The 59,516-nt window shown below is 42.9% G+C and overlaps 1 protein-coding gene across 1 annotated transcript; it reads left to right on the top strand.

The window, feature by feature from the left end:
* Window positions 1-1,690: 1,690 nt before the first annotated feature.
* SYCP2L (synaptonemal complex protein 2 like) lies at window positions 1,691-53,853 on the top strand. The gene is made up of 36 exons (XM_090037674.1): window positions 1,691-1,741; window positions 3,945-4,010; window positions 4,846-4,983; window positions 5,087-5,206; window positions 8,013-8,117; window positions 8,857-8,881; window positions 9,909-9,994; window positions 10,105-10,193; window positions 10,493-10,527; window positions 11,257-11,399; window positions 13,480-13,532; window positions 14,391-14,436; window positions 15,300-15,392; window positions 15,482-15,542; window positions 16,800-16,948; window positions 18,001-18,061; window positions 22,317-22,438; window positions 23,102-23,174; window positions 23,264-23,345; window positions 23,895-23,952; window positions 25,939-26,000; window positions 28,965-29,016; window positions 30,789-30,823; window positions 31,452-31,506; window positions 32,803-32,959; window positions 33,971-34,020; window positions 35,452-35,545; window positions 38,893-38,975; window positions 39,147-39,216; window positions 45,864-45,995; window positions 46,771-46,892; window positions 47,389-47,483; window positions 50,143-50,242; window positions 50,340-50,398; window positions 52,286-52,355; window positions 53,656-53,853. Exons 1-36 carry the CDS (start codon window positions 1,691-1,693, stop codon window positions 53,716-53,718), a joined length of 2,955 nt encoding a protein of 984 aa, XP_089893800.1. The 3' UTR covers window positions 53,719-53,853.
* The last annotated feature ends 5,663 nt before the right edge of the window (window positions 53,854-59,516 follow it).

Below are 59,516 nucleotides of genomic sequence, written 5' to 3' on the forward strand. Positions count from 1 at the left end.
TTTGCTTGGGCTCTACACAGCTGCTGCCAGCCACGGAACCTGAGCTGCTCCCTGCAGGAGCGGGGAGGCTGCAAAGAGCTGCTTGGACCGGACGGTGGGGCGGGGCCTGAGGCAGGCAGCGCAGCCCAGAAAAGCCTGGTGCCGCCGCTAGCCCCTACCTGGAGCCAGCCTGGGCTCTGGGCAGCTGCCGCAGCCAGGCTGCAAACAACGGCACCGGGCTGCGCAGCCCCGTCGTGGGCGCCATACCAGCAGGTGCGCGTGCGCCTCAGAGCAAGGCGCGGGGGAGGGGTGTGCTGCCTCGGGCCCTACGCCCGCTGTCCGCTCTGAGGCGCTGCTGTGACACAGCTCATGCTGGGCTCCGGAGCTCGGTACAGCTCTTTGTAGCCAGCCTGGGCTCTGGGTAGCTGTAGCAGGCAGGCTGCAAACTGCTGCAGTTGTCCAGAGCCCAGGCTGGCTACAGGTGGATCCAGCAGCGGCGCCAGGCTTTTCCCAGCGTTTGGTGGCAGTTGGGGAGAGCTGCGGCAAATACTGCAGCCCCCCTCCCATCACTGCAGCCTTCCCCGAGTGCCGGGAAGAGCGCGGTGCTGCCGCCAGCCCCAGCCTGCAGCGGCAGCCTGCTCCTTCCCATGAACGGGGTCCTGCGTGGTGGGGCAATCCTCACAGTGCAGGAGGGAGTGGGGCAGCCCCTTGCCCCTACTATACTCCCTCCTGCATTGTGGGGGTCGCGGTCTGCGCCCCTTCCCTCCACCAAAGCCCAGGCAGGATAAAGAAAGAAACTTACCTGCCTGCGGCTGGGTCGGCGGGGAGTGCCGGGTATGTGTGTGCCCGCTTTCCCCCTCCTGCAGCCTGTGGCTGGCTTGTGGGGGGTGAGTGGCCAGATGCAAACCCAGTGGCAGCAGGGGGAGCGGCGGTGCCCCCTTGCTACGGGGGGTTTTGGCACCCGTGTACCCCCCCCCCGTGTCTCACGTAACCTCACAGGCTGAGAAACTGTGGTCTAAGGACATGGGCAGACAAGGTTCTCTGGGGAGACGTGATATCTTTTATTCGACCAACTCAATAGCTGGAAAATTCAGAGATTTCATAGACATCAGGGCTGGAAGGGACCTTGGAAAATCATTGGGTCCAGCCCAGATGAAGTCAGCTAGGGTTGGTGACAGTCTATAAGAACATAAGGGGTGTGCATCAGGATCTGGGGGAACGTCTGTTCAAAGGATCCCAGCAAGACAGGCATCCAAATGTTTCTTGAAAGTGTCCAGAGTAGGTGCTTGCACCACCTCTGTGGCCGCCTGTTCCAGGCCTTGGGGGCTCGGACAGTAAAGAAGTTTTTCCTTACATCCAGCCTAAAATGGTCTTCCAGGAGTTTGTGACTGTTGACCTTTGTCTTCCCTTGGGGTGCCCTGGTCCTTCTGGATCCTGATGGAAAGGTGACCCAAAATTGTTCTGTTGCAAGCTTTCGGGCCCCAACACCCTTCTTCAGGCACAGGGAAGCAGGAGAGCAGTACTTTTTGAAGGGGGGTGGGGGATCCCCGTTTGAAATCTCCGGGGATTATTGCGTGACCTTTGTTTTGCGCACCTAGCCCTGCAGGGCAGCCTGGAAAGGAGCCGGGGCTGGGATCCCCGCCCTCGCCCGGCCCCCGCACAACGAGCTCAACCCGCAACACCTGCGGCTTTTCAGCGCCGTCGGCTCAACATGGGGGCGCGGGGAGGGCGGCGCGTGCCCTCGCTCCGCACCATGGAGGCGGTAGGTTTGCCGGGGGGAGACGCCCGTGGGGTTAGACATGAGCCCCTGCGGTCACACGTGCTGCTCTCTGTTACCTCAGCTTCCCTTTCCCCACCAGGCGGGCCCCGCAGGCTGCCGGCGCGGAGCTGGGCTCTCCTGCCCCCGGTGCAGCTGTGTGGCCCGGCCCGCGCCTCATTAAGGCTGCACGTGGGGCGCCCGGGCCCCGCGCCGTGGCCCGCGCCCCCAGGTGAGTGCGCTCCCGCGCGGCGAGGGGGGTTCTGCTGTGCTGCGCTGTGCTGCGTGCTTCGTTTCCCTCTCCGGGAGCCCTGGGTCTCTTCCTCCCCTTAGAGTGCTTTCCCCCCGGGCTGTGCCCTTCCTGCTCTTGCAGGAAAAAGGAGCTGGCTTCCCCTGCCTCTTCCCCAGAGCCCGGCCCCTGCTTTCTCCCTCCAGTGCCTCCTTTCCTAGCCCTTAATATCTGAGAGAGGGGCTCCAGCTCCTCCTGCTCATCAGCTCATGTTGCTGCCCTGTGGCACTGTCCTCCAGGCCCCCTTAACCTCTCCCTCTCTCTCTCCCTCCAGCTCAATTTCTTTAGAGCAGCATTTTTTTTCTTCAAGCTGTGGGTCACGACTAGGGTGGCCAGCATCATGGGTGACTGGTCCAGATTGCCAATGGGGAGGGGTCCCCCCTGCTGCTGATTGTCAGCCAGGGGGGCCCCCAGCAGCCAATCAGCAGCTAGACTAGAAGTGCGCTTCCAGTTTCATGGCTGGTGCTTCCAGGGGATGCACATGCATCGCCAGTGGCCATCATGGAGGACAGTTCAATTGTTCTCCATCCTCTATTGATACGAAACTGGATGCCTTTGTGTCCTCTATTTTTCTGTTAAAGAGAAAGTTTGCAGATGCCTTTTAAAAAGTTTGCCCCTGACCCTTTCATATATTCTCGTGTCCCACTTTTGGGTCATGACCCAGAGCTTGAAAATTGCTTCAGTTTCTTGAAGCAAAAAATAGAGGACATAAAGTTGTCCGGTTCTCTATCAATAGAGGACAGAGTAGCAGAAAATCGGAATGTCCTCTGTGATGCCACCCTAAGCTCCTCCTGCTGATCAGCCTATGGGCAGCTTCTTGCTGCTGTGTGGCATGACATCGCTGTCCTCTAGGCCCCCTTAATCTCTCCCTCTCTCGACCCCCCTCCAGCTCAGTTTCTCTAGAGCATTTTTCAGGCTCTGGGTCACGACCCAAAAGTAGAACACAAGAATATATGAAAGGGTCAGAGACAAAGTTTTTAAAAATGGATCTGCAAACTTTAAAAAATGGAGTCTCTTCTAAAGGAGAAAAATGTGGGAGACTGTTAGTCTTCCCTTGCAGGCTGGCTGAGTTCAAGGGGCTGCTTGGGGGGGACCCCTATGCCCCACGTTGGGGACCTGGAGATGGGGCAGCAGATCTGGAGTGAGGGGCACTAGGTCAGGACTAGGCATTTATATTTACAAATGGGTCCTGGTACAAAAAATGTTGAGAATCATTGCTCTAGAGAACTTCCCTGTGCTTTTGTGTGTGGTCAAACAACACTGGAATTTCTTGGTGTCCAGAAAAGACTGTCTTCAGAAATAAAAGTACTTCCCTCTCTTTTCTCTGCTTTTCCTCCTCCAAATATTGCCTGAAGCACAAGAAACAAGCCTCATGCTGTGTCCTGGAAGCCAAGACTCTGGCCTTGCCAGGCAAATTGATTTCCAGAGAGGTAGTTAGCCCTGCTAGTCTGAAGCCAGTCAGAAGGCAGGGTAGATGTACAGCTTTCTAGACAAACTAAAAAGTTATAGGTATGAATACAAACATAAATCATTAGAAATCTAACTAGATATGCATCTTCATAGGTGAACTTGGTTTACAGAACTGAGGGTCCTTGTAAATGCTTCTGTCCTTATTTAAAACCTAGGGTTTCAATTCAGGAGTTCCAGATTGTCTAGGAGAGGCTCACTTCAGGAGCCCCAGGGATACAAATACAATTATGATGGGAGAGTGGGGGGAGGCATTGAAGGCACAGCCAGAAAACAGACGTGAGTTTCTGCAATTAAACTTCTTTTCTTTGGGGACTGGCAAAAGAGCCAGGGGTTCTCTCTCCTTTCTAAGTAACCTCATAATCAAAAGAGACTTTGGTCCCCAAATGAACTTTACTTTTTGTGTAGAAATGAGTGCCACCTTTATTTTTATCTTTATTTTTATGTTTAAAGGAGGAAGAAAGTCCAGAGGGAAGCAGTGACTTAAATGGAAACATGGCAGCCAGAACAGAATACTATGTAAATAACTTCTTAATCTGCAAACTGTTACTTTCTTGTATGTTAATAATGGATGTTGTTAATCTTGTGTACATATATCTATTTAAATAATACTCATATAATTTGTGTATGTGCACATGAAATGAATAAGCAATATGATACTCCATTTCTGCCAGCATTACATGTAATGATGCAACTGAATATGTAGTGAGAGCAATGAAAGGAGGCTGTTTGACCTGAACTGCCATTCAGTCCGTTAACGACATAAGTTCAGGGGTCCTATGTAGGCATAATATAAGGATTTGGGCTTACAGTGGGAAACAATGTTCCTGACAAGTGAATCTCAAAGGTAATTGGCAGGACAGATAAACACTTGATCTGAGCTTAGAAGAGGCTGAAAAGTGATGTAAGGTGTAAAACGAGTTAATAGATTTTAACTGCATCTTTTGTTGGCAAATGCTCAGATAGGTTAAAGGGAGTTGTGGAGTAAAAAATATATTTATGAAATGGCTTGAGCTGGAGGAAATGAGTTGGTCACCCTTTGGACATCCAGCCACTTTTAAGGTGTCTTGTGCAGTGTGCCCTAAAATCAAGGCTCTTGTAATTGCTTGTTATTTATGAAAAAATTAGTCCCAATTCTTTTCAAACTTTTTAAAACTAATTTTCAAGTAGCAGGTACCAAAAGAAGCAGTGAGATAAAACAGAATCCCTTCATTCTCATTAGGGGTTTTGCTTAAAACAAGCACTGCCAACCCCGCCCCCCCCCCCAATTTTTGTGGTGCCAGTGAGAGAGTTCAGTCACACTGTCTTTGGGGAACAGTACTTGTGCTTCATGTTTTGTTGGGTTTTTTTTCAGCTTGAATCGCTCATAACTGATGTTTTTAAGGGAAAAGGATTTCAGAAAATAAGTGAGCTCTTACAAGAAAAAGAAATTTGTCCTCCTCAAAAATTTAGTAAACAACTGTTTAATCAACTTGACAAAGTGTTAAAAAAGGCAAGTAATGTAATACATGCTGAAATCAGCTTGAGGCATGGGTTAAATAATTACCATTCTAAATAAGTTTATTATTGACATTCTGATGAAAAATGTTTCATAGGAGTTGGACAGGAATGAATTTCAAAATGTATCAGTGCTGTTGAAATGCATTCAGCTGTACTTTAAGAGTGATCCACAAGAAGGTGCAAGCTTACTTATTCAGCAGGGATTGATACCAAAGATAAGTATACAGTTTGCTCAGATGGAAGAGTATTCTTCAGAATTTTTTTTAAAGAAAAAAAGCCACTAAAATATGATTTGCTATTGAAATGAAACTGCCGGGCTATTTTTTTTCTTTGTTAACATATTGACTGAACTAAAATAACAGACTTGTTGGTGAATTGGTCTACATGAAATGTAACAGTCAACCACAAATCTTTCATTGCTTAGACACATGTAGAAATACATGGTTGGCATAATAAAACTTAACAAACGGCAGACTAGCTCTAAAAGATTTTAATAAACAAGAGCATTAGTTAGAATAGAATGTAAGTTCAGTCCATAAAATAAAGCTTTGAAATTGGGTTTAAATAGTACAACAAAAATAGCAAAATTTATGCTGGAAAAATCTTCCTTCTTCGGGTTGGCCGATATGCTGTCTTTGAGGATACTTGTTACACAGGAATACTGTAGAAATAAAATTAGGGTCCCGTCCTGCATCTGGCAATGTTGATTTTAATGGCTCTGCTTGTATAGTGAGAATGCGTGCACAAAAATGCTCAGCTGCTATTTGGTGAGAATTATGTGGAAGAATTGGTAGCACTGAGATGGTTAATAGTGCTGTGCCATGGAAGTCTCTCCAGTCCCATGTTTTCTAATACCATTTTATAAGTTTGCTGTTGAGGAATATAAATACTGATCATTCATTTGCAAACAAATGTAACAAAACTTAGCTGCAAGCAATATGTACAACATACTCTGTTAGCTAGATCGAGGGAGATGCTCACAATCTTAGCAGAAATGGCTTCCTCCAACCTGTTTCTTCTTGGTTTTACAACATATAACCTACTATGGAAAGCTTTTTCCAAGCAGTTTCTGCACACCCCTTGCAGAATCTACAGAATCTGTATAGCTTTAGCTGCAGGGCATAGGTAGAGGCCATTTGGGGTGGGCACAGGGGAAGAAAAGCAATTTGTGCCTTGGCAGAAGCAACTTTTAAGCATCAGTTCAAGAAACTTTCACCAGAGTGAGCGACTGATATCCTAGGCTTGTCTGCCTGTTCTGCTGAGGAAGATTTATTTTATTTAATTCCATTCATATGATCAAGTGATCTCTTGGGCTAGGGACAGACAGTGAAAAAACCTGAGACCTGAATTGATTCAGTCTTTGCAAGTTTCTGTGAACTGCTTGGACTCAACCAATAAGAAAGTGAACTGAACTTTGCTTTTTAAAAGTGAAAGGCAGGCAAACCTCTGCAGTGGCCCATACATACTGGATGCCAAGGAGTGCTAGAACTCTCCTCCCAGCTTGGTGGCCAGTGCAGAGATCCCAGAGAAGCATGATTTCCTCAGCTGCATCCCCTCTTTAGCCTCTAGTCAGCCAAGGAGGTGGCGTGGAGGGAAGTACACCACCAGACCTCCAGCTAGGGCCTCCATAACCCTGGGGAAGGGGTGTAAGGAAGCCCCAGTGAGATGTTTCTCCCCCTCTCCCTGTGCCCAGAGCTGGTCCCTCTTGCCATGCCCCTTCCTCAGTCCCAGTCAGCTGAGGAGCAGGCCTGAGGGGAACTAGACCCCATCCAGGGTCTCCCCACTTCTTCCCTTCTCTCCCCATTGCCAGAGCCTCCCCACCCCCAGTCACACCTCCTCCTCAGTTTGCGTTAGCTAAGGAGAGAGTATGGGGGTAAACCCTCCCCTCCACCTGGCACTGGACCCCCAGCTGGGGTCTCTCTGGTGTTGGGGAAAGGGGGAGGGAAACCCCAGCAGGGTGGTTTTCCTCCCCACAGGCAGAGCCAGAAGCTGGGCTGATCACCTGGCCCTAGCCTTTCCTTGGTCAGCTGAGGAGCAGGGGTGGGAATACCACCCCCCCCCCAGCTCTGGACCCCCAGCTGTGCTGGGTGAACAGGTGCGGGAGACCTCAGTAAGGGCTGTTTTTTTCCCCCCCTCATGCCCTCAGCCAGCCTGTTGGATGTGCTGGGGAAGGGGCTGGGTGATAGGCTGGCTCCCAGCTGTGGGGAAGACTGCAGCAGGGGCTTTACTCCCCTGCCCAAGCCAGGAGCCAGCCAGATCACCCAGCTATGCCCCCTGCTTGGCTGGCAGGCTGGCTGAGGAGGGAGTGGGGTGGAAAAACAGCCCCCACTGTGGGCTTCTCACCCTTTGTGCTGGGCACAGCCTGGCTAGGGGTCCCAAGCCAGGTGTGGTGAGGGGAGAGGGAGGGAAGCCTGCAGTGGGGGCTTTCCTCTCCTGTCCCAGCTGGGAGCTGGGTTGATTTTCCCAGCCAAGAAGTGGGTGAGGAAGAGAAATCAACCCTGCTCCTGACTGCTGGAGATGGAAAAGTCCCTGCTGGCAGCAGGAGGCAGGGCCAGCCCTGCTCCACTGGAGAGAGAGCACAGCCCAGGACTGCAGAGCATGCTGGGCGACCCTGATTTAACTTAAACCAGGAAGGGGTCTGGGACAGAAGTTCCATAAACTGGTATGATCCAAACTGGTTAGTCTGATACGACATTCAACCAGATTTATCTCAAATTTGCCTCGGCTATGTTGAACCTGGTTTATGTGCACTGTACTTATGTTCTGTTACAGGTTTAAACCAGTTTCTGATTGCTTAAATCAGGTTGTGTAACTTCTGTCCATAATTGGTGTTAACTTCCCCTGTCCTCTTTCAGTTTCCCTCTTATCAAGCTTGTGCTAACATACATATACTTAACTGTGTGTGTTTTGTGAGACTGACCTAGCTACTGATGCCTAACTTGGGTTCAAAAAATCTTCAAGGTTTGGTTGCAAGTAAACTTTCCGCGATTTTTATTAACTTTTAAAAACATTTTTTTTTACATGGTATCTTGGTTTGAAAGAACAAGAGAATTCCTGATGCTCATAGAGCCAGCTCACAATAGTTCTCTGATGAAACTTGCTGAAGATTTCTTTGATTCTGCATTGGTAAGCACGCTTAAAACACTAACTTAATATCTCTTCTGTAATAACAAATACATTGATACCTTTCTATTGTAAGAACTGGGAAGATTCCTGAGCCCAGTAAACTGAGCTACACTGGTTCAGTTATCTGCCTAGAGCACAGACTACATGCAGTGGTAGTATTTCAGAGACTAGATGTGTTGCAGCAGCCTAATTGCCAGCACTTTGCATTGCTGAAATGTGACTTAAGGATGTATGGAAAGAAATAAGAGTTTCAATAAGCTTGTGTAACCTGGATTCTCTGGCAACATTTGGGAGAGGTAGCATTATAGTTTTTTAGAATAGCAGCCATTTCTAATACCTATACATCTGTTTTTGTTATGTGTTAGAAATTTTAATTACACACTTTCATATATTGGAGTACAACTGTAGGAAAGGTACTTTTATTTTTATTTTTTTTGGTGTTGACTCTTGGAGCTTGTGAATAGTTGATTTGTATAACTTTTCCTGTACACACAGGTATTATAGAAAAGATGACATTTTGTTTTACTGTACAACTCTATTGAGGTACATATTATTTATCACAACTGCAGGCAAAATAATCTTTACACCTCTGCATTGCTTGGTATTTAAGACACTCAAACACTGTGGATGGGGTATAGTAGGAATATATCCCCCAAAAGTTTTGGGGGGGAGGGTTGTGAGCAGCTCATGTGGTTGTGTATAGCATGTGTTTAATGTAGATTCTCTTCTCTTTCATCAGGTGATTTGCAAGTGTGACAATGAAGGTCAGTGACTTCCCCAGTATCATTAACCTAAACCATGTCTTAACAGCATTTTCCTTTATCATTTAAACAGGATTTTGTTCAGAGTTATTTCTGATTCCTTGCAGGAAGTTTTGAAATAACATACAAATAAGAATATTATTTAGTGATTTTTGGAAAGTTATCAAGGATGTCCAGCTTTTCTAGCATTGTATTAAAGTTTTGGTGTGTTAGGAACAGGTATTTCTCTTGTTGCAAGGGAAATGGTACTGTTCAAATGACTTTGCCTTGTGTAAAACACTGAAGTTTCCTATGTCTGAAGCTTTTTTTTCTTCATGGGCATAGGAAAAAGGATGAACTGTTAATTTCAGCTGAAATGGCTGGCATTATTTTTATGATCATTTGTACCAGAATATAGGAATAGAGTTCTGGATTCATAAGACTCATTGGGTTGGGAAAGGGGTGGGAGTGGTACCTATGCATTAGTGAGATGCAAAACATGTGCTGTCTCCTCTGCTTTAAATTTAGCAGGGTATAAGAGGAATAAGCATGGCATTCTTTAGATCGGTGGTTCTCAACCATTTGCACCTTTCCCATGTATGTAAGGTCAAAAAATCCTGGTCCCACTGGTCGATGATCAACTGCTGGGGGACTCCCCTGCTCAAAGTGCACAAAAGTGAAACCGGAAGTCCCACGGTGGCGCTTCTGGTTTTGCTGCCATGACCTGAGTCCCACCTAGAGGACCTTTGCGTCCACCAGTGGGACACATTCCACCGGTTGAGAAACCCTTCTTTAGACTGTGCTTAGACTTGCTTTGTCTTTGTGTTTTTTAACTCTTGGTATAACTCTTTCCTCCCCAACTCGTGTACCAATAAGTGTCTTAACTGGGATAGCTTATCCCTGTACAGGGAGGTGAATATGCTGTGTTGGTAAACCCACCTTTCATACCTGCACTAGCATTAGGGGTGGCTATACTGCTTTAACAGTGCAGTCTGTTTCAAGTGATGCTGCTCTTGTTTGTCAGATGTAACAGTTTTACCTGTTATCCTAGGGAAGAAGCAATTGCTGGAGTCATTCTTACCTGATCTAGGACAGCTAGTGACAGAAGGTAACATAAGCTGTGCTGTGCGGCAGGAGGTAAGAGTCCCAGGAAAGAAAACAAATGCAGAAGTACATGAAGTCTTAAATAAATGCATTTTAAATGATTTGTTTCCCTTCTCCCTTGCTCTTAATCCCTGCAAAAAAAGGCTTTGAGAACTTTCAACTCTTTGCTGGACAGTGTACCACGGGAGGAAAGGAAAAAAATCCCTTTATCTGAAGAAATGTGTGCACTTACGTGAGTATCCCTTCTGTCTCCAACATTTAGTTGTTGGTATAGTCAAGTTTTAACCATCTGAGACCATAATCCTTATATAACTGTCCCACTAGTGCTTGGTAATGGAAGTCTTACATGGTGTAGAGGTATGGATAAAGTTCCAAACTTTTTCATTATAACTTAGAGAAAAGCCTTAAGTTGTGTGATTGTACTTTTTTCATCATTAAGGAGAGAAATAATGCAAATGATTGATATTTTTCTGTCTGTGTCTGAGTTAGATGAAAATGGAAGGAGAAAACTAATGTGTTATGTTGTTTCAGGAAAGATCTTGCAAAAACAATTCTGGAAGTTGGTGGTAAGAAATATCTAGCTATTATTAATTTTCCAAATTGGATTTTTTTTTCCCCCTTAGAATTTTGTTTTGTGAGTTTGTTACGCAGTTCTTTAACTTTTGGCTTTTTGGTGTATTAATGTTTGTGGAGGAGACTATAACTAAGATGTCTTTTAAGGAGAGAAAATAATTATGCCAACAAGCTAGTAATGATGATTTAATGTAAACACTGAAATAATTGATAGGGAAAGTCAAATTATAGTACTAACAGAATGATATAGATCAACTTCAGAAATATAGCATTTTTTTCTTGGATACACCAACAATTATCAGCCTCTAATTTACATCTGTTTTGCCAGTCAATTGAAACCTGTCTGTTTTGTTGAACAAAACTATCACACTTGAGAGTGAAAATAATTGTGGCTTTGACTCCTATTAAATATAGCTCTTCTTTTATTTTAGTTATCTTACTGTAAAAAGTAGAACAGTAACTCAACCATAGTGATAAATTGTTTTTCCCTTTCTTTAGAAGACATCTTCAGATATTAATACACCTCATAGTTATATTTAATAACTGATTGAATAAAATACAACGTACTGCTTTGCAAAGAAACTTGTTTTTTCTCATTACTGTATCAAAACACTTCTTTCTAGGGGCAAAATTTAATGTATTGGGATAATATTTGTTAAGCCATTGCGTTAACCTTTTATTTTTTGAGGGATACTTCTATTTTTGTATTTTATCACATGTAGATTACGACCTTCAAGTTGCTCTTTCAGAAGCACTGTGTAGGTTGATGACAAAGAAATGGAGGGATGACCTTGTTCACCACTGGTTTGAAGATAATTATCTTGCTGAGGCTTTCAAGGAGATAAAGGATCGAGAATTTGAGACGGTAAGGGTCCTTTATTTTGAAAGCCAAAAAAACATAGTTCTTCATAGGGGCTAGTTTCATCCGGGCTTCGAGTCAACATTTCTTGGCAATGGTAAACATAAGCTTAATGCTCTTGAAAGATATTTGGTTCAAAAATACTCTGACTAACTATATTAATGCAAGGAATGGCAGTATTGCATTTAAGCTAGAACATCTAAGATGTTACTATTTTAGTTTAAGATATTCGATAGTTTAGACTGTTATTTTAAAATATACATACTATTTAAAATTCTTCAGCTGGAAGAGGAAGATAAAGCACACTTTCCCTGTCCATCCCACACCATAGACTATTCAAACTTGCAAGAATCTGGTCCTAAATAGGGCTACATGATGAAAGATAGATGCTTAAACTAGTGATTCTCAAGCTTTTTTGTACCTGGACACATTTGTAAACTTAGTAAAATCAGTGGCTGGTCCTGACGCAGTAACTAGTTTTAAGCAAAAAACAGGCCCCTCAGCCCCATGGGGTATGGCGGGGGCGGGGACAAGTGGCTGGAGGAGGCGAGGGCAGCATGTCCCCCTACCACCTGTCAGTTATTTCTCATATTGAAAGCACCATAGCTGGCATGGGGTTGGTGGTGGTGGTGGCAGCAGCAATAAATCTCACTGCCCCACTCCTGCCCGTGCCAGTCTGGCCAGGCTGCAGCCCCATATCCATTGTGGGCATGACAATCTGGGAGGACATGTGCCCCACCCTCTAATGCATTGCCTATGCCACCATCCCCTGTTTTCCCCCCCACCCCAGCCCCATAGGTTTACCTGTTGGGAGCTGCTGGAGCTGCTCTCCACACTGCCCAGCTGCTACATGTATATATGCCTGTGCACGTGGTGCCCCCCTGCCCTCCTTCCCTTCCCCCTTGCTCCAAGATGTCCCTTGCAGGCTGAAACACTGCCAGCCTGCAAGAGGAAACATGCACTTTCCCACATTTTTCTGTAATGGTTATGATGCACTTTTGGGTCGTGACCCACAGGTTGAGAAACACTGCCTTAAACTACCTATGGATTAAGATACAACTCAGCATGACTTAAGGATGGCAGTCCATCTTTTGTTTCCATGAGCATCTTCTCAAGCTCACAGCCAAACATTCCATCTTGTGCTCAAATTCCCTTTGCAGTCTTCTACACTTACCATACCATTTTCTTTTATACAACATTCCCAAAAATAAAATATGCACCATGTTTTTTCTTCATTCTTCTCTTCAAAAACATCTTTCTGCATAGTAACTGACTGAGTAGCAGTAGCAAGGGAGCAGAATCTGCTCATTGCTTTGTAGCTTGTGTGCAGATTTTACTTTTACTTTTGCCCAGATAGGGCAGAAATGGCTCTAACGTGCGCACCAGTTTCCAGCAGTTGGTTTTGGAAAAGTGTGCATTTTGTATATGAGAATATATGGTATGTTTTTGGTTTGTAGAGCAGGTATGTATGTTCATGCACTAATAGAAGACTGTTACAACAGAAGGAAGATAACTACCCTCCCTCTAACTTCACAGAATTGATGAACGCTGAAATTGTAAACATAAAACTTTATTTGCTTTGGCTGCTCAACTAGCTTGTCAGTCTAAGTAGCAGCCTGTGGAATTTCCCTGAAGCCCAGGGGCTTCTTGTCATTTAGTTGCATGTCATTTACTGTAGTAGTGGGATATGTAGTGCTTTTAGGAAACCTAGGGCACAGCTGCATATAAATTAGAACATTTCCTGCCTTCTACCATTTGATTTCAATGGAAGCTAAATTGAGAACCTACTGAAAGAATCTAAAAGATGCTTTTAATTGTTCTCGCTCTCTTTCCACCCCCTGCAGCACCCCTGCCACCTTCCCCCCCCTCCCCCCAAGTGTCATGGACTGTTTTGGGAGCCTTTAAAGGCTCCCATGTGAAATTCTAGTTGGTTTGTGATGATGCTAACCTGGGACTCAGTCCACCTCTGACAACTGCAATGCTGCTTTATCTGTTTCCAGCTACCTGTACTGTGTTCTCTAGCTCTGTTTTCTCTGTTCAAGTATAAGTGATAACTTATTTGTATAATAAGCTGTTTCTCTTAAAGGACTGCAGAAAATTTCTTAACCAACTAAATGACAGACTTGGGGATAAAAGACGGTGAGTTATGCATGGCTAATTCATAATATTTTATATCCCATGGGCCAGGAAGTGCAGTGATTTTCTTTTTTAAATGAGGGAAATATACAACTTTAAGGCTTAAATGGTGTGTAAATTGCAATATCCACATTGACAAGTAGCATATTCTTTGCAGATTCTGCTCTCTGCTCTTACTTTGATGGAAGTCAAAATCTTTAACATTCCCAAAGCCTAGCACTATTTATTTGAGAGCTTATCAACATTTTGAAAGGAAATTAGTTTTAAGGGACCAGTACAAGTAATCTAGCCATTGTTTCAACCCTGTGTTCAACAACCCAGATGCCACTACTGCTGCTTTTTATTTATTTATTTATTTATTTATTTATTTATTTATTGAAGAGCCAAGCAATTCATAAAGTGCAGTACTAGAACAAATATATTGATGAATGATCAGCATCTAAATAGTTATCTCTCCTCTATTTTATTTTACTTTTGTTTAAAAATGAAATGGTAGTTTGCTACCTTTTTGACAGTTTTAAGGTGCTAACTTTTAAGACTGGCTTTGTAACTGTCAGTGGATCAGCTCTTTTCTAGAAAAAAAAATCAGTCCATAGACTAATGAATGCCAACCATGTAAAGCAGTTGTAGTTTTAAAGAATCTCGCCTTGGAAAAAAGGACAGGATGAACATAAAATAAGTATATGTTGCTTTCTTCCCCTGAATCTCCTGCAAGTGTATCTGATAGCTTGAAAACTGCTAGTTTTTTTTGAAAAGCAAGGTTCTTGAGAGTTAACCTTCTTTCAAGGTTTTATTTTAAATACAGATTCAGTTTCTGACTCGTTGAGAAACAAATGAAGTTCAACTGTGTTTCTTTTTCAGAGTATATTCAGTTCCTTGTACATTTGCTGTTGCTGACATGGATGAGGTAACAGCTTTTTAAGTTATGATTTATGTTCCTTGCATTATTACTATATCAATCAATGTGGTTAGTTTGTCCATTTATCAAAATGAATTATCTCTGAGAACTTTTTACCCTGGATGTGCCAATTGCTCATACTGGTGTGATGAGGAATACCTATTTATGCTTACGTTTGCCAGACGACTGGAAAGTTGCCTTCCTTTACTGTCAGCCAGACAAGGTGAACAGGCCAACTGTCTCTTGAACAATTTGACCCTTTTGAGGGAATTCATGTAGCCATGTAGTTTAAATTGCAGGAAAGTGATTAAAGAAAGAAAAAAGCTGACATTAGCCTTAGAGATTTTTAAAATGGCAGTCAAAAGAACTAGGTGTTCCCGCCTTTCCTGAAGAGTAGGTCCCAAGCTAGTTTATAAGCCATAAAGATTCATGTGAGGATCCATAGTTAATTTAATTCCGTAAGTGTACAATGGATACTGTACTCCTTAGAATATCGAGAGATCAGACTTGCATAATTGAATTTATAGCTGAAAACTTCCATCAGTTCTGTTTTTTAATAAGGTTAAAGAAATATATAGTGTCCTTCAAGCTTGTATAAAACAAATGATGTAAAGGTTTGCTTAAATGTTGAAATATTTTATTTTCCCATTGATTAATGTACAGCACATTTCTAGCTTTGTTGGTACCACAAGTCAATTACAGGCTTTCCAGGTATTGGAATGAATCTCATCTTTATAATAAGCAGAAACAAGTATAATTGGTTATACCAAAGATCATGCATTACAGTGAAATGAAGTGTGCAGTTTGGGGAAAATGGAACCCTTTTGTTTTATTGCTTTTGGAAATAATCATAATGGCTTTTATACTTTAAGGTAAAGAAACCATCTGATGAAAAACTGGAGGAATTTTGGATTGATTTCAACCTTGGAAGTCAGAGTTTGACTTTCTATATAGATAGCCCTGAGGTAAAAATATTTTCTAGTTTTTCTTTGTAATTTTAACTAAAATAATTAAACAAAAATTACTCTTTGATACTTTGTTTTTGGTTTTTAAGGGTGCTCTTTGGGAATCTGTGCGCCTGTCAAAGGAGGCAGTTAGTAGTTACAACGTTAAAGGTAAGATCATGCAAAAAAAGTGTTCTCCTCATTGGCTTTATAACCAAAAGAAAATGTAGATATGTTTATATACCTCAAACTGAACTTTTGTGCATCCAACAGGATTGCAGTGTAAGTGCTGCCCACTGCTAATGTACTGCAATTTCAAGCATAACTTGGCTGGGCCTTTTAACTTCTAATCTTTTGAATGGATAAAGGGTTTTCTTATGATTTAGTGCAATATGATGGCAGAAATATAATTCTAGTCACTCTTGTGACAGCACAGTGTTATGTATAAGTGCATGCTTGAGCTCATCATGAACATCTGTTGGTCTCCCAACAATTCTGTTTAACTGCCATGGAAATCAGTGGCTTTGCCGGACTAATAATGGGCCCTAAAAGACATTTCTTGTGAGATCATCCTAACAGAGATCTTAACAAGAAATTACTACTGTGGGGCACAAACCCTGGCATGTACAACTTTAGAAGAGGAGTGTGCTTAACATGTGGCATGCCTGCCACAAATGTTGGCCTTTACTACTGTGACTATGCTGGCATATATGTGTTTTGACTCCATAGTGTGGTACAGGGGTAGCCAGCAGCAAATTAAGAACAGAAAGCAGAGCAGTCAGAGCATGGGGCAGGGAGCAGAAAGCAGCACAGCAGATGGGCAAGGGAGTGGGATCAGGTGGTGGTGGGGGGTGGGGGAGAGTTGTGGAGAGGGTGTAGGGCTAATTTGTGGCAGACCTGCAAAAGGTTTACCCCTGCTGATGTAGTGTGTACCAACAGAAGTCACTTTTTTTTGCCTATGCAGCTGTGCAGTCTTCCTGAAAGACCCAAGTTTAGGCCATAAAAAGCTCTCTTTCACTTGCATAGTTTTTCCTATGGCTATGTCAAGCAGGAGCTGAAGTCTTTTCAAATGCACAGCTATGCCTGTTAGAGCTACCTTTTTAGTATAAACCAGGCCCTTGTGGTGGGGAAGGAAACTGCTCCAAGTGCAAACATAGCTGCAACAAGTGGTGGGCAAGGATAGTAAAGCGGTTCCAGTGGGTGTCTCTGGGCCTACATATAATGTAGAGCTTTGTATGGGCCAGCTCTCAGAAGTGGTTGATATACTTGAATATTGTGATAAAGGGAAGACAAAGGTTGTTCACGATCAAATTTTTCCAATGTAAAAACTGCCTACTGTTTTGAACGTATGCAATAATTGCACTGATTTTGCTTGCATAACAGACCTGTCTCATTCAGAAGCAGATTCTAATTGTCTTTCTTAACTAGAGGTTGATGGACAGAAGGAGGTGAAAATTCTCATGAAGCATCCTGCCACGGTCCATGGTAGAGAAGTAACAAAAATCAAACTAGTTTTCACCACCCAGTTTGATATTTTAAGTGTGTTAAAAAAAATTCTGGGAGAAGACAAAATGATGGCAAGTATTCAGGTTTTTTGCATGTTTGTAATGTTTAAAACAACCTCATAACAACTGTATAGGCTGCCAGAAGTTTATGTGAAAAAATTAATGCATGCTGCCTTTTTGGTTCATGTGGGATTACATGAAAAAGGTGAGAGATTTCCAAAGTCTCTGGGGGTTTTTTTGGTTCTTTATTTCAGCCTTCTGTCACAGTATAAGGCATCAACCCAAATTAGCAACTCAATAAATATACAGTTGATATCTGTGCTACTATGGTTTGTTTAAATGGGGGTTTTTTCCACCCTCTTCCAATCTGTGACTGCCTTTGTAGATGCTGTGGCCTATTAACAGGAAGGAAGATGCTTGTTGTGCCTCCAGACTTTATGTATAGTGCTCAAAGAGCTGATTTGAAGCTTAGAAGATGTGGGGAGTGAGGTCAAGTGAGATTAACAAAACCAATTTAGTTAATTTTTAAATTTAAGTATTTAACTTCATCTTTGTTTTTCACTTTGAAGTACATGGATAAAACATCAGATTCTATTCAAACTATATTTGTGAACTAAAATACCAATAAGACTTTATGCTATGAGCTTATGAACTACAGAATGATATTATGGAATAGGGTGCAACATGCATACAGGGAAGGAGAAGCCTATGGGAGCTGTGAGAGCGCAATATTGAGATTAAAGTATAATTCAGGAAAACTACTGGCAGACTTTAAGCAAATGAAGTCCTCTGATAAATAGGGAAGAAAGGACAGGAGATGTGGTGTAGCAGGGAGGTTGCTTTTGAAGTATTTGAGATCCACACGTGTACAGTAGAACCCATAAAAGTACCTAGATAACTAAAGAAGATCTATACTTGCATGTGTTTTTTGTACTTGCAGCAAACTAGAGTATTAACAAGTATAGACTGGAGAAAATCACTGAGAGCTGTGTTGAGTGTGATGGCATTATTCACTGCTGTATTGCTAGGGGTATTTCTTGATGGAGAATTTGGCTTTTGTGGATAATTTCTGACTTGTATATATTTTTAAAGAGAAATCATTTTAAAATAACTTGTATCAACAGATAATTATGGGTCAAGAGGATCTTGTCAGTGAGGAGTCACAAACAAGACAAAATGGAACATGTGAGTTGATTTGGAATTATTTTTAATTGTTGTCACTGGCAGAATTTTAGGAATTTTCCATAAAGGTAAACAAAAGAGCATTTGCAGCTATAAAAAGTTAAATTTTAAAGGTAAATTTCTAGGTTGCCTTTTGTTCCCCACAGTGCAAACTAAGATCCCATTGCTGAATACCTCCAGGTGTGTCAAAATTTCAGGAGCCCCAGGAAATAGGGAGATCAAAACTATAAGCAAGTTTTAACCAGTAAAATAGGTTTCCTGTTCACCAAAGATTTTGGGGTCCATAAGATTTAGACCTGAAGTTTTAGGATTGGGTTCAAAGTTTTCTATTCCCTCTGTAGGGACAGATTCAGTAAAACTGTGTCCCAGATGCCCAAGTTCTATTAAATCAATGGCTTCAAAGTTCCCCAAAGGCTCCTGAAAATTGTAACCCCGTATCTTCTACAAGTACTATTTTTTGTGCTTTATTTTATTTCCAGAGCTTCAGTATCTTCTTATGACTTTTTTTTTTTTTTTTTTAGGGTGCTCTTACCCTATAATTAATTCAATACTTTCAGCACTAGTGAGATGAACTTTTTAGATTTAAATCTTGGTCCCTGCCTTTGCAGTTGAAGAAAAAAATAGTTCTTTATGAAATGTTACATCTATGGGACAATTCCTTGAGTATTGAACTTGAGAACCAATACTCTTCTTGCACTTCACTGGACCCCCCACCTCTTTTGCGTGTTGGCATAGAAAGAAAAGGAATGTAAATAGTTTGCTGTTTGGTTTTGGGTTGTTTTTTTTTTCCAAGTTTTTAAATCTTTCAAAGTTGGGGCTTGTCTTTGCTAGAAACTTGGTCATTATAAAAGCTACCTTGAAGCCATATTAACCAAGATGATGATGATGATGATGTAGTTAGAACTGCATAGAAAAATAGTTACTATATTTAACATTTGTCATTTGAAAGTTGAGTGAATCCCTGAGCTTCTGCGAAGTATGTAATGACCTGAGGATACTGTGCTAACTTTGGGTTTTCCTTGTTTACACTGATCATGGAGGTTCTTAAGATAACCCAGTTTTCTAATGCTGGTAAGCCTATGTTTTAACCTGTGTTCTGGAGGGTTAAAATGATGTTGCGAGATGCAGGAATATATAAGATAAAACAGAGACCAGTATTTTTACTGCATCCTCTTGGTGATTTTGAAGCTTCTGCAATGTTCCCTTTTGCTGCCATATGACCCCAACAACTTGAAAGCAGTTCCTCTTAGGCAGCACTTTCCTAGTGTGTACAGAATAAAAGTAAACTCCCACTTTCCCTCTTACTATCATGGTGCCTTGATGTTACCCAAGTGCATCAGTAGTGCCTAACACCCTGCACCACTGTTTTCTAGCTCCTGGAATCTGAGCCACTAGCTGCCTGTTACTTGGTAATGCCTTTGTTTAGTAGCCTGCTTCACTGCTACTAAAAACAGCTGGAACTGAAGTTTTGCATGTTCAGTGGAAACTCCATCTGACAGCAGACATGTGCTTGTAGACGGTCTATCTGGAGCATGCACATATGATGACCAGCACAGAATCATAGGGAAAAGCAGGGCTGATAGTGACCTCCAATGGTCATCTAGTCCAAACCCCTGCCTGAGGAAGGATCATCCCTATCCAAACAATCCCATGCAGTCCATAACCTGAACTCTACATAAAACTATCAACTTGACACAACCCAGACATAACACCCTAACCTGCCACAAGTAAAGCAGGAGAACCATGGCAGCCAATGTGTTGCTTCTATAAGGTTGTTTAATATATGCTCGAGAGACCCCAGGCTTTGCTCCCTGGAAGAGCATTGGCACACCCCAGTCAACCTCAGCTGTGACCATAGAACAGTAGCAGAAAGGTCGGGGCAAGGGCAACCAGAAAAGGCCAGAAGCATAGGATAGATTCATAATAGAGTATTAGGCATAACTATACCTAGATCATCCCTGACCAGTGACTATCCAATCTCTTCTTGAACACCTCCAGTGATAGAGAGTCCACAACTTTCATAGGCAGCCTTCCACTGCCTCACTGTTCTAAAAGTGAAGAAGTTTTTCTTGCTATCCAATTTAAACTTATATTTGCTGTAACTTCAAGCCATTGGTCTGTTGCCCCCTCTTTGCAGTGAGTGAAAAAAGGTGCTTCCCTCTTCTTTATGCCAGCCCTTTAGGTATTTGAAGACTGCAACCAAATCCCTGCGTAAGTGCCTTTTCCACCGGTGAAACATGCCTAGTTCCTTCAGCCTCTCCTCATGTGGCTTGGTTTTTAAAGCCCTTTATCAACCTCAATGCCTGCCTATAGACCCTCTCTAACTTTTCCCATATCCTTTTTAAAATGTGGAGCCCAGAAATGCACATGGTACTCTATATTGGGCCTAACCAGTGCTGAGTAGAGAGGCACTTTCACCTCATGTGTCTTGCACCTAATGCTTCTATTGATGCATCCCAAAACAACATTTGACTTTTGTGCAGCATTGTGTCATACTGCAGACTCATTTTGAATCTGTCTACTGAGACTCCCAAGTCCTTTTTCTAGAGTGCTGCCATGCAGTCAGGTGTTACCCACTTTTTATTATTATTTGTGTGTTTTGATTATTCTTCCTGAGGTATATTTGTCTGCACTGAATTTCAACCTGTTAGCTCCAGCCCAGCTTTCCAATCTATTGAGATCCTTCTAAATTGCACTTGCTTCCTCCAACTTGCTTGAAGTCCTTCCCGGTTTTGTCATCTACAAACTTGCTTGAGAAGCTTTCTATACCAGCATCTGAATAAGTAATAAACACATTAAACAGCACCAGGCCCAGGACAGAACTCTGTGGAACTTTTACTAGCTATGCTTAGAGTCCTTTCCCCCTGGACTGTGTGCTCTGTTGATGGATGGTTTTGATCACCATCTTCTATAGAACGTAGTTTAAAGATCTCCTTACCAGGTTAGTGAGATGATGCCCAAAGGTGCTGTTTCTCATTCTTGTTAGATGGATCCCATCTTTTGCTAGCAGTCATACTCGCAAGAACATCTGCCCATTGTCAAAGAAATTGAAGCTTTCATATAGACACCACCGTCTCAGCCATGCATTCACTTCCAGGATACAATGGCCTGAACCTTTGTCATTCATGGAAAGAATCTGTGAGAACACTTATGCTGCAAGTTCCTTAATTCTTCTGCCAAGAGCCTAGTAGTCATTGCTGATCTGCTTTATAGTCATTCCTGGCAAGACTTTCAGTGTTTACATGGACAAGTGGAGCAGGAAGGGGTAGTGGTTGTAAAGATGAATGAGCTTTGGTAGTCTCTGACGTTCTCAATTCGGGCTCCAGCCAGGCAGCACACCTTTTGAGCCCCCAAATCTGGATGACAGATTGGTGCCTCTGTCTGCCCCGCAGAAGGGGTCACCCATCACCACCATTCTTCTCTTCCTTCTTGGTGCAGTGGGCTAGAACCCCTGTCCTTGAGGTCTTGCACTTCCTGTTCTCTAGGCAGCTGATTCTTGTGCCTCATGCCTGCAGATGTCATCCCCTCTGCCCCTTCCTCAGCAGCTCCACCACAGAGAACTTGAAAGCAATTGCTGGCTTCAGTCCTGCTCCTCTTCAATTCTGGGGACCATCCTTCTTTGAGTAGTCACCTGTTGCCACTTCTCACTGGAGACACCTAAAGGGCCCCTCATAACACTTGTTCAAGTAATCTTCTTGTTTCCTGAAATGTAGCCTGGATAACTATGCTTCCATCCTTTGAAACTCTTCCTCCAGAGCGCACACTAGCTTACATTTGGTGCAGATAAAGTGCTCCTGGCCCTCTGGGAGGAATGCAAACCACACATCCGAGTAAGTCACAACCACTGATCCAGACTCTGTTTGTACCTCCCTTTGCTTCCAGAAGGACACCAATGCTATAAGGAGAAAAAGAGGAGCAGGAGGGAGGGGGTGGGGGGGAACACACCACAAGAACCTGCATTTCTAACACCCACATCTAGGCCCTTGTACAGACCCACATGCATGTCCAGTCTCCTGCTCCCTAGTTCCCCCCACACTACAGTGTGTGTGTGTGTATACACAGACACCGACACCCGCGAGAGCGAGATCTATATATATGTGTGCATGTATAAAAATAAATAAAATATGATTTGTTCAGTTTAGAGGCATGATGTGGTGTAGTCTTGCTCATTCTGAAAGATGGTTTCCTATGTTGGAAGGGAAAGGCCTGTATGGCAATATGTTTTTGAAATGCTCTCACTTGTACTATTATTTTACAGTAACAACGTGTGAATCCCCTTATCTACAGCAGACCAAAGATACTTCAAGCACTGAAAAAACAGATTCTTTATCAGACATCCTGGCATCTCAATATAGCGATCAGACAGGGACCCCACTTGCAGTAAGTTTGTGGGATTCTGTGGAGAAAGAATTCCTACTCTTTTTTTTTTAATAGATGTAGTGGCCAACACTTAGAAACGTGCTTCTGTGACTTAATTCCTAAGGCACTGAGGCCTCTTAGAAAATTATACTTAGTCTTCTGAAATTGGGCACTTCTTGGAAAAGGCAATGCTATTCTCTCTAAACCTAAGCTCAAAAATATTTTGGGTATGTCCTACAGCTGCGCTGCTTTCCTTGCGCTCCTCAGGAGCCCTATTTTTTTTTTAGCCTGTCTCCTCAAAATTAAGTGGTGAAGCCACTGTCACTACTGTTCTTGATCTCAGTCTTGCATACTGGAAGTAAGTGGCAGGGTGCTCCCTGAGTAGGTTTATGCCTTGTTTGTGGCTTTGACATTAGCAGAGCTTGGAGCCAGTGGCTTGGGGCCTGGTTGAGGGAAACATCTGGGAAGGAGTGTAAACAGTCTGACTCCTGCTGAGTCTTCCTGTTCTCAGTGTGACTGAGTAGAACCATCATGCATCTACTTGCTCAAGTTAATGTTTTCTTCCCATAAGATTTGAGCAATATTTATGAACAAATGTAAATATTTCTGTATTCTCTGTTAATAGTAATGTGATGCTAATGCATAAGCATGCTTGGTTCATGACTTCATTTCTCTGTTTAGCAGATATTTAGTTCAAGTGTAAGTACAAGCACAGCAAGTCAACAAACTGAGATGAGTGTTACTAACCATGTGCAAGGTCAGGCATGAATTCTTATACTTCATACATGAATGATATTTGTAAATGGTTTGCTTTTATAGTTTGCAAAAACAAAACTCTTTCAACAGCTCCAGAGACTGAAGCAGTAGTTTCCTTAATACCCTCTGCAAAGTTTAAAACTCCATCCCCAAGAATGAGTGATAAACCCAGGTAAGTGATTCTGAAGATTAAAGATCTCCTCTAAAGTGTTCACATTCTCTGAAAGCTTCTGTGCACTCCTTCATAAAATATTCTGAGACCAGTTGTTTCTAAATGAAAACTCCCCTTTACCACGTGAATTCAGAAGAGGAGGAAATGCTGCCTACATGTTATAGTAGAAAAACTATAATGCAGGACTCCTGGCTGCTGTTTGTACTCTTCCCTCCCCCTTCCCCTTTCACCTCTTCAAGGTGCTGGGCTGTGCTTCTCACCTCCTACATGCTGAATTGCAGCTGCATGCACACATGGGTACTATATTGGCCAAATTATCTGCCACATCAGACCGATTTTTCTGACATGATCAATTTTCTTTATGTCGGTGCCGATCTGGTATCGCACTGGTGTATTGGTGCACCTCTAGTCTGGAGTTGATGGAACTATTAATTTAATTGGGGGGGGGGGGTTCCCCCTCTTCCCCCCCCCCCTTCCCCCCCATAAACACTTATGTTGGCTTCAAAACTAATAGTACTTTGGAAATGTTCTTTTTTTTCTTGTCCATAGTGAGTTACCTGTGGCAGAAGATCCTGATATTCAGGTTGTAAGAGAACTTTCTCCAAAGGTATGCTTTTGCAGGGTGGAGCGGAGCATGAGGAAACAGTACAGTTAACATATGTGAAAAGGAGGATGGGGAAATCCTCCTAAGTGATGCTTGCAGTTTTCACAGGAAAGCAATGAGTTCACGTTCTAATAATAATTACTTATAAGTAAAACTCTTTGATACGTTTGTGTGCAGCACCTAGCACAAAGTGGTCCATGGCCTGAGCTTCTAGGAATTATGAAGTAACTAATATTTTTCTCCATAGCTACTTTCTCCATTGTATTACAGATGTGAAAAGCTTTAAAAACAATCAAGTAACATTTCCATCATAAGTGCCTGATATCAGGCACCAAAAAACGTATTTAGGGACTTAGTAGCCTGATTCCTCACCTCTCCCACCTTTCTTTCTCCTTAAGAAAGATCATATAACTGCAGATCAGTGTGCAACTAAGGCATTTTAGGGACCCAGAAACAAGTGGCATTTGATTTTTGAAGTCGGTGTTTTAGATGTTTGCTTTAACAAGGGTCTTACCAGAAATGCCTGTGTCTGAAGACTTGTCTTTTTCAGGACAGGCTAGTTCAGGCCCACAGTTGAAACTCAGTTCAGTCTGTGCTTACCTTGGGAATAAATTTTTAAAGACATTAAGTGTTCTACCTTCTTTGCTGTTCATAGAATCATAGAAGTAGGGTGGGAAGGGACCTTATAGATCTTCAAGTCCGACCCCCTGCCTGGGCAGGAGATAAACTGGGCTCAAATGACTGCAGCCAGGTAGGTGTCAACCCTCTTCTTAAAGACCCCCAGGGTAGGAGCCAGCACCACTTCCCTTGGAAGTTGGTTCCAGATCCTAGCCACCCTGACTGTGAAGTAGTTCTTATGGATGTCTAATCTAAACCTACTCTCCAACAATGTATGACCATTATTCCTTGTTATGCCAGGGGTTGCTAGGGGAAACAAGGTCTCTCCCAAACCCTTCTGGTCCCCCCTAGTGAGTTTTATAGACTGTCATTGGGTGCCCCCTCAGTCTTCTCTTGTGAAGGCTGAACAGGTTCAGGTCCTGCAGTCTCTCATTGTAGGATCTTCCCTGTTGTCCCCGGATCATGCGGGTGGCCCTCCTCTGGACCCTCTCCATGTTGTCCACATCCCCCCTGAAGTGGGGCGCACAGAACTGGACACAGTACTCCAGCTGTGGCCTGACCAGTTTTGTGTAGAGGGGGAGGATCACTTACTTGGCCCTATTTGAGATGCACCTGTGGATGCACGACAAGGTCCAGTTAGCCCTGCCAACCATGACCTCGCATTGTTGGCCCATGTTCATCATGGAGTCAGTAATGACTCCAAGATCCCTTTCTGCTTCTGTGCTCTCAAGAAAGGAGTTTCCCATCTTATAAGTGTGCTGCTGGTTACTACTGTCCAAGTGCAGCACCCTGCACTTGTCGGTATTGAAATGCATCCTGTTTTTGTTAGCCCACCTCTGTAACCTATCTAGGTCTTGCTGCAGTCTTTCCTTCCCTACTAGCATGCTCACCTCACCCCAAATTTTGGTATCATCAACAAATTTAAACAGGTTTCTTTTCACCCTGTCGTCCAAATCACTGATAAAGAAATTGAACAGTGCGGGCCTAAGGGCTGAGCCCTGGGGGACTCCGCTGCCCACTTCAACCCAGGTTGAATATGACCCGTCCACCACCACCCTCTGTGTATGACCCTTCAGCCAATCTGCAGTCTTATCTGACTGTGTAGGCATCAGTGCTACAGTCACCTAGTTTTTTAATGAGGATGGGGTGGGAGACGGTGTCAAAGGCCTTGCTGAAGTCCAGAAAGACTACATCCACGGCAACACTTGCATCCAGTGCTTTTGTGTTCTTTTGGTGTTCCCTCTCTTTGGCTTCCCTAGCATCTTTTTAGCTTTATGACTATGAAAAAAATCCTGCTAAGGGGAGTCTCTCTCTCACTTTAATTGCAAGTAATAGCTTTACTCACTATGCCAGTCTGTATCTCTTCTTAAGGACGATGCACTGGAGAAGAAAAAACGAAGAACAAGCTTGGTCAGGCAAAGGATAGACCTGAAGTAGGTATACATTTCTTAAAATGTATCAAACCTTGGGTGCCCCATATTTTGAAACCATTTTAAAGCTTTCTGCATCAACATTTAATGTTAAAACTAGGTTAAGCTTTAAAAACTCATGTCGGCAGCACTTAATGGTCTGAACAGAATAGCTATGTTTTGTTTTAGGGTGGATTAGGAAAGATCAGTCTGTTTTGAGGGTTTTGTACACCTCTGACCTGTGCTTCAGGGGAAGATGTTATAATCCAGGGCTAGTGCCCTCAACAGTGGCAGGGAGCTGCCATTCTTGCAGCTGTCATCCTTGTGCTCCCTCTAAATTGGCCCTTGAGGCTAGTGCCTGCGTTGCCCAACCCGTTTGCACTACTAGTGTAATCTGACCACATTGTCAATACTGCATTTAGCTAGGCAGTATTGTGCTATAGACCAGTGGTGGCTGACCTTTTTTTGTCAGGCATGGTACAAAGTAAGCCCTACCTTGTCCTGGAGTGCCACCCCAGTAATCTTTCCCTGCTCTTCCTGGTCCCTGCCTGGTCTGTCTCTGTTCCCCACTGCCTCTTGCATCTGCCACATTCGCCATAGAGGCTACCCATGCTGCTAGCAGGATGCCTGCCATGGTTTTGCTATAGAAGGAATTTCATGAACCCTGGTGCATAAGTTCAATGTGAAGTAATTATTTGGAAGTTAACACTATTATGAATGTAGGTGACTTGATTCACATATGCATAATTGACTCTGATTATAGAGTAAGTTATCATGCCACATTATCTCAAGTATTGTCTTTATTCCCCCGTCCCCCAGGGAAATTATTTTCTATTTTAAATTCACTTACTCTCTTTGGAGAGGCCTATCCATGCTCTGGCATAGTCTAGTCCTGGGAGGCTGAGGAGAACCACAGTACAGTGTTTTTCAAACTGCTCCTGATTTCCCCCGACTGGCTTGCACTAAGAGCAGGTCTTAGGCAGAGCCCCTTCCTGCCACTAAAGTGGCATCCATATTGTTCTGTCAGCCAGTCACAGGACAGAAGCTTGGAGCAGTCCCTCCAGGAGAAAGTCGGGTTCTGCTGCATTAGAGGGGCTTTAAACATAAATGCACCGAAAGTATTGCTGGTAGAACTGGAGCAAATTAAGCTTTGTAGTGTAGATTGAGCCTTGGGTTCTTTGGCCTGGAAGAGCAGGATCTCAACATACTTGAGTACCATTTATCTAGGGATCTGATTGTTAACATCCAACCAAATTTATAGAAAAGTGCTGATTATTTTCAGTTCTGAAGTGGCATTTGTGAACTACCAGAATACCCAAAATAAACTTGAAGCCGTGAGTTTAAAAGTATAACTACTGTTTGAGTGTCTTTGGAAGGTATTGGCCAGATGGAGCAGCCAGGACCCTTTTTTTCAGTGTGTTGAAATGATTCAAATGTCATTGCTGTCCTTTCTTTCTGAACAAAGTCAGCTTGTCCTCATGCATTTCTCTCCAGTAAAGCACAGGGCAAGCAAGGCAATAAACAGCTATATGTGAGTGTTAGGGGAGGTGGGGGAAGGGTGCTTGGTAGTGTTATGATGGCTCAGTTTAATCTTGTAGCTTTGTAACTCTAGATACTGCATTTGTTTGGGTTTTTTGTTACTAGTGAGAGGTTCTTCCAAAAGATGGAGAGGGAACCAGTTTTAACTGATGGGCTCCATCTAGTGGGGATAGACTGTCATTCTTACCCATTTAATATCTGCCTGTGCCACAGGCAGCGGTATAACATGGCGATACCCGACTTGGCTTTAAAATCCCCAGTTTGGGTATCAATGACTAGCTAAAATCCAATGGGAATTCCATGCTTTTATAACTAGCTTGTTTTTGGTATACCAACTAATTTTAAAGGTACCTCTGGTACATTTATGTTACCTGTAAATGAGAGAGCTTAGTATGTTCTCTCAGATGTAGCTTTAATCTCTAAAACCTGAATTCTCTTCTTAGTCTTAATCTCTTAAGAGGCCATACCACTGGAGTCTGAAACCAGGCAAAATGGGGAAGAAATATTGCTAAAGCCCATTTGTCAGATCTTACTGGGTGTTAACTCAGGCTGTTGTGAGGACTAACCAGCAGGGAAAGTTGTACAGTTTTGGGGGGTTTTTTTAAACATGGAAATATTACTGAATATTGTAATGTATTATGGCAGGTGCCTCCTGCCAAAGCAGGGTTGGCTTCATAGAAACAACATGGAAAAGACAACACACACCACTGCCTAGCCTCAGTCATTTCACTTTTTTTAGGGCTCTGGCCAGTATAGTTAAAGAAACATGGCTTTCACCTCCTGATTAGGAATCCCTAGCATGGAAGAAGGGGCTATTTCTCTATATTACTTGCTGTATATACTACTCTTCTGTTTAGTAGAGGACATTTTAAAACCAAATTGGTAGGATTTTTACTAGTTACTAAAGTCTAAAGAAATTGTACCTCTCCATTTTTATTGTGAATTACTTTTGTGTTCAGTAAAAATGGTTATGAGCTTTCTGTATCCGGATGCTTGCAGAGATGTGACCAGAGAGCAACCACTGAAAGGTGGAATTCTCAAAAGCCCCCTGGAATAATGTATCCCTGAGATTCACTTAAATACTTTTGAAAATCCTACCTTTTATAAAGTAATGAGGGGCTTTTTCCTTTTTAACTATTACTGATTTAATGGGGGACTAGAGAAGTACTTAAAGAAGTTTTTGCGGCAGTTGTATATTCCTGAAGAATTCTATAGTCTTTAAAAATGCATTGCATGAGAATTAAATAGTAGGAAGTGAAGAGAAATGGGTAAGAGGATGAGAGAGAGCCAAAACAGGCCCATGTGTATGTGTCTCTAATTATTAATTATACTGCAAATAACAAATATCTGCATTGGTTCAATATTCTACTTTTAATGAAATTTATACAGGCTTGTTTTTCATAACTGTGCCACAAACTCTTCATATATTTTGTACACGTCACCTTGTAGGGAGGATTCTTACAAGTTTGAAACTTCATCAGACCCTGGAAGTCGCACAGAGGTAAAGTTGGGGCAAAAATGTCTAGGAACCTAATTGGAGTATGACTTGTTTTACGTAAAGATGATCATCTGGCAAATGATGGCTGGGAGTTGCTTTCAGTAGGCTGCATTTCTTACTATAGAAGAGGCAAAAATGCTCTTTTGAAATGGGGGTTGAAATGGCTCCCAATAAGCTAGAATCAGACAGCGAGTAAACAGACTTTTGAAAACCAGGGACTTGATACCCTTGTCTCTCTTTGTAGGAGTGGGTATAGATGCAGTTGTGCCATAATTGTTACCTGGTGAAACTAGTTACAGGTTAGGGTACTTGTTATGATTTCCTGTGACAGAATTAGTTGTTTTATTTATGAGGTTTTTTTTTTTGGTTTTTTTTTAATGGATTGTAAGGAAATATAACATTTAACAGCTTTATTGTATACAAAAGTTGCAAAGAATTACTCAGAAGCTAGGAGGTACCAGAAATAAGGCTGCCTGTACAACTTGAATTTGGTCCCTTTTGTGCACGTGCATGTTAAGTCTCTAATTACATGATGACATACTTTTTTTTTCCACAGACCCCCTGCTTCCTTTAGTATGCCTGGAAAACTGGCTGTGGGGATAAGATGAGATTGTACAAGGGAGGCTGTATTCTGTAAGACTTCTGCCTTGCTTGTAACACAAGCTGGAAGGTGTGGAGTGAATAAGACAATTTTAGGAGAAGTAGTGGTCTCCTATTTATAAAAGACAGTTGATTGCTTGACTAAAATCTTATTTGTCAATGCTGAACACTAACTTCCATTGTAGCTGAATGTGAGCTGTGCTTCAGAGATGCAAAGAGCTGTATAATGCTGAGTACTTGGCTGGGGGAATGGGGTCTAGAGGATCTCAGGTCAAGCTCCTAAAATTAAAGGGTTACTTTTTGTCTTTCCCTTTTTGGAGGGGGGGGAGGGAGGATGGGGTGTTTGGAGGACAATGCTGTCTCATTCAACAGGAGTAAGTAATTGTTTGAAAAACTCTGATACTATTGTGATGAGTGACATGGAAAAGCCCCATGAGGAGACTAAGAATTTAACTTTAAGAATTGGCTTTGAGTGCCATACAGTAGACAACACCTTGGCTTGCATATGGAAGAAGAAGACCTTTATTAAGTGTGCACCTATCCTTCTGTGCACTGAAATGACAGGGCCTTCATTTAAAAACAAAAACAAAGAAAGTATGATCATGTAATGTAGTATGAGCCCAATTAAGACGACCTTAATTCTGGCACTTCCTCCTTGGAGTGCCTGCCTCTGCAACCTTATACTGATTCTGTGTGTACTGTCAAACTGGCCTCCACTAGCCAAGATCAGATTACTAAATATCATTGCTCAAAGAGCTTTCGTCGTAAGAAAAGAGCTCTACTACGGCATCTGTTACTTGCAATACTTCCGTTGCAACTGCAGCAACCAGAAATGTCTTCGTGATTTCAGTCATGTCATTACTTTTATTTTGATTTACATGGAGCTCTGAAAATATGTTAAGCTACATTCACTAAATGTACATTAGCTCTTCTAAACTTGGTTTCATACATAGCTCCTACCCCATCATGGTCTGTTGTTCTTTCTTCACATTGTCTGCCATTAAACTAGACTTCCCACAACTCTCAATATTGCTGCTAGCTGTCAGCATAAATCCCTCCTTTGACAGATGCTACGCTATTTTTAGATAAGCATACCTACTTTTATCTAATAAAATTAGAACACTTATTCTGTGGGATATTGGAACTTTGAAATGTGGTTTCTTCTTTTTTTTTAGGTCACTGAAGCAAAACAAAAAATTCTTGGCCAAAGGTACAGGACCATATATGTACTTGCATCTTGCATGATAAAGAACACAATGCTTTTTATAATTTCTCTGTTAATTAGGAACAAAAAGGAAAGTGCCAATCTATTTTTATGTATTTAATGTTTTTTTCCTTAAAGATAGTAGTTCTGGAGACCTTACAGATATCTAAGTAGTTTGTCACAAATGGGAATATATGTAAGAGTTGATGAAAAGATGGTAGTTAAGACTGGTGAATTCTGCTCACTTTTAACAATGGGATTCCTCTTACGAACATCATATTTACCCAAATCCAAAATGATTCTGAATTTTTAAAATTACTTGCAATAATTAGATTCTATACATAGAAATTGTTATAATTTTCCATGTAGAGAACTTAATTATTGGAGGGTCATCTTAAATTCATCCTTGCCACCACTGCAGTGGGGAAAGTGTGGCAGATGGCAGGCAGGCAGTGGGCGTAGAGAGGGGTGGTAGGGGCAAGCAGCTTGCTCCCTACTGCTTGGGCCCCTGTCCCCACTCCCTCATTCCCCATCCCCGCCACTTCCCCTTGCTCCAGCACCAGCAGACTCCATAGCAGTGTTGTTAATTTTCTTTGATTAGTTGTAATGTACACAATTTTGGGTTACTTAACAGGGTTTATGAAAATGGAAGTGCAAAACGAGAATCAAGCAAAGTCGGTAGAAGACTGGTAGGTAGCTCATATTTTCCTGTGGCAAAGTACTTGTGTAGAAAATATTGTCTATGGAGCAATAAACATGGCTTGTTTCTACACCTAAATAAATAATTAGGCTTTTCCCAAGACATTAACTGGGAAACCTCCTGTTCCCATTCAGAGTTACTCCCTCCAAACTTTCCCCTCCCTTCACAAACATGTTATGGGCTCTAGTACTTGTGACCAGAAACTTTCTGCACAGCTCTTGACCACCACTGAACTTGTTTTCTTGTGCCTGGGACTCTGGATTGAAACTGAGGCAACTAATTTGTAAAAAGGCTGACTGGGCCCAGCATGGAGCAAGGGCCTAGAATGAATGATAAAGGTGGAGAGAAGACCTGGTTCTTGTTGATGTGTGGACTGATGGTGCTGCTTAATGGCCTGTGACTTGGAAGGGCTATGAGGGTGTCAGTCCAACACTCTTCGTTAGCCTTAAGGTCGCATGCACATTTTTGAAGAGGCAGCAAACCTGCAAAATCTTCCTTTCGTGACATGACGGTGGTGTATCAGTGCTGTACTGTTGCAGGTCAGAAGTTCTCTGCAAAAAGAAATTCCCAGTTTTTCATAATACAGCAAGTGGAAGTAGAGAGCTTGCTGCAACTCCCTGATCCTCAGGATAGCTGTGTCCCTAGCTAAGACTAGCCTCAAGGTTGTCCTAAATAGTGCTAGTTAGCAGCTGACTCCAGGGCTATTTACCTGCTCATAATAACCAGAGCAACAGTATCACTTTGGCTACATTGCTTTGCAGTCCTGCATTGTTGGGGTGCTACTGCAGAAGGCAGACACTTAATGCTGTGCACTAGCTGCAAAATCCCTTGTGCTGTATTGTATACTTGCCTCTTTCCACTGCTGCAGTGGCCCAAAGAGGACTGGTTCCACTCTTCTGTCTAGAACTGACCTCTACTATTTGTGATTGCTGTAACCAGAGATTAAAGGGGAAAAATAATGCTTTCACATTGGTCAGGGTGCCAAAGGCACCAATTAGCATCATACAGCTGGTTTCTCATAGCAATAAGGGAGTATGTATGTGTGTAGGGGAAGTGGGGTTTAAAAAAATAAAAGCTATTACAAAAACAAGACTGGTGGGAGAAGAGGTTGTTGTAGCATCTCATCTCTTACTGCTGTTCTGACCCAGACTAAACAGCTAGCTATTTAATTCTTTTGAATGAGTTGTATGGGTTGTGCTAAGCTGGGTGTTTTTAACTAGCCCAGTAGCAAATGGCAGTGCAGTACTTCTGGGGAAAGTTAGAACTGACTTCTTAGTATCTTTAGTCTGATTATAGGAAGCATCTTTTCTCTGAAAGTAACCATGAAACTACAAGCAATAGTCAGAGTGAAAAAAGCTGGATCCTTGATTCTCAGAAAAAACCATTGCCGAAAAATCAGGACTATACTCGGAGAAGGGCAAGGCTCAGAAGTAAGTTGAAAGGTGAGTGCTATATGTTGTGTGGCATACTCTACAGTGAAGTAGAACAGAAGACTGAGTCCAAGTCAGGGTTACTCAGCCTTTGTGGGACTGAGGCTCCATCTAAGCAATGCTGAAATCCTGTTGGTTCACCAGTAGGCTAGGATAGGACACCTGCTTATCCATGACTTGAGTGGGAGTGTATCTGCCATGCAAAATGCTTGTTTGTAATCTATGTGTGAGATGAGAGAGAGCAGCTCAGGTAGTGATGGTTTAAAGTGCTGCTTTCTATTTTTTGCCCAGCAAAAATGAGATGGTCTTTCCTTGTGGTCTGTAGATCCAGTTGCAATTTTTCATTGCTTTGTCCTGTTCACAAAATGTATCTCTGAGATGTGCATCTTCAGACCCTGGGGAAGCTAATGCAGAAGGAAGTTGCCATCTTCCTTACTTATGTAGATTTACAAGTGCCTATCCTCTGCTTTAGGTAGTCTTGTGAGAAAAAAATAATATGGACATTATAAGCTTTGATGGTGTCTCCCACTTAAAAGTTTGTTGCATATTAGGTCAGTTATCAGGTTAAAGATGGGCTGTAAATATAACCTCTTCAGGTTATATTCAACTATAACATCTGTTTTCCCATCTTGTTGCATGCAGTCTGTGCAGGTACTCATAGACACTCTGTGGGGGTTTTGAAAAAGAAAGGAAGGTGATTGGTAGGGAGGGAAGAGCTTTAGGTTGAGTTCAGTGGTGGTTCTTTATCTTTGTTCCAGTTTCCGTATCTGTCTGCCAGAATTCAGATGAGTCTTTCAGGTAAACAGCAAGGTCTACCTCTTTCTTCAGGTGTAGAGTGGCAGCAGTCTTAATGTAACTTGTGATTTGTATTATTAGGCAATTGGGGGAAATACATAAGCATGATATTAAGCCTTGTAAGTTTTAAGAAAATAAAGCTGTCTCATGAGGTTTTAATTTGACTGGTACAATGTCAGCAGCAATGGAGTCACCTTTGTGCATGTTTGTGGGTTTTTTTTCTTGCAGTGTTGCCGTTGTCATCTGCAAGTAGTGGCAGTGATTACCAGACAAAGAAAGTAAGAAACTATTCTGATACTTGGACTGCACCTCTACCAAAGCATTACTTTATATGAAGTACATTTATGTGCAATTTTGAATTACTGCTTTTTAGTCAAGGTTATAGGTTAATATTAAAATGCATCTACAACAACCTGGTTTTGAAGGGACATGTATTGCTTAATTTACACAACTAGAGTAAAGCTAGACACTCTAGCTAACTGTCTATAGATTCCATATCAAAGTATGCACAGGTGCTTGTAGTCCAGGAAACCCTTCTAAATGTTACCTAGTTAATCCACTGCTATGCTCTTTGAATTTTTTCCACCTACAGTTGCGGTAGGAGTGTGTTCACTACAAGCATCTTTATTTACTAAATGTAGCTGAAAATACATACATCTTTGAAAGGTTAGAGGTGTAGGGTTTTTATTCTGTTCTAGCTTTTTTTTTCTGTCTTCAATTTAAGTCATAGCACAAAAGGGAAAGTGTAAAGTGCTCTCAAACAAGTTCCCTTTTATTTTATTTTATCTGTAATTTTGGGAAACAGGGCAAAAACAAGTATGCATAATTCAAAACTGGGGAGACTTCTGAAGGTCACATTTCATTCCAGAAAAACATTGAAGAGTTGGAGCCTATTCCAAAACCTGAAAATACTGTTACACTTCGTCCCCGCTTCCTTTTCATCATCTGGAGAGGAGGCTTCATGCCGCCTTCTTCTATCTGGTAGTAGACTTGTTCTCTGTTAGGCAGTTTTTTGGGCCCATATTCCCAGACATCCCCATGCTCCCTGTATTGATTGTGATCTCACTCAGTGGCTCAATAATGCTGAACACAAGTTAGGCTGTAGAGCAGGGGCAGACAGTTATTTTGAGCAGAGGGCTGCTTATTGAGTTTTGGCAAGCCATCGAGGGCCGCATGACAGGCAGCCCAGGGCAGATAAAAATTTTAGAAAATTAATATTAAGGGGCCCTGCAGGCCAGATAGAATGGCTTGGAGGGCTGGATCCAGCTCATGGGCCACATTTTGCCCATTCCTGCTGTAGAGGTTGCATAGTAGGGAAATAAATGTGCAAAACTGATGGCACTTGGTCATCATGAGAGTCTAAGCAACACTGTATAATGTCCAAGGGACTTGTGAATGCATCATAAATAATGTTATGTGTGTGTTTGTTTGTTTCCCCCAGATTCCTTAAGTATTTCTTTCCCCCTGCTCTTGGTTTAACATAGTGACCTGTGACCTGTACGTGCTAAAAAGCAAATGTTAGGGGTGCATTTTAATTTTAAGTACACAAATCTCCTTGAAAGTCAAAGGTGTCCCTGCCCCCTTGCATGATTCATTCAGTGCATCTCCCTGTAAAAGCCTCTCTAGAGGAAAGGAAAACCTGTGCAATGCTACTGTTTGTTACAGTGTATAAACAAAATAAGTTTTTAAAATGCATCTGTTTTTTTTAGGTTGGTGTTTCCAGGCCGAGAGTTCACCAGGATATACTGAGGAAAGAAACTAAATCCAGTACAGCAATGCTTGATTTGTCTGCAGTGAGATCTGGTATTTGAGGGTCTTTTCCCTCCCCCCCCCCCCCCCCCCCCCCCCCCCTACAATCTACTAAAAAAGTTTGTGCATATGCATGGCCTCCCCCACGTCTTTCCCATTAATCTACTAACTTCTGGTGTTTCTTTTAGCAGCTGGAATGCTTCACTAGTGTTTGTATGTAAAGTGTTTTGAAGAGGATAAACACCAGGCAGTTGCTTACTGTTGTACTTTCATGGTGCATAGATTCCATCCCTCCAGACTACTTGGTTCAAGTCTTTGCTCAAAAAAGGCTTCGTTCTGTTTTGCATTTATTCTTTGTGCCAGGCTAGTTTTGCTCATTCTCAAACTTCCATTAGTAGTGGTTTGGGGAAAGCAGTTACATGAAGGCTTTGGCATTTAATCCATGGGAATTAACATACTCCGTTCCTAAGTTTTATGTAAATTTTAGAATTCTTTTCCCTGCATAGGGTTCTTCCATTGTAAAGAGGTTATTCAAGTGTCTTAGGATGTGTATACAAACTCCTCCCTTTTCTTCCTCCCCCTCCCAAACCTTATCACAGTGCTTGTCTCTTAGTGTTACTAATACTTTCTGCTGGTTTGAAATCCTTGCAAACTGAAAGAATTTATTGCTGTCTACTATTTCTTTTTCATGTTCTCTCGCTTCTGTTGCAGGTATTGGTTTTCCATAAACAGTCCTATTATAATTTTATTATGTTGGAAACGAGTGTGGTATAATGCATTACAGCAGTGGTTCTTGGCCTTTTTCGCACTGGGACCCAGTAGTATAACTATCAGCTTGCCATGACCCACACCCTCCCGGTCTCTGACACACTGTGGGTCAGTCTTGCCCTCTCCTCCTTGGACCTCCCCACAACCCTTTAAATTTTCTTGCAACCCACAGGTTGAGAAACACTGCATTTATAGCATCTTAAACATCAATGTTTAGGTTTAGATGATCTCATTAGTCTTCTATTCATTGGCTCTGTTGGAACATCATTCCTAGTCTTTCAGCTCTTGCATGCACTTTAATACCTAAAGATGTGGTAGCTTCTCTGGTACCATGGTCCTTTTGAGGTATTAATCAATCGGCTCTCAACCTTATTAGGCTCAAAACATCCCTTGGAAGATGCCAGCTCTTAGCTTTCGCTAATTTTTTGATGATGCAAAAACAATAAAGAAGTTTCTCTGTTTTTTTTTTGTTTTTTTGTTTTTTAAAAAACAACAGCAGCAAACTTGGATATCAACAGGTCAAACTTGGACATCAGGCTTTGACACCTTGGATTCCTACTTGAAGCCTCTGGGTGTTTCCTGTGAATCATTTCCATATGTTTGCACACTTAATGCTAATATTGTGCATCACCCTGCAGCAACCTTAAAAGGAGTTTGCTGCACCCCAGGGTACACCATCACCCTTGTTGAGAATCACTATATTAGTCATGTCTGTATGTAGTGCTATATACTAATATACCATATTTTATCACATACCACATACCCCCCAAATAAGACATGCACCATGTTTTTGGTTTTTTTGAAAGGCAGAATGTATACATTCCCCCTCCGCGCCCCCCTCCCCCCCCCCCCCCCAAAGCCATGGTTAAGAACTGACTTGATATAACAGTTTGCTTTCCCTCAGCCAGTTCACTGATGGCTTCAGGCAAAAGCTACAGTGTTAACCTGGTCGCAGCTGCTGCTGGATTGGCAGCAGCTTTTGTTTGCTCAGTCAAAAGCTGCCAATTGGGCAACAAATGTGGAAAGGTTAAAACTGGCTGGCTGCTTGCTGGCTGGAGAGAAGTGGCAGCCATTATAGCACAGCATCTGTATGCTTTTTTCATTCCAGCAAAAAAACAGTCACCTTCCATACTTAAGACATGCAGCCCAATTTTTGGAGAACTGATTTTTGGCACATGTGGTTATACAAGTAAATATGGTATTACTTTGACATGTTGACCTTTTTCCCTTTCCTTAATGTGCTCCCCTCCTTCAAGATTGCCTTTGCTGGAATAGGGGGTTACTTTACTCTTCAGATACATGGGGCATATCTATACAACATGTTTACTGCAGAGTTGACTGATTGACTCCAGAGTATAAAATCTCAGGATCTACATATGCAACACAAGCTGGAGTAAACTAATTTACTCTGCTGCAGGATAGTACTTGTACATACAGGTACTATCCTGCAGCAGAGTAAAGTACTCTTCCACAGCGCGTGTGCAGATGGAAACTGGGATAGCTAGGGCAGGAGGGTGCTTTAGTGCAGAGCTGCTGCCAGCTAGCCCTGCATTGGAGCACCCTCGTGCTCCAGCCAGGTCCTCCACAGAATGTTGAGCTGGCTTGGAGCAGCCCTGGGCTGGCAAGCTGACTCCCCACCCACCCCTGAGTCCCCTGCCAACCAAGGCTACTGTGACCTGGCTCAATGTGTTTTTGGACACTCATGAAAATGTGACACCCAGGAGCAATGAATCCCAGTGTGATAGGCACCAGAGTTTATTGCTATGTTATTTGCACATGTAGATATTAAGGCTGTGCAACATTTTGCTGGCTGTTTCGATTCGACACCATTTCGAGCTTGAAACAGCGAAATCGAATCAAAATGAAGAGCTTCGAACAGCCTTGAAACAAAATGAGGCTATTCAAAACATTTCAAGTTTTGAAGTCTCCAGCAGCAAGGTGATGGGAGATGGAGGAGAACCAGAGCTGCGCTCCCAGCAGGAGCCAGGAGCACAGCCCTGGCTCTCCCCATCTCCTGCTTCTGGGCTGCGGGAAGCCGGTCACAGCGCAGGGGAGGGGGGCTGATCCTGGCCTCAGTTCCCCTCCCAAGCACTGCAGTGGAGCTGGGGAAAGGAACTGAGCCCCATCGTTCGGTTCCCCTCCCCAGCCTTAAGATCAGGCTGGGGATGGGAACAGCAATTGGGCTCAGTTCCCTTTCCCAGTCCCAAGCGGCAGCACCAGCAGGGGCCCACAGCCCTGATCTGCCTGCCAGATGGGAGAGGCTGTTTTGAGCTTCTCCATTATAGCTAATGGGTGAAACGTTAAAACAGCGTCACTGTTTCAACAGAGCAAAATGGGGAACAGCTGTTTCAAATGGAAATGAAATTCAAAATGAAATGCAGTTCTCTTTTGAACAGCCCTAGTAGATGTGTCCACAGTGCTACTGCAGCAATATAAAATGGAGGAATTTCTGTAAACTGCAAACGAAAATACAGTAGCCTTTTTTTTCCCCTTGCATCAAGACGGTTGCCAAATTTTAATATTCTGTTTAATATGTGCAGACAATTACTTGATAAGTATACAATTTGTTTCTTGTTGCCTTCATTACTTGGCTAATGGTATCTGCTTGTACAACTGAAGTACTTTTTTTTCAGGTGACTTAGAAACAGAAGATCTTACACTACCATTTAATGAATCTGTCCATGGGCATTCTGACACTGGAGAGAGGATGTCTCAGGTACAGTGTACAGTACTGTGGCACATTCTAACGAATTGTTTTAGATGACTTCTAATACTGTTAGTTTGTTTAGCAAGATGCATCGTTGTCTATCAGAGTAGCTTTTTTAAATTATTCCACAGCTGATGTTTTGCATGCAGTACCTTCACTTACATTTTTCCTTTTCTCTAGAAATTTGAGGACATGTCCAGTAAACCAGCACCAGATGATAAAAAATACAGGAATAAAAGAAAAGTCTCAGGTATAATGACTAAACATCTTGGGGAGGGAAGGGGGACAGGGAATGTAACACCCTTTCAAAGTCATAAATGGGAATTAAATACTCAGATGACTTTTCTTTCAAGGACCTCAGATTGGGAAATCTCTTTTTAAATGTAAAGTTTATTAATGTATTTCATTTTCCTGTTGTACAAATTGTGTTTGTTCTGTGCTGTAGTTATGTCTGTCTGTCTTTTTTTTAAACTCATGGCACATGTTTTATTTTTTTGGGTAGGGACACAGACCAGAAATGCTAAAATCTAAGCATGTATTAGAATGAATTCTTAAAAAATGCATACAACTTGAGGGATAATGTAATTTAAATCAGAATCTGTCTCTGAAATGATCAGTCTATATCCCAGATAATGCACAGGCTTTACCTTGGTTTTTAAGTTATCCTTATGTTTCTGGGCCCTTTCCAGGAATGATGTTTTTATTGTTACTGCACTGTTTCTATTAAACCCAAAGTATTCACACCTCTGGAATTTGCTGCCATCTTACAAATGCCAGTGTGTGGTTGTTTTTTTAATGTGGTTTTTGTCAGCAGCTTCCATTCATTGGTAACCCCAATGCATTTGTAAGGTAGTGGGTGATGAGCAGCTGTCTTACGTGTTTATAACTGGCATTGCTTCTTCAGAGCCATTAGTAATCTTTCTTGCCAAGCATGATTTCCCCATCCCCGCAACCCTTCCCATCCCCAATAACATTGCCATAAAGCAGACTTCCTGGTTCTTTAGAAATAGGCAACTTTGATTGTCATCTCACTTTACCCCCTGATACTTCAACAACATTTCAAATAAATAGAATTCAAATACCTGGTTGTTTAATTATACTGGGGAAAAACAATGCTGGTACATGCTCCATGTTGGCACAACAAAGACTCTAGACCAGGGGCAGGCAACTTCTGAGTTGCTGTTGCGTTCTGACCAGCTTGTACCCCACCCTTCCCACCGCCCTGCCTGCTACAGCCCACATCCCATGCACCCTGAAGCTCCCCACCACCAACAGTACACAGCCCTGGCTTGCCCTGTGCCTGCTTCAGACCACCTGCCCATGCTGAGCAGTGGCTGGGCAGCAGCTGCTGCTCATCATTTGGAAGAGTGGTAACAGTTCCTCCCTCTTACTGCCGCTGGGCCCTTCTTCCTGCAGCTGCCCAGAGCCTGTGCCCAGTCTACCCTGTGGCTCCTTTCCACCACCATCACTGCCACCTCTGGGCTGCCCAGGAGGGCAGCAGTGGCAGTGTAGAGGAGTGGCTGGGCACGAGCTTTAAGTGGCTGCAGCAAGGACTCAGCAATGATGAAGGGGAGGGGCTGCTTTTCCCCCAAGCCAAGCAGCAGATTCTACCTGGCTGCTGCCACTGCTGCAGCTGCTCAGTGTGGGCAGGCTAGTCTAGAGTGACTGCGGGGCAGGTTGGGGTCAGGACTGTGCACGTGTCCCGCTAATACCACAGGTCTGGGGCCAGCAGCAGTGGTAGCTTGGAAGGAGTCCCCGCTGCCTAGAAAGGCAGTCCAGCTGCAGAGTTGACCCAGCCCCACTACAGGATGTGCTACAGGCCAGATGGTGCCTGGGCCAGGTGGGACCAAAGGACCTACTGCAGCCTGGACAAAGACTCTCTGTGGGCTAGATTCAGTCTGTGGGCCATAATTTTGCTCACCCCTGATCTAGACAGTATGTTACAAGTAGCTTCTAATTTTGCTTGATTGTAGGCTTTTACTGTTACCTACTGACATTTTGATATTTGATATTTTATGATTTGATTTGATTTTCCTTCATAGGCTTGGGTTTGAATACCTGGTTGGTTTAGCTGCTTCATTACGTTGACTTTATCTAGGGTGGTAGGTTGTCACCAGTTTTATGGAAGATTAGTCGATTTGAAATCTGGGCTCATGTCTTTTTTCAAAGGCTAAGGTGATAGGATTGTTTGATATTTGAAGAGGAAAAATCAAAGGTATATGTAGGGTTAGGGTCTTATTGGGGTATGTCCAACCTGCTGTTCCTCTGGCATGAAACTCTGAAAATAGAATATTGTGTTTTATACTGGTGGATATCTAACTTAACCGTTCAGTTTAAGGCATTACTAACACATTGCATTAAAAGTGCTGTGTTAACTGCTTACTATACCTGCCTGAAGCAAAAAAAAATCCTTTTTTTTTTCTTTGACCTTAATGAAGGAGAAATTTCTAGTAAAGTGTGGATTTTTCTATTGCCTCTTCCCCTTCTGCAACCTATTTTGCTTAAAATGTAATTGTGTATAGCTCTGTACCATTTTAATAGCTCTTTTTGAGTTTTCAACCTTTTTGAAAATATTTAATTCCCATACTTAACAGTAGTTAATTCCCAGGGATTGATGGTTGACGGGTCATTCTTGGCCTGGAAGGAGGTGGGCAGTGGGGTCCTGCAGGGTTCGGTCCTTGTGCCGGTGTTATTTAATATCTTCATCAGTGATTTGGACACAGATGTGGTGAGCACCCCCTCCAAGTTCATGGATGATACCAAATCATGGGGCAAAATGAATACACCAGAGGGCAGGGAACAGTTGCATGCTGAGCTGGACAAGTGAGATCAATGGGTGGAATGTAATAGGATGCAATTCAACAAAGATAAATGTCAGGTACTCCACCTAGGGAGGAGGAATCCCCAGCACACCTACAGGTTGGAAGATGTCCTCCTCAGCAGCTCAGGGGCTGAGAGAGATCTTGGAGTTGTAGTTGACTCCAAGATGAACATGAGCCAGTAGTGTAATGAGGCCATCAACAAAGCCAATCATACCTTGTCATATATTAGCAGATGCATGACCAATAGATTGAGGAGAGGTGATGCTCCCCATCTATGCAGCATTAGTCAGGCCACAGATGGAGTACTGTTTCCAGTTTTGGGTGCAGTACTTCAAGAGGGACACGGAGGATCTGGAGAGAGTTCAGAGGAGGGCCATTCGCATGATTATTGGTCATGCGACCCTACGAGGAGAGGTTGAGGAGATCTGGGTCTCTTCACCCTTTACAAAAGACAGCTGAGGGGTGACCTTGTAGCCACCTATAAATTTATATGGGGAGGACAGCAGGGAATTGGGGATGCACTGTTTACCAGAGCACCCCAAGGAGTAACTAGGAATAATGGCTGCAAACTAGTGAAGAGTAGATTTAGGTTAGACATTAGGAAGAACTTTTTTACAATAACGGTGGCCAGAGTCTGGAATGGGCTTCTAAGAGATGTGGTGCCGTCACCTAACTTGGAGGTCTTCAAGAGGAGGCTTGACAATCACCTGGCTGGGGTCGTCTGACCTCGGTCCTCTTTCCTGCCAGGGGTAGGGGGTTGGACACAATGATCCACTGGGTCCCTTCCGACTCTATAATTTATGAATCTACGAGATGCTTAAAGATATTTTTTCAGTAAGACTGAATTCACCCAGTCCTCTCCTCTCCTAATCTGTATACCCACGTGGAACTACAGAACACTTTCTCTTTATTAATAGATAACCAGTTTTATGCCAACTAAACAACCATAAGGTTTGGGGGGGTGCTTGCGCATGCAGATGTTCCTGATGTTGATCTAATGCCACGTCTACATTTATATCCATCTGACGCTTGTGACTGTTAAAGTACTTTGTGCATTGGAACTGCTTAATGTTAGTCTGTCTTGATACACAGGGTGTCTCAACATGCCTGTTGAATATTTAACTCTTGATGCTAGGATTTTTTTTTAATGTCTGCACTTTGTCCTGGCAATATTTTTCTTCCACAGAATCATTTTCTTTAAAGCCTTTAGTTCCCATATTTTGGCTGTCTTAGCTTCAGGCCTCAGCTACTTCTTGAAGGGTTTAGACCTCCAGAGTAGGGCTGAAGTGTTTTATACTGCACCCTCCTCACCTGCCTCCTCTCCCCTGGCCTGCCCCCATTGCTCTGGCTGCAGCAGTGGGGTTTCTGACTAACCCTCCCTCTGGCTTCTGCTTCCTTCACCTGCCCCAGGAGGTGGGGCAGTGCAGCCCACAGTACTAAAGAAACCTGTGGGGGTAGGGAGTGGTGCTGTGGTGGGGAGGCATGGTGTGTAGCATTGATTCAGAGGGTTCTTTCCTGTTGTCCTAGCTTGACCTGGGCTTTGAAAGGCACCTCCTGGCCAAGCACACTTCAATAAGTTCCCACCCTTAAAATGGACAGTAAATATTTTTTTGCAAGCATCCTCTTCTTAAAATGTCTCCTGCTGTCTCCCTAATGCAATGCAGCTATATGTGAAGTTCTGTTGATGAACCTTGTTTCCCTCTGCATGCTGGCTCAGTAGTCCTGCATGGCTTAAGATGCAGGTAGTCCATGGAGAGGAAAACAGAGACCTATTTCCTTTATGCTTTTGTACATGGTGTGGGGAAACTTCACCTGGAATGCTGGTCACCCATGAAAGTATTTAACAGGGATAGATTTTTGTGCAGGGGGTTGGACCAGGTCATAGGCTCCCCCTACCCCCGTCCAGTCCTCTGCAGCACTTGCAGGGAGCAGGGTGGGGGAGCCGAGGCCAGCAGTGTTCTGGACTCCCTGCTCTGGACCAAACTCTCTGTCCCGTCTTCGGCGCAGCTTTGGAATCATGGCAGTGCTCCTCCATGCTTGGAGCACTCTGATTGGCTGTTCCCGTCAGAGTATTGATTTGTTCCAAAATTTAAACTAAATACTAAAGTCACCGGGACTGGATGGCATTCCCCCAAGAGTTCTGAAGGAACTCAAAAGTGAAATAATAAGATTACTGTCAATAGTATGTACCCTATAGTTACAAGTCAGAAGACTGGCAGGTATCCGACCTAATGCCCAACTTCAGAAAGGGCTCTACAGCTGATCCTGGGATGTACAAGCCAGTGAATCTTGCTTCCATCCCTGGCAAATTAGTAGAAACTATAATAAAGAATAAAATCGGGAGTCACCTGACCATGTATGATCTGTTGGGTATGGGTTTTGTAAAGAGAGATCCTTCTTCACCAGTCATCTGCAGTTTTTAAAGTCTGTCAACAAGCTTGTGGATGAGGGGAATCCAGTTGATGTGATTATATTTGGACTTTCAAAAAAACTTTCAACAAGGTCTTTCACCAAAGGCTTTAAAAAACCCTAGCTATGTTGCCAGTTCTTTTATGAAATGAGAGCTGGTTAAAAGATAGGAAGCAAAGGGTAGGCCTAAGTGGTCATTTTTCAAAATGGAGGGAAGTCAAACACAAGGCCAGCAGGGAACTGTGCTGGGCCCAATATTGTTCAATGTTTTCATCAATGACTTGGAAACAGGTGCCTGGTAAAATCTCCAAGTTTGTAGATGACACCAAATTATTATGCGTAGTCAAACCCAAGCTGAAGGAGAAGAGCTGCAGAAAGTTTTTGCCAAGCTGAGTGAGCGAGCCAAAAAATAGCAGGTGAACTTCAGTGCCAGAAAGTGCATGGTAATGCACCTGGGGAAACTCTCATAATGCTGGGTTCTGACCTAGTTGTTAAGATTCAGGAAAGAGACCTTGGAGTCATAGTACATTTGAGATGACATTTAAAGAACTATGTGCAGTGGCGACCAAAAAGCCAATAAAATGTCGTCATTTAAGAAGGGAATTGAAAATTAAATGAAAAACATCATCATACTACTATACAAATTTATGGTGCATCCACATCTTGAATACTGTGTGCGTTTTTGGTCACACATCTCAAAAAGCATGTAGTAGAATTAGAAAAGGCATGGAGAAGGATAACCAAAATGTTCAGGGGCCTGGAGCTGTTGCCATGCCAGGAGAGGCTAAAAAACCTGTCTCCTCGGGTTGGAAAGGAGAAGGAAAAGGGAGAGCAGGATATGATAGAGGTCTATGAAGTCATGAAGAGTATGGACCAAATGAACAGAGAGCTGTTATTCACTGTGTCTCAGAATACTAGAAATAACTTCACCTGCTGTAATCAGTAGGTAGGAGGTTTAAAGCTAAAAAGAGAGTAGTTTTTTATTTTTAATGCAATGTGTAGTTAACTTGTGGAATTAATTGCCACAGGAGGTGGTAGAGGCAAACTGCATAGCCAGGTTCAAAATGGTACTAGGTGAATTTAATTCATGGATGCTAGATTTAGTAATAGTTATTGAACAGAATGGATGGAGATGTCTTCTCTGGCATCTCTAACCCAAAAAATGATAGATGCCAGGTAGGGTATTGAATAGGGGATCAATTGTTCCAGAGATCTTGTTCAGTTCTCTTCCTTGATCCTGTCTCCAACAGTTGCAGAAATGGATGCTGTAGTGGGCTAGAGGGACCATTGGCCGGACCCAGTATAGCACTTGTGTTCTTATGCCCCAATATTGTGTAAAAAAAAAAAAAAAAAAAAAAAAAAAAAAAAAAAAAAAAAAGTGCATAGACTTGCTGCTGTCTACTGTTCTGTGATAGCCTGTGGGCATGCTTTTGCCTCACAGTAAGTGAAAGCTCATCTATGGCACCTTAGCCCTGTTTCATTAAAAAATCTGTTCTGGTTTTCTTCCTCTCACTGTAGAGGAAGACCGACTCCCTGATATTCCAGTTTGTTTGCAAACCTGATGCTTATTGTAATAAAGTCTGGCTATTGCCTGGGGAGTAGGGAGCTGTTAGTTCTGTATTGAATCTTCAGCACTAAGCCCTTTTATTGATATCTTTTTCTGTAGATTTATCACCTGGTGATGTTTTAAGAAAGCCTAAGCTTATGAGATGGGAAACCAATCTTTCCTCTCCTAGTGTTTCCAGTGAACCAAGGAACCTTTTTGTTACAGTGGAAAAGAAAAACGAACCTCAAACAGGTATCACCAGGTCAACTTTCAGAACCTTCATAAGTTGGCTTTATTAATGGAAATCGTAACTGTGCACAAGACTAGAAGAATTCCCATGTGGGAAGTGAGGCATTCTGATAGGAGAGAGAACTGGGACAGATGGTTAACTCAAAAATATGATCACTGCTCACTTAGTGGAAGTAGAGATTTAAATGGAAAGAGAACTGTACCATGCTGGGAGAAAACTACCTGGAGTTTGTAAACAAATGCACAGCAGCAATGGCAGTTACACAGTTCAAAGTCATCCTGTTCCCAAATTGTGATGGTTCATAGTCTTGCCATTTTTATAGTCCAAAGTAATCTCTTTTCTGTAGTCCAAAGCACAAAATAATGATAAAACATTACCAGAACAAAAGGTGTTGGGTTACACTCTGTTTATGTTAATGTAAATAACTTCTCAAGAAGCAAAACAGTAAAGATCAGGCCCAGTATTTTTTTTTTTTTTTTTTTTGTTCAGTACCCCTACTGGTATATAGCTATCCAAGCATTTTTTTTCTAAGGTGTCCTTTAAAATAAATAAATAAATAAAAATAAATAAATTCCATCTGGAAGGCCTGCTAAATATATTTGCAATAGTTCAGCTCCAGCTTGCAAGAACTGGAGTAATCATTGAACTTCAATGCATCCTTAACTCCTGTCATTTGAATCCTGTTGGATTATGGGAACATGCTGCACTGCAACAGATGATAAAGCTGGGGTTTGTTGAGGTCCTTTTGAAATGGAGGTGTACTTTACTTCGTTACAGGCCAGAAAACAGATGATCTGGATGATATCTTTTACTCCAAGATGCTGGATGAAGATGTCAGTGACACTGGTGTTATTGCTGCCTTTGAAAGCTTTACTAACCAACTAAAGAAGACGTTCTGGGTAATTGTTTAGTGTACATTATCTCTTTCTAGTTTGCATGAATGCCACATGCTGTGCACATCCATAAAGAAAATAACTAGATAAAAGATTACCTTAAAAGAGTCCCAGCTGTGTCTGGGGAGGCTGTTTGAACCTGAAACGCCTCTTGTTTCCAGGGATGCTGGACAGCCCAGCTGACATCAGATGCATCAAGGGTAGAGTGAAAAGATGGTTTGAACTCCCCAGACTTCCAGCAGTCCTAACTAAAGATGTATAAGAATATAAATTGCTTTACTTAAACCGGTGTACGTTTTCTCTCAGTAGTTGGTGTAATTGTAGTTCATGTTTTATTTCTGATTAGTTTTACTTTATTAGGAAGTGTTTTAATCTAAAGCAAAATGAGTGGACATTTAAGGGTCTGCACCAGTATGTAAGTGTGGATGTGGCTTTAGGTATTTTTTGTTGACTTTGTGCTTCAAGATGTATGCATTGTGATTTTTTTTTTTTTTAAATATAGTCCAAGTACAAAAGAATGGAGATTCTTGCACAAAATGCTCTGAAAGTTTCTGAGAAGACGGTGTCAGCATTATTAAATCAGATACATCAATGCAGGTAAGCAATCTGCCAATTGCAAGAAACAACTTTCCACATTTATCCATAAGTCTTCAGTAATTGAGGAACGAATACCTTGTATAATAGAATGTAACAACAAAACATTGTACTCCTGTTTAATGAAGCAAAGTGACACTAGGTAACGTCTTAAAGTAAAAGTTTCAGGAATAGAGCTCTTGTGCATGTCACAACTTATTTGAAGTGACCATAGCTTTGTAATAAATTGGCAGAGCTGTATATGCATGTATGTGGATGTACATAATCCACTGTCCCTGCCGGAAGAAAGGGAATGCAGTTAATGCAGAAGATACTTGAGCTAAGAGGGACATCCAATTTTGTATAAATAATTTACATACAGACTATGTATTAAAACAATATCAAAACCTTTACTAATCATAAAACATGGTTTTATCAGTTATGGTAGCCATATAAAGCAATTGTAAATTGGAAAAAAGATGGTGTAAATTTTCCTGTCCAGACATGCTTTTTCGTGATGTCCTTGGGGTTGGGGGGTGGGGTTGGAGCCTGGGGAGGGAGAGGCTTCTCGCATGCCCTGGCAGTTTGCAGGGTACTGTGGGTCAGGAGGAAGGGGCAGCAGCAAGGCTGGTGGGGGCTGTGGCTTGAGTGACAGATGCACACAGACAGACAGACTTACACACGCAGTGCCCACCAGTGTGGAGGGGGAGGGGCAGATCAAGGCCCCCATGATGAGGGAGGAAGTGGGTCAAGGGCAGGGGTGAATGGGACCCTGGGGCCAAGGTGGATCATGGGACAGAGCAGTAGGACGCTTGTCCAGGGGCACTGTGGGAGGTGTGGCTCCCCACCATTGTGCACACCCTGGGCAGGCATGGGGGGTATGTGCCCCCTGGATCTGAGTGTGGCAGAGGCAGGCAGCCTGGTGCTAACTGGGGTGTTTACCATGCTGCCACTGCCCTGGGAGCCTTGCATGGTGACAGGCAGATGATATCCCACATGGCTCTGGAGGCAGCGGTAGCAGGGTGCAGAGTGCAGTGACAGCCAGCTGTTCCCCAGAAGTTTTCTCCCCCTGGGCCGGCTGGCTGTCTGGCTCCATCCCCACAGCAGGGTCAGCACAAAGGTGGCCTGGACCTTTCCAGGGATGCAGGGGCCTCCCTGGGGCAGTCATGAGGGGGGCATGTGCTCCCCCCCGATCTGTGTGTGGGGAGGAGGTGGGCTGTGCGCTGGACTCTGCACCAACCTGCTGCCTGTGGACCTGTGCAGGATGCCATCTGCCTGCTGCCAGCAGATGGGCAGTGTCACTTGGCCAGCATGCAGTACACACATGGTGTCCCACACGGGCCTGGAGGCAGTGGCAGCAGAAGCACAGTGCAGAGCCCAGCATGCAGTACACAGCCTACCTCTGCCCAGATCTGGGGGGCATATGCCCCCCATGCCCCAATGCCTCTGGAGCCACACGGGATGCCTGGTGGTGGCAGGCAGATGGCATCCCATGCAGGTCCGGAGGCAGCACAATGTGGTGCAGAGCCCAGCACAGCCCACCTTCCCCTGAGCACAGATCCAGAGGGTACATGTCCCCCATGCCTGCCCCAGGGTACACCCAATGGAGGGAATGCCCCCCAAGACCCTGGAAAGGCCCAGGCCACCTCTGTGCTGGCTCTGCTGCAGAGAAGGGGTGAGCCAGCCCAAGGGGAGCACCCCTGGGGAGCAATGGGCTGCCACTGAGCTCTGCACCGCACTACCACTGCCTCCAGAGCCACATGGGATGCCATGTGCCTGCTGCTGCTGGGCAGGCAGAGGACACAGTGCAGGCAGCATGTGGCAGGCACATGGCATTGCACAACGTCCCAGGCTAGCAGCAGCATGGTGCAGAGCCCAGCACATAGCAACAGCCCTCCTCTGCCCCACAAACAGATCTGGGGGGCTCATGCTCCCCATGCCTGCCCTGTGGTGCGCACAGTGGTGGGAAGCCTGAATGAGCTGCTCAGGCTCTATCACCCCAGCCCCTGCCTCTGCCCCCTATCTCCGTCACTGTGGGGGGCCTTGATCTGCACCCCCGCCCCCATTCCCCCAACACACTTTACCTACTGGGTGCTGCTCGACACACGGTGCTGTGTTCCTGGCCGTGTGCAGCAGGCTGCGGCTGGGCTCTGGGTGTGTGTGGCCCCTCCCCCCCAGCCTCCCATGTACCACTTCCAGGTTGTCTGCATACCACTGGTGGTACACGTACCACAGTTCGAGACTTGCTGCTCTAACAGTAATTGCCATTACTGTAACCACCAATTGCCTTCTCTTGCCTTCTTTCACTTTGAAATAAGGAAAAATGTTAAACTAAGGCATCTTACTGTTGTCTCAACTAGGGGGTATAAATAATTAGCCTGTTCTTGCTTTTCTTGAGGAAGGTTGATCTTGCTCTTGTTTTGAAGTCATGGTACCATGCAAAGAAAAAAGAAAAACACACACCTCCAAGTAATTCTGTAGTGTACTAATGCACTCCTAATATTTTTAGTTTTCATATTCTGCTTTAAAAATATAGTACTCCTTTGAAAGAAAAGGTCTGTCAGTTTCCATAAGAATGATGGTCTTTGGGATATGAGCCCCGTCCCCCTGGCCGCAAGCGGCTGTAAGCTCTTTTGCTACATAATGTAAAATATCAAACTTGATTCTTGCTTGCATACTTCAGACTGAATAAACTGGAAAACTTCCATAAGATCGTTGTCCAAGAGCTTGCTACTCTTGAGGAGGATGCTCAAACTTTATCAGGCCTTGAGAAGGCCACTGTGGTGCGTATGTCTTCTTTCAGTTCTTCTGACGATCCATGGACTCAGTGTTTCTGCTTCCTGAATAATGTGGATGTCCTTTTGGAAAATTTTTTTGTAGGATTTTTGGAATAAGCAGTCCATCAAACTGAGCTCTTTCTGTGACCACCAAAAGAAAAGGTATTTCTTCCAGCTGTCTCTGTAGACATCACTTTGGCAGTTGGAAATGTCTGCACAATCTCTGTTCTTTAGTCAAATGGTGGACTGTTGGTGTTGGTTAATTACCTTTTGCCTTTATTTTAGTCCATTTTGATCCCTGCACATTTGAAATCCATGACTAGTAGATATATTTTTTTCTGCTTGGTTCCATGAATTGGGTATGGATGGCCACGTAGCTTAGGGGTGCTTTGAATCCAAGGTGTTGGTACAGCTTCACTTCTATATTGAGATATGCAAGACATGGATGCCATTTATTGTATCTTATGATGTCTCATCTGGTGGATTTTTTTTTCCTATTTGCATGTGGCCTCCTAGGCTAGGGACAGAAGTTACACAAACTGGTTTAAGTGATCAGAAAGAGGTTTCAACCTGTAATAGCACATAAATTCAGTGCATGTAAACCAGTTTCAAAATGGCTGAAACTGATTTAAGATCATCCTGGTTGAATGTAGTATCAGACTTAACTTATTTGGGTCAAACTGATTTATGCAGACCCCTTCCTGGTTTAAGTTAAACCAGAGCCCCCCATTATCCCAGATGCTTTGCAGCTTCGGGCTGGGTTGGGCTGTCTGCTCTAAAAAACAGAGCTGGCCCTGCCCCTCTGCTGTGTAGCCAGAGCTCGGAGGGAGACTGCAGGCACAATAGGATCTGCCTGGCTTCCCTTGCTGCTCAAGCAGGGATCTCCCCCCTCCCACCTATTTCCCACAGCACAGACCCCAGCCCCATGGACCCTAGGCATGCGGTATGCTAGCTAATGCTGAGAGGTCTCTCTCTCCAATTTCACTGGAACAGGCAGGAAAAACAGGGTCCACTAAAGGCTTTTTTGGAGCTAATAAACAGGTCAGCTGGTAATGTTCCTCCCTTGGAAAAAAGATGTTTAAGAAGAGCTTGAACTAATGAGAGGCTGTTGTTTTGTTGGTGGGCTGATTAATGCAGTGTTTATCAGCCCCCTTCTGGTTTGCAGCCCTATCAGGTTTGCAGACAGTGAAGAAGCAAGGAGAGGGAGATTGAAAAGCTCAGTATCATCAACAGATGCATGCACTATACACCCCCCTCCCTTTGCCTCTAAGTGGTAGCCTGGGGCTGGGGTCTGGCAACACTCCCAACACTTGAGCAGGGAAAAGCCTGGGACCATGCAGGCCAGGGTTGGGGTTTACACTCCTCCCTAATCAGAGCGTCCTGCCAGAACCTGGCTGTGCCCCCCTGCCACTCTCAGCTCAGCATTGTTGGAGTGAAGGGAGAGCTGCTTTAGCACCCCCTGGCTTCTAGCCTGAGCCACTGCAGGTATGTGCCTGCGTTTCTTCAATCTAGAGGGACTGTCTGTATGGTTGCAAACCAGTTCAACCTAGACAGGTTAAACTAATCTTCAAAGATTGAATCAATTCAGGCTCAGGCTTTTTGAATGTCTGTCCCTAGCCCTGGGCTTGGATGAAACCAAACTCCAGCCTACAAATCCAGTGCTCCAATCTAGTAGTTGATTGGAGGGGAGGGGGTGTTCTCTTGCTGGGAATTGATGTCACACAAGTGATTTCTCTTGTCTACAGTGTTTGGGAGGTGTCCCTGAAGTATACTTGTATTATAAATGCCTGCAAAAGAAAGAGAGGTTTTCTTGAAGGCTCAGGGCTCTTTTTTGCTTCCTGCTATCCAGATGAGCATCCTAAAGGCTTACTCAGGTGGTACATAGCTGTGCAAGCTTTGTGCAGTTGTTCAATGGAAATCCAAGGGTTTTCTTGGCTGTTGATTTGGCATCTGAGCTGTAGTTAAGATGTACACATGTGCTTATGTATAATTATAATATGCATGAAATAGCTCTGTTCAACAAGATTATCCAAGTTTTTCTCTTTCCAGAATTCAGGCTATAGATTCCGTGCTGGAGGAAACTACGAAGAGTTTCAAAGACACTGTACAAAATGCCAAGGTGTGTGCTGTTCACACGCAGCATTGGATGGGATGCTGAGTTGGGGCACGGACATTAAGCAGATGAAGCGTGTACTGTTTTGTTGACCAGAGAATAGAAGATTTCCATTAACTGGACAGAGCAAGAATATTGCATTGGACATTGCCTATCCAGTTGGATCTTCTGGTTTTGTAAATTTACCTCTAGATTGCTGTGTAGTGCTGTATGTTGCATCAGATCCCAGCCTGTGAAATGGCTCCTTGCAAGAGCTGTTGTACCATCAACATATACAGCGTACAAGTATTCTGAAACAGAATGTAAATCAAACTGTGGTATTGAGATTAGGGAATTTTTGTTCCCCAGCCCCCTTTCCAAAAACAGTCATGCAAGCAGTTCTTTAAACAGTGCTATTAAGCAGTTTGAGAACACATGTTAAAATTGTACAAAACTTAAGAATTGGTAATGTGCAATTTTTTAGTCCATTTCCCAGTCTCTCCTCTTGCATTCCTAGCATGCAAGGACCAGGCACAACCCTGCCTCTGTCCAGTGCTCCGTAAGGTCTTCAGCCATTCTCAGAGGACAGTGGCAGTAGGAGAGGGTTAGGGGCAAGGAGGGATTTTCATTCTTCTGACACACAACCCCTTGAGCTCCTTGTTGGGGTACTTATTCCTGGCTAAGCATCAATGAGACATCAAGCAAAATTGAGATGCGAGTCTTGAAAGCAGTGGTTATCAACCTTGTTAGACTCGAGGCATCTCTTGGGAAATTCCAGCTCTTATTTTTATGTAGCCAAGAAACAAATGAACCTAATAAAACAATTCTTCTGTTGCAAAGAACTCAGAAAAAACACAAGTGAGAATATTTTCAACACTGTGGATTCCTGTTTGAAATCTTTTAGCTTATCTTGTGTTACAGGTGTTTGTGCACCTTAACAGTGCTAATATTGCGTGACACCCTTAAGAGAATCTCTTGTGACATCCTGGTTGAAAATTGCTGCTTTAAAGTGACAAAAATATTTATCTTATTGCCATTTTATTATTTAAAGACAATATTATAAGAGTTATTATTTTTTCTTCAAAAATATCTTTATATATATCTTCACATAACTGCAAAAAAAATGCTTTGTCCTGTTTACAGTAGAAGATACTAAATGCTTAGTACTTTGCAGGATGATGGATTTTAACTGAACGGCTTGGAATTAAAAATTCACACGATGTAATTTTTAAATGCTGTTCAGTGATTTACAGATGATGATGATGATTTTAATGTTAAACATTCACAAAAGTAACTTTTTCCTAAATTTATTACTTTCTTTCCACAGTATGAACACCTGGTGGAGAAGGTGGAAGAAAGTAGTAAGGTGGTCATTGTTCCATCTGATTAACAAAATGCTGGAATCATACTGCAAACCAGTATATTAAGACTTCAACCACTGGATATAGGGTATATAGACGAACAGTGGATCTTGTGAAGGATATGCAAGATGGCCTTTCTCAATATCTTTTCACTCTTAAAATAAAGGCAATGCTATTATTGAGTTTTTAAAAACCTGACCATTCAAGCACCTTTTTGTTTTGTGTCCCTTCCGCACCCCCCAATCCCCTCCCTGTCATTGACCACAATTGGGAGACACTGAGGTCTGGTGCAGTGTTAACTTGTATCCAGAGTAATTCTGGTGACCAGCATGGGAGAAATGAGAATTTGATGCTGTATGACTTGCAGAAGGAATGTTGTTAATGCATTTGAGAATATAGCCTTTAGCGATTTGACTTCTGAGCAAAATATCACTCGCTTCTGGCAACTAATATTCCCTTTGTATCTATGTTTATAAAGAGAAGAAAATTATCTTCCTTAAATAAAGATTGCCATTGTAGGCCCTGAAACCAGACATGAGTGCCCTCCTAAATAGAAACCACCAAGGCCCAAAAGGAAGGTCTAGAAAATGCTGGACAGCTTGCTTGAGGCCACTTGCCATTCTTTCTCCACTGTGTTCTGGGTTTCTAACCCTGGAGTCTACATCTTGATGAGTTATTCAGTTGGGACTCATGGTAGAGGTGATCTTTCTTTTATTAAACCAACTAGGTTTTTTGCAAAAAAAAAAAAAAAAAATTAATTGCAAGCTTTTGGGTGCAAATACCCTTCATCAGGCATTGAAGAGAAGATTGTAGAAGTTCTTTTGAGTAGAAATGAAAGTTCATATTTCATAGAGTTTAAGGTGGTAAAATATATGTTTGGAAAAATTAATTTTATATGCAGATTAGGCTCAGAAAAGTTGGAATAATCTGTTTACGTTGAAGTTATTGGTAAGCAGGATGCACTCATATTATCTTCTGGTTATTGTGTTTCATATTTCACAGAGGAATCAATAGATGGGATGCTTCTCTGGGCAGGAATTTCTTATTTGGTGAGGTGTCTCTGAGTTGTGTTGAGACGCTCTGTGAACATGCAAATTGCCTTGAACAAAGGCAGGTGCAGTATCTCCAGTTTCAGGTGGTCAAAGTTGCTTCGTCACCTGAAATTTATGAAGATTTCATGTTTTTAAAAAAAAAAAAAAGCAGCTAAAACTTGACATCTTCCATGTGTCGGGTATCTAGGTTGTAGTTGTATTGGTTGAGATGAAAAAGCAATTGGGACTTGTGGTAGTGGCGATTTTTTTTATCTTTTATTAGACCAATTAGATTTTTGCAAAAAAAATTCTTTAATTGCAAGCTTTCAGGTGCAAACACCCTTCAGCTTGCAATTAAAGATTTTTTTTTTTTTTTTTTTTGCAAAATTCCTCTGCCCAGAGAAGCTTCCCATCTATTGACTCCTCTGTGAAATATGAAACACCATAACCCAAAGGCAATATGACTACATCCTGCTTACCACCAAACAACTGCAAGGTAAACGGACTACTCCAACTTTTTCTCTGAGCCTAATCTGTATATAAAATGATGTTTTCCAAACAGGAGATTTTACCACCTTCAACTCTCCTATGAAATATGAACTTTCACTTCTACTCAGGAGAACTTCTACAATCTTCTCTTCGATGCCCGATTTTGAAGGGTGTTTGCACCCAAAAGCTTGCAATTAAAGACTTTTTTTGCAAAACTCTAGTTGGTCTAATAAAACATATCACCTCTACCACGAGTCCTGATTGCTTTTTCCTCTAGAGCAATACAGCTACAACCTGGATACCTGACGTTATTCAGTCAGTGCAGTCAACTTGGAAGCTGTCAGCTCTAGAGAAGCTTGTACTTGTATCATAAGTGAGCCTACCTTGGGGCAAGATAAACTAGTCTGAAAAGGACCCTTACATTCTGTTTTGCTTCCAAGTGAAGCTTGGCTTGATTGAAATTCCTGCTAAATGGAGGTTGTTATATTATAGCTGCCCTTTACAGATAAACTGAATGTGGTATTCCAGCTGCAATACTGGCACACAGTATACTTTGAGTATCTTAATTGATTTTTCTGGGAATGTAGCAAATTTGCAAGTTTCCCAATTCTTCATGTCTTTCAAAGTTGTGCAGTACTAAGACAACCCTTGAAAACCAAGATGACCTGCTCTCTTGCAATCTTTCTGCCCTTAGGACCAGCTAAGGTATGGGAAGGAAAGGAACCTTCTTAAATACTTTTTAAGAATACTTCCTAAAACTGCCCCTTAGAAGCCTAGACAGTGTTCAGTGCCAGCAATGGAATGAAAGCCCTGATAACAGCAGGTAGGATGGGTTCCAACCAGTGGAAACCATGAGTCAGCTGGGGGTGGGAGGAGACATCAAATTTTTTCTTAATTGTTTGCATTTTACTAATAAATGGTCTGTATGATGAATAGCATTGTACTCTTCTGGACCTTTTAATTGTTCACACCGTCTCCTTGTGACTTCATGCTGCAATACTGGTACCATGCAAATTGGTAGTTTATTAATTACCTTTTGAGCAGTTGAAATGTGGATTATTTTATTTTTATTTGAGGACATCTGGTACCCTAGAACTTGTCTCATTTCATACAGCTCAACTGCAGAGACTGTTTTTAAATACTGGTATTAGATATGAACGCAGAAACCTTATCAGCTTAAGGTTCTAGCCAGCATTTTCAAGCCAGGTGGAGGAACAGGCTAACAAATCCCTGCTTCTCCTGATACTTTTAAATAACAAAGTAGTCTTGGTATGGGTTACCTTCAAACATGCCTTCTAAATGCTTTTTTAAAGCTTGATTTGTGGCCTGAACAGTATTTAAATTGGAATTTGACACGGTTGTCATGGCAAGTTGCCAATTGCTGGAAATAAATTAAGTGTACAAAGGTCAAACTTTATAAAACTGATTCTGAATATTGTAAAGACTGGACTCAAGAGAATATTTCCTTGCAGTTAAGGCAAGTTCATAACAGAAACTGCCAATGACCTCTTTCATCATAGAACTCGACTCCAGGGAGCCAAACTATTCCTGACTCTGAATATCATGCAGTATAGCAACAAAGGATGGTATGCTCTTGGTGCATCAGTCAAGATTGCACTCCCCTTTGATTACTGTAGCCAATAAACAGCAATACTGCTTCCTGAGCTAGTGGAAGAAGGCAGATATACCTAACCATTTTTACTTGTTTCTGCAGGGGAAAAAAATAGAGCAAACTGCCTGTCGTCTTTCTTAGAATCATAGAGTCAATGAGTCAGAAGGGACCTAGACAGATCATCGTGTCCAACTCCCCACCATGGGCAGGAAGGAGCAGTGGGGGTGGCAGGGGTCATAAGACCCCAGCCAGGTGCCTAACCAGTCTCCTCTTGAAGATTTCCGGGGAAGGTGAGAGCACCACCTCTCTGGGAAGCCTATTCCAGGCTCTGGCCACCCTTACCGTGAAGTAGTTCTTCCTAATATCTAACCTAAACCTGTCCTCCCTCAGCTTGTGGCCATTGTTTCTGGTGACTCCAAGGGGGGCCCTGGTGAACAGACTTTCCCCGAGTCCCTGCTGCTGGCCCCTGATAAGGTTGTAGGCAGCCACAAGATCCCCCCCCTCAGTCTCTTCTTGAGGAGGCTGAAGAGATTCAGGTCCCTCAGCCTCTCCTCATAGGGCTGGCCCCAACCATATGAGTGGCCTCCTCTGGACCCTCTCCATGTTGTCCACATCCCTCTTGAAGTGCGGCACCCAGAACTGGACACAGTACTCCAGCTGTTGCCTGACCAGCACCATGTAGGGGGGGAGCAAGACCTCTCTGGACCTGTTAGTGATGCCCCTATTGATGCATGACAGGGTGCGGTTGGCTCTGCCCTATTGCTTTGTCGCATTGGCAACTTGTATTCATCCTGGAGTCAATCCTGACTCCAAGATCCCTCTCTGCCTCTGTGCTGCCGAGAAGGTCAGCCCCTAACCTATAACCATAATGCTGGTTCCCTCTCCCCAGGTGCAGCTCTTCTTGGGGAGTTGATACAGAATTGTAAGTTCTATATTTTTCTGGTGTTCATAAAAACATAGTGTATTGTGTGGTAGGTAGTTGTTCTCTTGCTATGCAGTGTTGAACATACTCTAATCTCGTGACTTAATAGTACCGTTGCATGCATGTCAGGAATTTGAACCCTAGGTCCACGGAATATAGCAGATTTCTGAGGAAATAATTATGATCAAGGCTTTTTTTCTTTTAACTTAAGTCAAGGTAACTATACTGATGTCATAAGCTGCTTTCTGTGCATTAGTGAAAATTTTATAAGGGATTGAGGATTGTTGCCATGACTTCTGAAAACTGCAACCTGATTTGCCTTATTTCTTATTGCACAAACCTCACCATTTCAATGTCTTACCTGAACAAAAAATTTATAGGTGCTAAATTTTAGAGAAATGTGCAGCCAGAAGGGAAGAAAGTTTTCATGCGATTGTATGAAGCAAATTCCATGGCAAGCAGAATAGAGTAAAATGCAGCTGACCTATTTATTTTGATATGACACTTCTACAAAAGATATTACTCAGTTCTCAGAATTGGTACTAAAACAAGTTTAGTCTCTTCTAATCTACTGCTTGTGGGTTGTTTCCTAACTAGCATAGCTCAGTTACCTGCACAAAGCACAATCACTGTTTTATTCTTGGTTTTATTTTTAAGATGTAGTTTTACATGGCTCTACTTTCACTTGAGATATCAACTACGCTGGATGAAAGGTTTAGCTAGCTTTGTCAGAGGGATGGAGTAGATAGTTTGGCTTTCCCATATCTTTGGAATTATTTAGGTTTCAATTTAGCCGTTGCAATAAATTGTTCATCTGCTTAAAAAGTGTCTTTGGCACCCATGGCCTTGGTCCTGCCTGTCTCTGTGTCTGTGAATACCTCTGTGAAATAAATAAAAAATTAAAATTAAAGACCTGGAGTGTTTTGCATATTGTACCTTACTACCTGATCATTGGCTGGTCAGACTGAAGAGTTTGTAAAGCCCCATTGTCATATTTCAGAAAGACCGGGGAGTTAAAGCTCCATGAAGAGTCTTCCTTGACCTGCTCCATGGTGCCACGTGGCCTTGGCTCAGTTTAAGAGACTCTGTTCCTCTATCAAAAGCAAATTGAATTCAAAGCAAATTACTTTGGTTCAGTTTCTCTAAACCAAAGGAAAAAAAGCAATATCTTTCTCTTCATTTCTCCTAGAACTTTTTTTCCTTTTCTGTAAAAATACTTAATTAATCTTTGGTGATCTGCCTGGCCTGTCCCTGGAAAATCTCTCTGAACCCATTTGGTGGTGCCACGTACAAGGTGAAAGTTTGTGTTCCAGATGGTTCCAAAGTTCCTGCGGCTCCTCAAATTGACTTGCTCACAGCACAGGGCCGTGACTGGGTCAGAGTGACATTTCCTACTTGGCAGGTAGCTAACTGACTCTGGCAACCCTCCTGAGCACTTTTTTTTTTCCCCCCCCTTACTAAGCTGTCAGCCATGGCAGGTGGTAGGTATCCACTCAGTGCTTTATCTGTTTCTTCCTCTCTAGCGCAGATAGAATACTTGATTTCCAAACCAAAAAAAAGTATTTGGGAGATGCAAAGCTATGAGAGAGAGATATCAGTCCCAGTCAGTCTGACTGAAACATGAAATGCAATTCAACATACAAATTCATTGCAATGGCCAATTGATATCGATTAGTTAAGGGTATATGCAAGACAAGATTTTTAACTGACTTCTTGTGTCCTCATTGAACCAGATCTTGGTGGGGTTTTTATGATGGATGTTTTGCATAATGC

This window comes from Crocodylus siamensis, chromosome 3 (genome assembly GCF_052110815.1).
Source record: "Crocodylus siamensis isolate JL-2025a chromosome 3, ASM5211081v1, whole genome shotgun sequence".
In the NCBI taxonomy this organism is placed as follows: Eukaryota; Metazoa; Chordata; order Crocodylia; family Crocodylidae; genus Crocodylus; species Crocodylus siamensis.

What these genes read in the sequence shown, in the direction of transcription:
- SYCP2L (XM_090037674.1), top strand. Translation starts at nt 1,691, where the DNA reads ATGGGGGCGCGGGGAGGGCGGCGCGTGCCCTCGCTCCGCACCATGGAG. An exon ending in CTGTTGCTGACATGGATGAG is followed by an intron (nt 14,437 to 15,299) that starts GTAACAGCTTTT and finishes TTATACTTTAAG; the next exon opens with GTAAAGAAACCATCTGATGA. An exon ending in AGGCAAAGGATAGACCTGAA is followed by an intron (nt 26,001 to 28,964) that starts GTAGGTATACAT and finishes GTCACCTTGTAG; the next exon opens with GGAGGATTCTTACAAGTTTG.